Source organism: Centroberyx affinis, unplaced genomic scaffold, assembly GCF_046629955.1.
Source record: "Centroberyx affinis isolate AG114_WGS23_722 - 3 ecotype Tasmania unplaced genomic scaffold, CSIRO-AGI_Caff_v1 ptg001471l_1, whole genome shotgun sequence".
Lineage (NCBI taxonomy): Eukaryota > Metazoa > Chordata > Actinopteri > Beryciformes > Berycidae > Centroberyx > Centroberyx affinis.
Genome location: NW_027279940.1, coordinates 42,912 through 114,543, shown reverse-complemented (window position 1 = coordinate 114,543; position 71,632 = coordinate 42,912). Strand labels below are relative to the sequence as shown.

At 44.4% G+C, this 71,632-nt stretch overlaps 2 protein-coding genes across 2 annotated transcripts; one reads left to right on the top strand and one right to left on the bottom strand.

Annotated features, from left to right (window-relative positions):
• Window positions 1-1,573: 1,573 nt before the first annotated feature.
• Window positions 1,574-8,205, bottom strand: rdh8a (retinol dehydrogenase 8a). The gene is made up of 6 exons (XM_071526860.1): window positions 8,029-8,205; window positions 5,290-5,451; window positions 3,976-4,155; window positions 3,205-3,298; window positions 2,913-3,096; window positions 1,574-2,566 (listed from the first exon to the last, which is right to left on the bottom strand). Exons 1-6 carry the CDS (start codon window positions 8,132-8,134, stop codon window positions 2,339-2,341), a joined length of 954 nt encoding a protein of 317 aa, XP_071382961.1. The 5' UTR covers window positions 8,135-8,205; the 3' UTR covers window positions 1,574-2,338.
• Window positions 8,206-19,865: 11,660 nt separating this feature from the next.
• col5a3a (collagen, type V, alpha 3a) lies at window positions 19,866-68,504 on the top strand. Its single transcript, XM_071526857.1, has 67 exons — window positions 19,866-20,100; window positions 28,629-28,796; window positions 29,216-29,429; window positions 29,992-30,154; window positions 35,371-35,493; window positions 37,213-37,617; window positions 38,305-38,487; window positions 38,754-38,875; window positions 39,010-39,058; window positions 39,164-39,205; window positions 39,687-39,749; window positions 41,339-41,413; window positions 41,668-41,751; window positions 41,932-41,988; window positions 42,335-42,388; window positions 42,575-42,628; window positions 42,775-42,837; window positions 43,539-43,592; window positions 43,840-43,893; window positions 44,523-44,567; window positions 45,945-45,998; window positions 46,205-46,249; window positions 46,515-46,568; window positions 47,035-47,079; window positions 47,472-47,525; window positions 48,206-48,250; window positions 48,696-48,749; window positions 49,373-49,417; window positions 49,636-49,689; window positions 49,814-49,921; window positions 50,947-51,000; window positions 51,343-51,396; window positions 51,537-51,581; window positions 51,792-51,845; window positions 52,221-52,265; window positions 52,457-52,510; window positions 52,632-52,685; window positions 53,036-53,089; window positions 53,240-53,347; window positions 53,733-53,822; window positions 53,995-54,048; window positions 54,242-54,349; window positions 54,683-54,790; window positions 54,921-54,974; window positions 55,196-55,249; window positions 55,369-55,476; window positions 55,611-55,664; window positions 57,358-57,411; window positions 59,033-59,086; window positions 59,175-59,228; window positions 59,333-59,440; window positions 59,565-59,618; window positions 59,736-59,789; window positions 59,987-60,040; window positions 60,163-60,216; window positions 60,334-60,441; window positions 60,674-60,727; window positions 60,901-60,954; window positions 61,058-61,165; window positions 61,273-61,326; window positions 63,830-63,865; window positions 64,325-64,378; window positions 64,486-64,786; window positions 64,986-65,098; window positions 65,235-65,303; window positions 66,202-66,435; window positions 66,674-68,504. The coding sequence occupies exons 1-67, from the start codon at window positions 20,016-20,018 to the stop codon at window positions 66,818-66,820; spliced, it is 5,685 nt and encodes a 1,894-aa protein (XP_071382958.1). The 5' UTR covers window positions 19,866-20,015; the 3' UTR covers window positions 66,821-68,504.
• Window positions 68,505-71,632: the final 3,128 nt, after the last annotated feature.

Here is a 71,632-nt window from a genome sequence, read left to right as displayed (position 1 = left end):
TGCTGTAACTCCTGTGTTCATTCAATTAGTAAACAGGTCTTCCATTCAGGCCCGGGCACCCCATCCCTCATTTTCCCAAATCCGACACACCCCCGCCCCTCACTGCCCCCTCCACCCTCAGCCTTCAGCGTCCCACATCGGGCCCCGGCATCCCCCTAAACATTCAGGACACACAGACTCCTCCCCCAACCCCCTTGGACTGCACCCCGCTCCCCACCCCCCCTCCCCCCAGCGCACACACCCATTTGATTGTGATTGACAGCGTCTTTGTCCCATTGTGCGGAGCTGTCGCCTCTGATGAAGACACATACACAGAGCTGAGGCACTGCGCTCATTGTACATTGCACAGAAACTACAGGTCTGCAACCAGTTGCACTGCACTCTGATGATTAGCCCCACACAGCCAGAGCTTGGTGAGCGTAGCCAGGCTGGGCAGGGCAGGGCAGGGCAGGATGGGACAGGACCAGACAGGGTGTGTGCAGACGGGACAAACCCTGGGCAGGCTATCCAGGCCAGACCTCGGCCCTCTCTCTCTCTGTGGACCAGGGGGTCCCGGCCCGAGGGGCTGAGGGGGACAGCTGGAGAGGGAGGCTCCGGGGTGCGCGATGTGTCTGAGGAGGCCGTCATTAACGGGGCTCACCCCTCCTCAGGGATGGGAACCAGGTCACATTCTCTCACACGGCACAAAGCAGGGTGTGTGTGTGAGAGGGGTGGGGGTCCAAGGGAGGGGGCTGGATGGGGAGCAGGCCATGACCTCTTTATATCCATCAACAGATCACTAACTTGGCCCACAGACACGCACACGCAACACATTCACACACATACACATGCATGCATGCAAACACAAACACGTGAGCATGTGTGTGCGCGCACTTACACACACAAACACACACACACACACACACAAACGCAAACATGCACAAACAAGCACACGCACACATCCACACATACCAATAGGCCTTATCTGTGTGAGTCTGAGGTCCTGACGTTTACATTTCCATAAGACTCAATTTCCAAAAGTCTCTATCTTAACTAAGACACTTTTATCATACAAGCCAGAACACTTCTTATGCGTACTGCTGAGGACTGTCTAGCATTCCAAAATTAGCTTTCAAAGTCATCCATATGAAATTAATGTTGGCTATTGTATTACTACAATAGAATAGACTCGCATTTTTAGATCCTGAAACAAAAAAATCAAAATGAACAGCACAAATGTGAAGCGAAACTCGTAATCTAAAGACTTTAAGACTTCTATTGCGCTCTTCTTTCTCATGTCACAGAGGACAAATTCCTTTACACTTGTAGCTCATGGTCTTCTGGAGTCCACAGGTTGGCTCCGGGGGAAGAAACAGTGAACTACTGCCCCCTTCTGGGGCCCAAGGAGTCTCGCAGACAGACAGAGAAAACCTTGCAGAGATTGTAGCACGCTTGAGCTTGTACTAGTCCAAAAACCTCGCATTTGTTAGTGATCTCTTAATAAAACAATAAATATCTCTCAGATGAAATCAGGATGCTGTTTATTTCTAAATCAAGTTGTTACATTAAAAATGAAACATCTGACCTACCCCTTCACAAATTTTAAAAACCAAACACATTCAGTTTATCAGGATTCAGAAATATGATTCAACAGCAGTTATGACCATGAGAACAACACTAAGTTAAGACAAACATGAAATCAAGGGAACGACACAATAAAGGCAGATATATTCTTTTTGACTCATTTGTCATACATGTTATAATGCCTGTGAGCCTGAGTCTTTAGTTGAATATGAGCTATAGCATTATTATTTCTCTATGATTCTATTCTGTTACTCTTTGTAACTGAGTTTGTTTGTTTTTGTGCTTTGTTGTCTGTCCATGGGACTCATAACCCGTCCTCTGTGTGTACGCTCTCTCTAAAGACAAAGAGACATTTAGCCACTCACAGTATATTTGTTCAGTTCCACCCATATAGGAATGACTGAGGCATGGCCTTCTTTTTAAAATATGTATGTAAAATAAAATAAGGTGTATGTGTTGCATGTATTTTTGTGTGTATGTGTGTTTCTGTGCGTGTGTGTGTATGTGTGTGAGTGTTTGCTTGTGTGTGCATGAGGTCATACCACATGTCTCTGACAAACGTGTGCAATTGTGCGTGTTGTCTGGCAAAGCTTATCATGGTAGTGTCTCTGAACTAAGAGGCCCCTCCTCTCTCCAGGGTTACTGGTTCTAGTCTACCTGGTTAGCCCACAACCCCCGGGACAGAAGTGGGGGTTTGGGGGATCAGCACACAGCCAGGCAGGAGGGGGGAGGGGTGGGGTGTAGGGGGACTGGACCCCCCACCCCCCCCCCGCCTTCAGTTGGGTGAGATGGTGCGTCTGCGCAGGCAGCTGCATGTCAGGCACTTGAGGATGCTCATGGTGATGTGCATGAGCGGGCCGAAATTGAAGAGCAGGTTGTAGAAGGTGTTGACCGACAGGCCGCCCGTCTCGTCTGCGTACTTCAAGGCCACGATGGGTGTGTACAGGCTGTTGGTCAGGTTCCTGAAGCGAGGGCTGCTGGACTCGATCACCTTCTTAGTGCACTGGAGGGACGAGAAGAAAAAGGTTATTAATGTAAGACAGTTTTGATAATGTTGGTTTCGTCACTATGTACACTACCAGTCAAGTTTGAAAACACTGAATGTACTATGTTTTTCATTATCTTAAAGCCATTTTGATCTAAAGGCTTATGTTTAAATGCTTGACATTTGTTTCTTAGACAAACACTTTTTTGGTCACTGCATAATTGCACTGCATTTGTGTTATTTCATAGTTTTGATGTCTTTACTATTAATCTAAAATGTGGAAAATTATCAGACAAAATGTTGATTCATCACTGTGTCCTGAAATGGATATGGTAAAATGTCCGTTGGGATCATGCTCCCTCACCTTGGCTATATCTTCTGGCGTCTGGCCCATGGCTTCAAATATGTCTATGGAGGATGGCAGGTAAACGTCTTTAAAATAACGAATGGTGTCGGCATCTACACCTGGATACTCCATCTTAGCCACATCCTCCATCATCTTTGTCTCAAACTCTGTGTGCACTGGGCCAGGCTCAATCATGGACAACCTGAGGGGAGTGAGATAAGTGGTAAGGCCTGTGAGGGTGACGATTAACTGAAGAAAGAAGTAAAGAAAGATGTGAAGGTAAGAAAATAAAAGAGGAAGGAGAGCATACCGGATATTGAACTTCATCAGTTGCACGGCCATGCTCTCGCAGAATCCTTCCATGGCAAACTTAGAGGCAGTGTAGACATCATTAAACACCACTCCTAAACCAGGAAGAGAAACAGGGAGACAAGGAAAACCTCGCTGCATTATGTTATCAAACGGCAGTCAGCAGCAAACATGGGTCAAATATTATTTACAAACACTTTTTAATGTTTATTTTAGCTGCCTGAATCAGCCCACTAAGGTGTCAGATGGATGGAATTTATCACACAGGACAATACAAGCTCCAGGAAGTATTTGAAAGTTAATTTAGTTTACCTTTCTGTGATTGACAGCTTATCAGATACTCTTTAAATTGTTCCGGTCAACCCCACCCATCTGGTACTTCAAGCAAGTTAAAACAAACACTAAGAATTCTTTGCAACTGCCTGCTACTTGACCCAGGTCAGGTCAGCAGACCTTTACTTGCACAGTATGGCAGAGACTGATACCTCTCTAAATATAGTGATAAAGTGATTTTCAGCTTTGGTCTGTCACATAGTGCTGAAAAAACATTCTGATATGTAATTTAACCAACAACTGCTTGTTAGCATTTTTACCACTCCTGATTTCTGACTTTCACACATCCTAAAATTAACTGCATTGCAGATTATCCTTGGTATCAACAATTACTTTAGCACTCCCTACACACACACACACACACACACATTCACCCACCAGTCCTATTTGTACATTGTGTCACACCAGCACCATTTATTTTATTTAGCCTTTATCTTACCCTGTAGGCCCATGACACTGCTCATGACCACGATGTGTCCTGATCGCCTCTTCTTCATGTCCGGCATCACCTCCTTGATCATGCGAACCACACCGAAGAAGTTGGTCTCGAACACTCTCTTCATCTCCTCTATGCTGATGCTCTCCACTGGTCCAAGCAAGCCCACGCCCGCGTTGTTGACTGACAGGACACACACACAGACAGCGATGCAGCACATTTCCTTATTATTGAATGGTTAAGACTTTGTGGACTGAATTTCCCAAAGCGCGTTCGGCTTTTCTACATGAAAAGACCCACGCTGATAGATTACAGACGGCATTACTCGATGCTGCCACCAGGTGTCAGTGTGTGACTGAGACAGAGAGGTGTGAATTGACTCCAATCCATGGCAAAGGGCTGCTGGGTCTTGAGTAATTAGGTGAAGGGGGATGTAATGTTGGAGTGGGGGTAATGGGGGCGGTGTGGGGGATGGGAAGGGTGAGTGGGGGTGTGGAAGGTATATAAATAGAATCTTTATCCAGATTTAAGGTTTAAACATAAGAGCCTATTCATGTGTTATTAAAGGGGCAATACGTAAAACTTTTACTACCCCATAGTACAAAATGACCATAAAATGGCTTTGATAGGGTTGTTGATCACTACCGATTCCTCAACGATTACTTTACCAAGGTGCTGAGATTTCTGGCTTTCACAACTCACTTTCCGGCCCGTAACTGCCCACTGGGATTACAAGACTCTCCCAGTCTCCTCCAACACCTACTGCCGTTTTCAACCACTAAAATTTCCGGCATCTCAAGACATTTTTGCTACGAAGGCTAAAAAGCCTTGTTCTCAAGCCAAAAAAACAAATGATAAATCAGTATTACTATTACAGTACTTTGCATTGTGATATATGTTTCCTACATTTCTGTTGGATCTCCCCTCTTATTAAATGTGACTTACTGTTTGTTATAGGCCGTTACTCAAGGCGACAGGGGCTGTATCAGAGACGTGTGTAAGAGGAGATAAGCTCTATCAGCATTGATACAGTTCCTTCTGATCACCGATAGAGGTCGATAAATATCATAGATTACTTTACTGCCCCTTTAAGAATAGGTCATATAGCAAAAAACAGAGTCTCTCTTTCCACCCTCTTACCATCACGCACACACACACAGTCCAAACATTTATCACACAAGACACTGGCATGCACACACACACACACACACACACACTGGATAGGTCAAAGAGGCTATCTAGCTCAAGGCTGGGGAAGGGGTCATGGGCAGACGGAGCTGCAAGCTTATAGTTTCAGCTGTGTTGCAGCCCACTCACTCAGGATATCAATGTGGCGGTCCTTAACGTTGTTGATGCACTGCTTGACCGACTCGTCACTGCACACGTCCAGCGGGAGCAGCATCAGGGTCTTCCCGTACGTGTCCCCTGCTGCCTCCACCAGCTTGTCCTTCTTCTTCAGGTCCCGCATGGTGGCGATGACTGGTAGAAACAGAGAGAGGCAAAAAAAAAATACACTGAGTTTCTGACACACATCTGACTTGACATGTATGATGCAGCTGCACTCTTAGCAAAAAAGGGTTCTATACAGTACCAGAAAATGGGTCTTTAGAGTTGTATCATAACAAAATCCTTTGTGGTGCTGTAGAGAACTGTTTAAGAATGCAAGAAACGCTCCAAACCCGCAGTATTCAAAGAACTTTTTAAGAACCACATACTGGGCCCTTTATTTATTTATTTTTATTTTAACACAACAGAGGGTTCTTTCAGTTATTATGGTTATACAGAGAACGACTAAAGAACCGCTGAAGAACCCTCCTTTTTCTGTGTGTAGTTTTGACCCACTGTCTCACTGATGAATGAGGAAAATGTGCAAAAGTCATACTTTCTCTTCCTCTCTCACACACACACAAACAAACACACACACACACACACACACAGGGTATTGACAGAATCAGACTTGCAGGTCAGAGTTCCTGTAAAATTACCATGCCTGTCAGTTTACAGAGCACAGAATTGATTTCCTTTGAACTTTGCACGCTGGGAAACATTAACCTACATACAGTACAGGGATCTATCATCTCCAGCAACAATGGTAATCAGCACGTTGTTGACTTGGCTTTCTGGCTTTCTCCACGTAGGGAGTCCTGCTCACTCTGCTGACTGACGTTATCTAGCAGAGGACAGAGAGTGAGTGCTATTGCACAATGGAAATCAGTGGGTGTAAACAACAACTTAATCACACATTTATAGTCAACACACATTAACAACCTGTTGTCCCTGACAGATGAAGTCAATATCTTATCTGTAAATAGGACACAAAACACAGACACTTAGATGTGAACTTAAACCCCAGTAGAAGTGCGTCAGAAAATCTGTGTTAGAAATAAGCAACATTAAATGAGAGCGAGTGCTGTGCTGTGGGGTGTTTGCATTGCAGTGCGATGTTGCTGTTGTATAGTGATAAAAGGTGAGCCTCTGCTTTGAGAGTGCTGCTGTGAACGTGTCATGCAACTTGTTTGAGCAAGCCGGTGCAGTCGAGTCAAATACGCACTGTGCATTAATGAGGACTTAATGATTAGAGAACTGGGTGTCCGTGAAGCAACAAGGAGATTTACGTATTGGGGGAGAAGTGAACAAGAGGTCCATTGTTCTTCTGGCTCCTGCAGGAATTATTCTTGGGCAGCTTAAACGTTCTTGAATGAACCACACTGCATTGCACACAGGGATTTTTTGGACTTCTCTGAATTTGGTGCATGTTCCTGCTACTAATTATGACTCTCTGCACAATGCAATATTTAATCTCTATTGGATTTCCTAAAGGCCTCTGGAATAGAGCAGATCCTCTACGTTGCTTTGAGTTGGTCTTTCTTGGAAGCAGGTCACAGTTCATTCAGCCAAAATTATTCAACTCAAACCAGTGTTAAGGGAACAGTTAATCGTTTTTGTTTCGCTCATCTATTTCACGGTAATGAATCCCCCCAGACCGCTGTGGCCCCCAAAGAAAGATACAAATTAAACGCAACCCTTGCACAGTGGCTCCCAAAGTGGGGATAGGGGACCACCAGGGGTCCTTGAGAGAGTTCAAGGGGTCCCCAGAAACATGAGGAATAATTAAATTTCACTATTATTTCACTCGCTAGAAATTAGCCTAATAGGAAAATGCATACGATGGCTGGTTTCACTGTCCTCACTTACCTCCTCCTCACCGTTATATCACCTCACTTACAGTGTAGACAATTATGTAATTCTGTACTAAGTCATACCTATCACCAAAATATTCTCAAATGGGGGTCTGTGGGACACCCTCGACGGGGTGGGGTGGGTAGGGGGAGTGAGGCTTGGTCTAATGCGGATCTATTTGGGAGTCCATGACTAAAAGTTTGGGAACCCCAGACCCTAGAGTGACATTAATGACGGCTGGGAAGTTGGGGAGGAGACGTACAAATCCACAATATCAGACTGGGAGACCCTAACTCCGCTGAACACCGATGAAGACTTCAAACAAGGCCCTTGCTTTAGAGTGAACCCTCGCTTGTACAGGTCTCAAACTTTGTCCCCCTTTCAACACTCGCTCCAGTGAGGGAACTATAGGCACATTAGACACGGCACTAAACCGGAGCAGGCGGTCTACAATTCAGGGCGATAAAAGGGGGCTTTGTGCTGGAGAAGTCACTTGAAAGAGAACTGGCAAGCCTCCTTTTATGATCCCGCCTGGCAAGCGGCATCCTTGCAGAGCCCTACCCTGGAAACTGCGCTTTCAGATGATAATAGTTGAACCAAGGGGGAGACTGAATCCCGGTCCTCACAAAAGGATATGGATCCGATATCTCTAGGGCTTGCTATTTCAATGGACGGTAGACTAAAACACATATTTGCGGTGAGGCAGACTTGCGCACCAAACTCCGCAGACTTTGCGCGTAAAGTGAGTTTGGTGCAACAGTGGAGCTTTGCAGAGAAAATCAACAGGGATTAGGTTTTAAAGCGAACCACAGACTAGAATAGGCTTGCTGCTAATAGGTCCGATCAAAGAAACAATGTAAAAGAAAGCGCATTTACCATGGTAACGCTTCTTTTCATCTTTGGCCAGCGTGACGGCGATTCGTAACCCGATGCCGGAGGAGCAGCCGGTGATCAGCACAACTTTCTGCCCGCTGTTCGCCATGATTTGTCCGGGTAGGCGCTGTGTTTTTCAGCGGTCCTCTGCTCCGGATGGTCGCTGCCGAGGGAGCTACCGATCACCGGACTTTAAAAAACTAAAGCGGATCATGCAGCCACAGCAGCCATGTGAGCGTCTAATTCAGTCACATGTCCTATAAAATCAGTAACCGAAAAAAGACGTGGCATCTCGCAAACACCCATTGCCGGCAAGATTTTAAACCTGATAAGTGCCGCCTGCCCTGAAAATTAAGTTAATTCCAGGAAAAAATGTGTGCGTACATGCGTGTGTGCGTGTGCGTGCGCATGTGTGACAGAGAGGGGCAGTGCGTTGTCTGCGAGATGCGCGTGACCCTTACGAAAAATCACTGTAATAGTCATACATTTTTCTACAGGGGCTTTTATCTTTGTTACTCAGTAAGTTTATAGTGACTTTTCGTACTTCATGCTCATCTCATATGGTCTAACTACAAAATCCCTATAATATTCATAGTGGCACCCCTAATATTTATCATAGGATTACTTTAGTTGTGTTTCTTAAAAGGTTCATTTGTAGCCTACGTGTGTTTATGTTCATGGTGGGAAGATGCAGCAGCTAAGTCCCACCTATTCTACAATGTAACTGTAGGTAGAGGCTGATTTTATTTCATTTGTTACCATAGTTTATATAAAGTATAAATTGCATTAAGAGTTACTTTAAATTTCAAATGAGTAATATTTGGGCCATTAACATATGCTCTCAGCCCAAAAATACCAAATTATATTATTATTATTTTTAGTAGTAGTAGTAGTAGTAGTATTATCATCATCATCATCACCATCATCATCATTGTTGTTGTTGTTGTTGCCAGAGATAATAAGTCTGATATATGTGTATTTGGCTGATTCATTTCTAAATTAAAGTCAACCTCAATTTTGGGACCTTAATTATTGCCTAATGCACTGGATTCTACTGCCATCTGGTGGAAGGCCAAAGGTTGCACACTTAGGCTACTACAGTATGAGAGGAACTCATACATATTGGCTAGCACCATATATGGAGCCATTTAAACGCATAGTACCTCATATAAAATAGTTATACATTCAGAACTATTATGACAGTATTATAAGCAATGCTAATTACGCTAACTAAGAACTGAAGACAATGAACTGGGTTTGTGTGTCAGCTCTGTATGGATTTGGTTTAAAGACTTGAACAAGGGAGTGTTGGAAGGCCTCATTTTTGACAGATGTTGTAAGGTGTCAAAGTGCCTCTGATAAGATCTAAAACCAGACTTGTTTCTCTGGCTCTGATGAAAGGCCACGGTGCAAGAGTCACAGCCTGCCATGTTAGGGCCTGTTGGTAAATATGTTGCAATCACATGCAAACTATAGAAGGTATGAGAGACAGCATATAACTATCAGCATATAACAGCATATATCTATCTATCACCCTAATGTTTTTTTCTATACTGATCTTCATAACCTGGAAGCAGTGATGAGTGGATTACTCCAAAAAGAGTGATTAGTGAATGCCTATTGATTGATCTGATTAATCAATGCCTATTGATTAATCAGTTCTAGGGGAACCTGTGGTGAGAGTGTGAAGTTCCTATCATAACAAAGCGTCTACACACACACAGATAGGCACACACACAGACAGACAATCAATGCCTATTGATTAATCAGTTGATTAATCAGTTAATATTTACTGGCATCCAGTTACTTCCAGTTTCATTAACTGGCTTTAAAAGTTTGTGCATTTACATGCCAAAAGTTTATAGTTTAGAAATTGAGTTTGGTAATCTTTAGCTAAACACCAAAATGTGTCTATTATGCTACTTTCCAATAATGTAGTTCTGCTCTTGGGAGAGAAACATTCAACATACCCACAGCACAAACAAAGGAGCTGCACCATTCTCTTATATTTATGGGGATTGTATTTAGTTGTAAGAAATGGCGGAGGAACCAAAACAGGTCAAATGGCTAGTTTTCCCTTGGTGGTTAATCACACCTCCTTAAACTCTCAAAAGGTTTTCAACTGATGAATAATAGGCATTTTTGTGCTGAAAGAAAGGGGTTGGAGAGGGCAGATGAGTTTCAGTAATTTTTATGTTGTGTCACCATGGTACACATGTAAGACATTAGGTCGTAATGGTGTCTGTCTGTCTGTCTGTCTCTCTGTCTGTCTGTCTGTCTCTCTGTCTGTCTCTCTGTCTCTATCTCTATCTCTATCTCTGTGTGTGTAGATGCATTCTTATGATAGGAACTTCATACTCTCACCACAGGTTCCCCCTATAGACTCAATGATCTGAAGATTTTGGAGCTCCTTGCTGCACAAATTTGTATGAGGAAAAACTGATATTTTAAAAACCATTATAACTCCTTAATGTTTTAAGATACAGAGTTCATATTAATACCACCCATATGAAGACAAATATGTTGACACAGAAATATTTGCCAATAAGTGCATTAATTTGCTCAATTAATTACCTCAGTTGCATAACTGGTTAAGTTTTAATATATCATGGCAGGACATTTGGCAGCTCAAGTTCCTCTTTATTTCCCTTTGGAAGAGTTGAGGAGGCTGAGTCAATATTTTGTTATCACATTTTCATTAATTTAACATCAAAATATTCAATCTAATATAATGAGTAGTCTGACATGTAGCTGTAATACCAGTGGAAGTGACTCTAATCCGATTATACAGGTCTGGGTTGTATTCTCTGTCGATTGCGGTTACTTATTTTACCCTCTGCATGTCGGTCACCAGTGTTCTCTGAGACAAAAACAATTCTGCCCTTTATAAAACATACAAAGCTAGTTGTGAACACAGGCGCAAAATGGTGAATACACTGCAAACCCGCTTTAAGCCTCCCCTCCTGGTAAACCCCTTTCCCATGCTGACATGCTAACATAATGTGAGGCACCGAGGTCAGCATGCTGACAAGACTAGATAAGAATAGGTGAAAGGAGAGGACACACACAGACACAGCAGTGGGCACAGAGCGAGAGGACAGACCCGGATCCCCAGGTTCTCCAGCCCGTACGTGTGTCTCTTCTGAGGGTAAACTGAGGTTATTTATGGACAGGCCTCCGCCGCCAAGAGGTGCTTTCTGAAGCGGTTATTCATTTCCGTCATAACTTTGAAAGGAGTGATTCTCCCCAAGGGAAGGCATATTTCAACAATGAGTGGAATCCTGGAATGATCCGCCAAGGGTCAGCCAGTCACCGCCAGGCTGATGGAGTGGACACAAGTTTAGCCTTGCTGTGAAAAATTCTACCACAAGCACGTGATACATGCAAAACATATGGGAGAAACAGAGAATAGGTAGGGGGAAATATATCAGTGTTTCATGGGCTTCTTTTTATCATTGCTTGTGATAAACGATCTATTATGCTGACAACACAGAGCCGACTCTGTCAGCTTAAAAAGAGTTCAGGCTCAATTTCCGCTTGCTGTCTCACAAAGCTGATGTCTGCTTATTTAGAACATCCCTAAGCCATGACCCATTTCTCACACCAGAGAGCATAGGTTTTGCAATGAGATCATGAAAGGATAATTTGCATTGTCAGATTAAATTGAGAGAAAGTGCACTTTAATTTAAATCCAAACTGACAGTGCAAAACATGCGCTGCTGTGACATTTTGGTTTTTTGAATTTACCTTAGGCGTTTGGCTGACGCTCTTATCTAGAGCGACTGACACCGAGTGCAAACGTAGAAGAAACTCCTAGATGAGACAAAAATTACAAACAACCAAAACTACAGAGTGCCTTATAGCAGTGGTTCTCAACGTGGGGTCCGGGGACCACCAGGGGTCCTTGAGGGCATCACAGGGGGTCCCCAGCAAATTGATGAATCTTTAACTTCATTATTTCATTTGCAAGAACAATTATAGAATGTAGGAGACTGACTATTTTGATCATAGTTTCACTGTTATCTCTCTTCCTACAATACAGATAGTCATGGAGTTCTGGACAAAATCATATCTAACGATAAAAATATTCTCAGATTTGGGTCAGAGGGACAAAATTGCATCAAATAGGGGTCCGTGGCCCTAATGTGGACTAAATTAGGGGTCCTTGATATGAAAAAGGTTGAGAACCACTGCCTTATAGTGCTTTAACTCTATTCCGGTGACCGCAGAATGATCTAGTAAGAGAATTTGGGTGTGTATTGTTTTAGTGTGTATTGCTAATACATGTGTTTATTTTTGCATTGTTTATGATGGGTCAGCAGAGCGTCCAGAGCGATGGTCTGGGCAGCTGTTATGGTGCTTCAAGGGGCCGGAGTAAGGGCAGGGGCGTTCCTGGCGTGCCTTCCCCTTGTGCCTCGGGAGAAAGTGGACAGGTGTGTATTGGGATGAGGAGGGGGGGGCGCTGGGCAGCCGATGATGTCTAACAGCCTCCTAGCTATTGCTGTGGAATTTCAAAAGAGTGAAGCACAAAGACACAGAAGGAACGAGACGGAGAAGAGGGGGATGATACAAGCCCGAACACGCTTCTCCAACGCCACGTGTGTTTTTTTTTTTCCTGCTTTTAAAGCCTTGTGCAAATCCTCCTCCCTCTTTCACTTTACACTTTCTCCTCTCCACTTTCTCCACACCTTCCTACCTGGATCGTCTTCCTTGCATCCGTCCGTTCTAGTGCTTCCTCCCCTATAACTTTCAGTTTTTTTTCCTCTGAACTCTCAGCGTACCCCAGCTGTGCCCTGAGCCCCGGTCATACTGTAAGCTCTCTATGAAAGTCGAGGCCATAGAATATGCTGCTCACCAACACACACACACACACACACACACACCCGCACACGCACACACACACACACACACTTCCCCTTTTACAGCCTTGCAGTCAATTTCCTGTGTACTGACTTTAAGGATACATGAGCAGATGCTGGTTGAACCTTCATTGGTATTCCAGCTGACTTTAGAAAACAGTCATTGCCTGTTTTCACTCATACTCATTAAAGATGGAGATTACGATTAGACTGAGATTGTATGAGGCTTATTGAATCATTCTGGCTTATTTACCACAATGAATGAAAGGAATCGGTTTTAATGCATTTTTGCCCCACATTTCTGATTATCTTGAAATACATGAAATTTTATGTATGCTCGTTTATGTTGATTTTAATAATAAATTCTATAATAATATCATATAGCACTGAATGTGTCGGATTTACTATCCCATGTGTTGGCCCTCCTTCTAGTGCTGTCTCCATGCAGTAGCATTGGACGGGGCACAGGCTCCGGCCAGTGCTGCTGGAGGGACGAAGGGCTCTGGCTGTGTGAAAGACTGGAATGTTTGCTGCAAGTCAGGAGTGGCGCTTTCTGCTCTTTTGTGTGCAGTCTGCTGAGGAGGTGTGGAATGCAAACTTCATGAGAATAGAAGTGGAGAAAGAAAAGACGGGAAAGAGTGGCTGGGGTGGGGTGCGGTGGGGTGCAGAGGGGTGTAGGGGGTGGGGGGGGGGGACTTAAAAACAGAGAGAGAGCGAGAGAGAGAGAGAGAGAGAGAGGATCCAAAGAATGAGAAAGGAGAGAGCTGGGAAAGAGAGTTATGAGGGTTCAGAGGCAGAGATAGAGAGAGAGAGTGAGAAAGAGAGAGCGAGAGAGAGAGAGAGAGAGAGTGTGTGTTAATTGAGAGAAAGTGCTCTGAAGCCCAGTGGCCGGCGAGCTGCCGCCAAGTGAAACGAGCTGAAACTGTTATAGAGCTGCTGCTAACAGACCACACAGATGCTCCACAGAGAGAGCTTTGAGAGGCAAAAATGACGCACTGAACATCGTAATGTGGCATTGATGAACACCAGTGAATTAAATGCTTTGAAACCATCCATAGTGCTGCTCTCTAGTTACAGTTTATGATGCACATTATCAGACATGGCACTAGTCTTTTGAAAGGCCTCACCCTTAGGGCAATTTTGATGTCGAGTTCCAAGCTGTGAACTGTGGATTGGAGCCCAAAAACTTTCAATTTTCGAGGGGATACTTCAACCATGAATGATTTGGTTCAATTCTTGACATTTTAAGTAAGCAATACATTTCTTCATGGGAACAAGACCGAAACAGAAAGAACATTACTGCTTCTTGTTAGACATATAGCTCATTTGAAGGATTTCAGATAGGGCAGTGAAAATGATGTAACAGCACAGTGCCAGCTAAATTTGATCTCAGGCAAACAAAGTACACAGATGGTTTCCCAGGGGGGGCTTGTCCACTCTGCCACTGTGGCACCTCGTTGTGGAACCTCTTCTGCTCAAATCATTTCCTTATTCCTCTCTGAAGTCGGCCACTTAAAGAATAAAACTCCCATTATCATTTGAATAAAACTATCCTGATTCAGTTTTAAAAAATCAGAGTTTGATTTTCTGGAGAACTAGAACCAAAAACCACACATGTTCAGAGTTTCAGAAAAGTAGAATGCTGTTTTGAATCAGATTTGGCGTCAGCAGCCTTGTGTTTGGGTTTACCTTAAGTCCCCCTGCAAATACCAGTTCTCAGCTTAATTGTGCTGCTGCTTTGAGATCAAAACACAATCATGGTGTTTTAAACTGTACTCTAACGGTAAAGAGGAGGGTACAGAGCAGGATAAAGTCTGAGTGTGGTTGTGGGGTGAGTTTATTTAGTTTATTTGTTTGTGCAGCTCATTTAACAGACATGGTCCTTAGATGTTAATTAGCTTAGTCTCCCCTCTTCTCTAATTATTATAATTATCACCAGACTGGCAGTTCCCCTTACTGGCCCAGCGTAGAAGGGAAATTTTCCACCCACCTTGGTCACACCCCCAGTTTGGCAATTGAATTGCTGCAGGGTTTAGCAGCTGAGAGTGTGGAGTAATATGTCTGATAACACAGGTCTTCATCCAATCCCTGCGCAGCTTTCCTCCTGACCTTTCTCTTTTACAACCAGGCTGAACACACACACACACACACACACACACACACTCATACACAGTGATACATGGGAAGGGATGGGATTCATTTTCTGAGATGTTGGTTAATTGATGATTAATTTCTTGTTACATGCTGCTTTGGCAATATTGTTTGTTGTTAAACGGTCATGCCAATAAAGCACACTGAATTGAATTAAAGAGGGGGGGGGAGAGGGAGATAGAGAGAGGGGGAGAGAGAGAGAGTTCATGGTGGTGAAAGTAAGCGTGAGAGAGATAGAATTAAAAAGACGATTAAAAGCATGTGTGTTTGTGTGTGTGTGTGTCTGAGAGAGAGAGAGAGAGAGATATCGAAAGACAGAGAGAGAGAGATATCGAAAGACAGAGAGAGAGAGAGATCGAAAGACAGAGAGAGAGAGATAGATCGAAAGACAGAGAGAGAGAGAGAGAGAGAGAGAGAAATTGAAAGCCAGAGAGAGAGAGAGAGAGTGAGGTAATGATGAAATACCAAGCTGCTGCTCATGTGCTCATTTTGCCCCCTGGTTCTTCAGGTAAACCCAGAATACCTCTGAGGGGATGGATTTGTGTGGAAGGTGTGGTGGGGAGACAGATCTTATGTAAAACAGATATATGGAGCCAATATCGTCAGCAGGCAGTGGGTGGCACAAACATGTTTCTTGGTGTGTGTGTGTGTGTGTGTGTGTGTGTGTGTGTGAGGGAGGTCATTTAGAGGTTTTACCAACCTCTGACAGATTAACCTACATTTTCCCCCCACAAGCAAAAGAATGCATTTGCTCAAAGCCTCTATTATTTTTTTCCCCTTTATAGTTATACCCTTGATCAGTTATGGATGGCAGACTTTTAACTGTTTTTTTGTTTTTTTTTGTCTTGGAGTCATTGACAACACCCACATTTACACCGCATTTTTTTTTCCTTCACCACCAGAATTCAGACCACATAGATTTTCTACCATATGCCATCTATTGCAGCCAGATGTTGGCTGTTTGCAAAAATTTGGGTGGAGAAAAAAAAACAAAAAACTGTAGTTCTCATCTTCATTCATAATCCACTTTACATGGTAATATGATGTGGTAATGCATCAACCAATATGTTCCACCACACAAACAATGACTTAAGATACACAGTCACAGTCACAGTAATCTTTACCATACCATACACAACCCATGCTATATCTCACTATTGTGACAGCAGATAATAACAAAGTGATATACAACCAAATTACATCATGCCTATTAAGGAAGCCCCTAGGAAGCAGTGATGTAAGATGTCAGGTGATTTGTAAGATGGTTATCTCCCGATGGTTATATGGAAAGAAAAAAAACAAAGCTTTGAAAGTATTTTCCCTTTAAACATACATAAATCAATTTTTGGCAAGCTCGAAGAGTCAGTTGCCTCTTCCTCCTGAAACTTCAGATGCATATTTTCCCTGACAGCCGGCCTGTTGTCCTGTTCTGGCATGTTCTTCCAACCCAGGGAGCAGACCGGAGGCAGACTCGATTTAAAGCCCATCTTAGGGTCTCTAATCCTCAACGCTCTCCAGCTCCTCTTGAGGATTAATATGACAGATAAGGTTTCACTATATCACACAGGGCCAACAATAAAGTGATGACAGATTACACCTCCACACCTTCCACCCTCTCAATGATTAAACGATAACAAATCTCCCTCATCACTTACTTGCACACAGTCACCCGCGAAGGGAGAGAGAGGGAGAGCGAGAGATGATCTATCCACTCCTACTTTGTAACACTATATCAGTGTGTCTGGGAGAAACTTCAAAAATATGATTTGTGTCAGTCTGCGAAAGAGAGAGAAAGCAGGGAATGGAAAAAAGAGGGAGGCAAGAGAGTGAGAAATAGGGAGAAAATAGAGAAAACCAGAGAGAGAGAGAGAGAGAGAGAGAGAGAGAGAGAGAGATTGAAAGAGAGAAAGACTCCCCAGCATTACACATCCTTGTGTTTGTTTCCTTCAGCAAAGTCTGGGAGAGATTCATCCATTGCCAACTTTCATCTGTGATTTTTTTTTTCTCTTCTGCCCGCTAATCCAGAAATACATATCAAAACACAGATGAAATATAATGTAGTATCTTGGTGTTCCACATGCTTTGTAAATGTTACCAGTGTGTACAGAAGAAAGACGCTCTGTCAGTTTCTGGTAATTTATTATCGGGGATGATGAGACCGCCACATAAAACATGAACTATCTGGCTTCGCTCTCCATGCCGAGCACTTTTTTAGCAGCGTTTATGCGTTCACTTCAACGTGAAAATGAAATTCTATTTATCTTATATTAATCATTATCGGCCTGCGTTATGAACCCCTCTTGGTTAATTAAAGTTGACAAACCACTGGCATGAGACAAATGGAGCGACTTTGCTTTTAATTGGAATTTTCCTGCGCGTCATGGTCCCTTTGCGGGTAATAATGTAAATGTATGTGCTCGTGTCTCAGGCTTGATCAATGCCTGTATGGCGCCAGTCATGTGTGAAGCCCAAGTCTGGATGTAGTTAACGTCAAGGTTTAACTCTTGATAGAGAGCCAGAACACGCAACATTAAAACTGTGAGACGACTGCAGCTTTTTTTTTTTGTTTGTTTGTGTTTTGAAGATGAATGAAATCCTTACTGTGCACAGGTCCAGTGGTTGGATGTAGGTACATAGCACATGCTCTAGAAGTATTTCTCACCCAGAGCTCAGACTACCCACTGGACTCTTAGTAACTATCTGCTAAAAGCTGCTAGGAATGTGGCCCTGACTCAGTGTGGCTAAGCCAGTACTGAGAAGTGAGAGGGTGGGAGGTCAGGGGGGTCCCTTGTTTACCTAGGGGATCAACCTTAATCTGTCCAGTTATCTGGGTGTTTCTGCAGAACTGCTTTCTATCTCTCACTCCCACGGCTTTCTCTGTCCCATCTTATCGCTCTCCTTCATGTGCTCCCATAGTTTACAGTTGTTGAGGTTAGTGAAATGCAGCCCATTTATCCTCTCTTAGGCCTAGAGGATGCCCTAAATCAGGATATTAACTTTCTCCAGTGTCGCTGAATAAAAGCATATCTGATGGTTCCCCATGAAGCAACACAACATGTTGTGATGGGTTCACAGCATAATTTTCTCTGGGGCAAGGATGTTGATTTTCAATCATTTCTGGTTCAGTATTGGGTTCTGGCGAGAGATGATGGAGGAGCAGAATCAGGGGATAAAGGAGAGATTGTGATTTTTGGAGGGCCGTGTTTCTCCCTCTCTCTGTGGTTTGAAAGCACTCTTGTTTCTCGAGAAATAGAGTTTGGCTCATTCTGTCCAAATGTACGCTGGGATTTCAACTCCCCCTGGCCTCTTTACAAAGGCCTGTCATGGCCTGGACTCTATTAATGTTATCTTTGTTAATTTTCCAATTAGACAAGGTATTCACAAGCCTCATCTCAGAGCATGTCTCAACTGAATCCCACAGTCATCCTGGAATTGATTTCTGGGTTTCTGGCATGACTGTTGCATTTTTTTCAACCTATATGATCTACAGTATATAGGCCTAGGTTTAGGGAGAGATGGCGTGACAGAGGTCCTGCACAGTATTAGCAGGTAGGTGAATTTTCACAACCTAATTATTTCTGTTTATTTCTGTCAGCAGTGTGTCCCTCTTAAAGCTGAAATCAAACCTATGCCCCTCATATTGTCTCCTAACAGGGTCTCCGTCGTTTGCCTATGTGAATACAAAGCATACATCAGTATCCCTGCGAAAACATGTTCCTTACGAAATGGAGAAACTTTATGTGGAATATATCTTCTCAATATTTTTCCAAAGGTAGATAGGTATAAAATGGATGTTTCTCTGTTTTGTGGGAAATTAAATCTTCTTAAGCCTGGTGGATTTAGTCTAGCTGACCATTAGAGGGCTTCAAGGTGGGATGACCACTCCAATTAAACCCCATTTATGGTTCTGTGTGATGATAAATCTTCTGGTTTTAAACAGTGGTTGTGGAGAGTTAGGCAGATGGGCCTGGCCCTGAACCAACTCAAGCTGATCAGTCCTGAATTGTCAGCAGTCATTGACCTCTGACCTGGGGTTACTCATCCCCCGGCCTCAGAGGGGTCAAGCTGCTGCCTGAACAAGTGTTGGAGAAATGCTGCTGCACTGCTGGGCTGAGATCACACTGATGGTGGAGATAACCTGCCCTGGTCTACAGTCCACCAGGGACATTACTCCTTGAACTGGCCAGGGGTGCTGTAATGATAGGGTGCATTTATCGCTGTGAAGTTCAAAGCTTGGATACATCCTCCAGCGGCAAATAACTTGGCCAAAACTCTGATCTTCACTGTCAAGTGAAAGTTATGAGGTGATGTGTGGGAAAAATACTAAGCGACTTAAATACTGAGATATGTGTAATTTTGCATCAGCTGCATCATCAGCCTCACATCATCATAATCATCATCATGTTCATTGTCATCGTCCTAATCACCAAATCACATATGCCTTGCTCAAACTTTCCACCATCCTTTATATCCTGTTCTTGTTTCCAATTCTTATATCTCTTGTTGTTGGATCGTTTTATTCAGTAGCCTGCATAGCCTAGTTCTGCAACACAAATTAGAAAACTGACAGGTTACCAGGTAAACGTGTGGTGCTCCACATACTTGAGTGGGTAATAACCACCGCTAAGATGTGAGACCTAACAAATTATCACGAGTAATAAACGTGATTTATGTTGGAGTCTTCTGGAGGCGCACCACTCATCCATGCGTCCCAGGACACCGTCCTGTGGGAGGGAGGAGAAGAGGAGGAGGAGGAGAACAGAGGGAGGGAGGGATGGTGAGAGGGAGAAATTGAATGAGAGGGACAGAGCGAAGCTGAGAGGAGCCTCCACAAAAAAACTTCTCCAACAATCAAGCAAGTGGAACTACAGACCGGTTTCTCTCCTTTTCTGCCCGCATGGCTGCTTAGCTCCTGAAAACTTAACTGTTGCAGTATAAAGTTCTGGTGGCGGAGGCAGAGGGGGGTCTCCGCTTGCAAAGATGGACCATTTAATAAGGACCAGGGCGCGCAGGAGAATACCGCTATTTCTTATTATCCTACTACACGCAACGACGACACGAGCTGGTAAAGTATCTGGCTGAACACCTGCTGAGAAATAATAAAGTTTTCCATAGGCTATGGACGCGGGAATGTATATGTAAAATGCTGATAAAAGTCCCGTACTGCACTTTGTAAATTATGCACTTTCCCCCCTTATCCCAGTTTCCATGGATTTTGCAGACAGCTCCATTCATCACTTGGCCCCCAGCAAACACGAAGCTATTAGCGCGAAAACATATTTTCTAGTTTCTCTCTTTGGGGCTTTAATTCGGGTCCTGTTGTTTACGGGTGGTAGCCTATCTCTGCTTTGGATCTGTGTGAATATTTGGTGATGCTGCTGGTTTGTACTTGCCCTACAGAGTCGCTTCAGGCCGGGATTAAAACCGTCAGCAGGCTCAAATGACGTTTGGACTCATTTAAAATACCGAAAGCCGCTGAAGTTGTCGGAACGTCTCAGAACTGAGCAAATGATTCTTAATGTAGGCTATAATTTGTATAAGCACACAGATTAATTATGCGCGTGATTGCGCATGGAGCGCATTTTGATTGCTTCCGCTTCTCCAGCTTCACTTTGCATATCAATTCATATTTTCAGCGTTTGAATTATAATGTCCCACTCTGTCCTTCCTGCGTCAGGTGTGCTATAAGACTTGCACAGGCCTCATGAGGTGTATGATGTCATGTTTGAGTTTGCTTGTGACCGCTGGCGGTTTACTGTGAAAAGGTTTAACGTTGGCTTGAGAAAGAGGTGAATGGCTGAACACTGACCGGACTGAGTAGATTAAAATTCCTGTCATGGATCTGTTTAATGTGCCCACTGCTCACACAGGCCTTAAGAGAAGGCGCTTAGCACTAACACTCTTACTGCCTTAGTTATGATTATTCTGGCACACACATTTGTACATATTTTATTCCAGGCTACTACAGAAGTATCTCAGGTCATATTTTAGGCAGTTGTTAGTGAGCCAACAATATTATGTCTTGTGCTCACTTTAAGTCTATAGGAGTGGACATTAGTGACACATTTCCTCAATTATCCACCTGCAGGACAAGGACCTGGCCTCTGTCAAACAGCTGTGGCTGTCTGTCACAGTGTCCTGGTGTGTGGGTTGCCACATTTGCTGCACTTTGGCTTGTTCAGCAAGTGCTGTAGCCATTTTCAGACTCCCCAATTCCCAAGATAGCCATTAACAACTATGTGCACACATATGTATCATTTGGCCCAGTGCTATCTGCCACCCACACTGGACCTGTGTATTTAAGACCTGAGATCAGAGTGATAGGCCTGTATGCCCTGTGGCTTTATCCTGAGTGTCTGCAACCCGCAGCAGACTATTTCCTTGCAGGTGCTGCAGTTTAGAGACTGCCTGGTAGAGGGACATGCCTCAACAGCAGGAGTTAACCCTCTGGTCACCACAAGTGCTTAAAGATGTCTCATTTTCACCTGTGACTTTCCAGATGCACCTCTTTACGGCTGGCAGGATTATTTGGTGGAATTCACTGGCTGAAATAAAGTAATGGCAGACGGAAGTAAGCTGGTACTGACTAAATTACAGACAACTGACACAGCGGCTGCGGGGTCTACTGCTCTCTAATGAAGGCTAGTGAAGTGAGAGACTGAGACGGTCTTAAAGTGGGACATATGGTGGTGCTGATATGGCAGTCCTGGATATGTGTGGTTGTTAGTGTTGCTGATACTGTGTGTGTCTGTGTCTGTGCATGCTGGTGTGCATGTGTGTGTGTGTTACAGTGCAAGAATGTTTTCCCATATGCTTTCTCTGTGTGTTTGGGAGAGATGAGAGAGCACTTTGTAGTCATGTTTGATGACAAGAAGTGAGACATTCTTGCACACGTCCACAGTTTGTGAATCCTCTGTTCCTTTGCCTCGTCACATTTTTTTCAGTTTTCTTTTCCTTGATTTCTTTTTTTCTGTGCCATTCAAAGGCTGGGAAAGGAGAGGGTTTGTTTTTATTTCATATGCCGTATCTCTTCATTTACATCCTCCCCCCTATGCCCCGCCTTGGCCCTGGCTGGTTCTGTGACAGAGGGTAAATCACGCATGCAGCCCCCTCTCTGTGTCCCGTTTGATGAAGCCGCCTTGTCGATCCTGCACCAGACTCCCACTGGAGGACGGCAAGCCTTGTTCCCCTTTGATCCAGCAGCAAATTAGTGGCAAATGTAAACAAATGAAAAAGGCGCCTGAATTTATCAGCAAAGAGAAGAGCAAAAGAGGAAGCTGATGCCTGTTACAGCTCCAGTGTCTGCTGCTGTTATATGAGTTTGTTTCTCTAATGGAATCATTAAGCACCAGAGGTGTCAGAGATGCTGACATGTGTCCCCTAGCTGCTGATGCTGCTTGTGTATCATCTGGCTGCTTCCCAGCCTTTGTAGAGGCAAACTTGTTGGGATTTCCCCCAGCGTCTAAATGATGCTTAAACACCTTGTGGTGCCGGTCTCCCATCTATAGGGTGCAACAAACATCTGGCCTCCAGAAACCCAGCAACCCCCTTCCCCTCAGGCTTCTAGGGCTCTGTGTTTCTGAACTCTGGATGCTTCAAGCAGCTTTCTGTGGGACTAGGTGGAGACGTTTCCTGTAGAATAGTAATGAGCAGCCATCACAGGAGCTGACCTCTTTGCGGTGTCCCCTTACCGACCATGTCATTGGCCCCTTTATCCCAGGTTATGAGCCACAGAAAAGCTTTATCATAGTCGTACATCACATGCACAGACCTCTTTAGAAGTCACAGTAGCTAGCTTCCTTACCAAAGGCTTCTGTAAACTGTTGAAAACACTATATTAGCCTCAGTGACATTGGTGACCTTGCTCCTTTTTCAACTTCTCTGAACCGCCCAGTGTCCTTTAGCACAGCCACCAGGTTGTTGACATTTAGAAGCCAATGGTCTTGGTTTCAAAGCTACATATAGGCCCACAGCTTGTTGGGAACTGCTTTAAAGTTTCCTTCAAAAACATGAAGGAGCAGAACCTCTAAAAGAGCGTGTGTGTATGTGTGTGTAGCATAGAGTGTTATGCTTTGATTCTGGCGGCTCTGGTGTTGCGCACCACAATAGCTGCCTCAGTGTTATGATGTCTGACAGAGTGAGTGATGGCTTGGGGTTGACCTGAAAAGTTGTATGTGCTCGGTCATGTGTGTGCATGCACATTTGTATGTAGCTACTCCTTTGTGCCTGAGGTGGGTTTGCATGTGTTCATGAGAAATTCGTGTGTGTATATTTGTGTATGTGCGGTGTGTGTTTTAGTATTTCTATCCTTATGAGGATATTTCATAAGGATAAAAATATGAGAGGATAAAAGGAGGCTAGAGGATAAAAGGAAATCCTCCATAGTGAAGAGTTGATCCTCATTTCATTAAGGGGCTAGTTTAGTGTTAGGAAATAAATAGGGAATAAATGTAGTCTATGAAGGTCCTCATAAGTATACTAATACAAGCGTGCATGTGTGTGTGTGTGTGTGCATGTGTGCATGTGTGTGTGTGTGTGTGTAGCGCCTGGACAGAGAGAGGCCTTGAGGGGCAGGTGTTTTCTCTGTGGGCCAAGCAGCTTTTGGCCCATCAGCCCGTCATGCTGTGAGCAAACACGAGCAGAACAAACTGTGGAGATTGAAGAATGTGGCACTGATGTGAATTGGAGAGAAATGTCTCACCAGATTTCTGCAGACAAGATTCAACTTCAATCCCCAAAACACAACTCACAATGACCATAAGCCTTAGCAACAGGACTTAGCCACTGACCCATATTCGGCACTCTCAACACGCTAATCACAGTTGCAAGTCCATGAGTTGTGATGTGGTGGGGTGTGTTGTAAGGCCAGCTGAGACATACCAAGTGCATGCATGTGTACAACAGAGGAGGCATTTGGCTTGACGTGACAAAACGACCCGAATTCACCCTTGTCTGTACCCCGCTGATCTTGACAGTGTGGATCTGCCAGTGGATTCCCAGCGGTCTCCCCACACAACCGCTGGTTTGACTGGCTTCCAAACTCTCAGAGATAACTGAAAGCAGACCCAGCCCCAAAGCCCAATCAACGTGATAAATATCAGTGCCTCCCAGTTTGCATTCTTCCAGAGCAACAAACTCTTCCGTTCCCATGTTAACCTTACCCGGCTTTGCGGTAGACATATCTGATACACTCTCCGCCCTATTTTCTTAACCTCTGTTTACAAGTAAGAGAGTGGAGTGTTTGACAAACTGCTGACAGACAGAAAGAATACAGTGATGCAGGAGGAAAAGTAGACAAGGGCAGAGGTGGAAAGTGCTGTTTTTTTTGTTCCGAGCATGTTATTATCAAGCTATGTACTGTATATGTGTGTGGGTTGCTTGGTCATAATAGTGTGTCTGTGGGTCTGTGTGTATAGTCAGAGTTTCCGTCTTGTTCGGTTATTCATGAAGTTGTGTTTTCAGTGTGTGTGCAGGTGTGAGGGAGTCGGCATACATATGAGTGTTTATGTGTGTGTATCACTGCTACTCGCCTCATTGCCTTTCCTGTCCACACACAGCGCTGACCCAGACAAAGGGTCACACCCATGGCTAATTAGATTAAGGCTATTCTTTGTGGAGCCTTGATCGTGTCTGGCTTTATTCAGCCACTTCCACTGAATCTGTCATCAACTTCTCATTATTAATCAGTCCTCTCCTTTTCTGCTTATCCTCTGCTCATCATAAGTGAAAACGTATATTTATGAAATGTCTTCTCACCAGTAGTTTTAATGGGCAGTGGCATTTCAGAAAACATTAAAGTGTGTGAAGCATGTGAAGGATTAGATACTGTCTATATGTGTCTGCCTGATGTACACATGGCCAGCATGTGCTGATATATTATCATCTTATGTATTATAAGATGCAGATATGCATATCTCCAAACAGTAGGTTCAAATGTCAATCTTTTCTCTCCACTCATCTCAGGGTGTGGTCTCAAATACGATGGGAACTTCTCTTTGCCCAGATTCATTTTGGCCTCATTGCTTGTTAAAAATTCCCCAGTTCCCAGGCCCAATCGTTTTTGACAGTGTAGTATTGTGTGTGTGTGTGTGTGAGTGGTATTTTCAGGCTGGAATGGGAGTGTAGGTGGTGTGAGTCATAGAGAATGTCTTAAGACATTTGCTGCAGAAGCACAGAGAACACATTATGTCCATGTATGACTGAAGTGGTGCTGGCTTGTATGACTGCGGGACATGGAGAGACAGTGTCACACAGCCAGAGAGGACACACAGATGTAGACTGTTTGGTGGCATTTCCATTGGACAGAGCGTGTTCTGTGGGGTGGAGTGGGTGCTGTTGAGGCCTTTTCTGTCAGGAAGACTGTGGACAGAACTGCAACTGGGCAGACACGGTTGCCTCACAGGGAAAGTGCTGGAACGAGAAAGAGCAAGCGAGAGAAATGTCATATGTGGAGTGAGTGTGTGTTTGTTTAAGTGGATTATACATGCAACTACTAATGATCTTCCCAGGAACTGCTCCTCCTATTCCAATGAACTCTGGCTTTTCTGTGCAATTGGAAAACACTCATCAGCTGAGCCTTCTGAGTCACACTACTGAATCAGTCTAAAGAGAAGAATCTCAAGATGCTGTTTCAAACATGTTGAGTCATACCATCATCTTCATTGGCTAAGGTCAACTGTAGCATGTATTTTTGCCACTTTAATATCCGATATGCCCTCTGGCAGGGTAGCCTAGTGCTCAGAGAGACCAGAACCAGAAAGTCCCAGGTTTTGTCCATCAATAGCCATGCCGAAGTGTCCTTGAGCAAGTCAAAACTCCTTCCTGCTCACTCATTGTAAGTTGCTCCGGATAACAGTGTCAGCTAAATTCCTTAAAGTGTACATTATGTCGACAGGTGAGGTAAGGTGAAGACATGTACCTTAATGAGATGCAGGTAATGCTTGCTCAGACAGTCAGCGCTGCAGGACAGGTAGAAAAGCTGCAGGAATTGGCAGAGCTCCATGTGACAGAAATGGATCCAAGGCGGTGAATAGATAGCTCTCTTTTATTGATCTCTGCATGGATCCAGACTTCACATGGCATCCTGCCACCTGCCTTCGGCTTGTTTATGACGCTAGAGTCGGGGGTGGTGGTGCTGGGGTGATGAAATAGAGGACATTCCCCAGGACTGCATAATGACCCCGTCGACCTGCCTGGCTGGCTGGTATGCTGAGTGGGAAGGGACTGTGGCACCAGAGGGTAGAAGACGGAGAAAAGCTCCTGCCATCATACCTCATCAGGGTCATTGCTGTATCCCACTAGCCTCCGATGTTGTCGCATCAACTATCAGCGTTGCAGTCATTTAGCCCATCGTGGATTTTTCCCTCTTCCTCTGTGTCAGCTTGTAAACCCTTATCCCTCAACAGTTTGTATCCAGAGTTGGTTTTGTGCATGTGGGCGTGGGATGTCTATTATTCCCCAGCACTTCTGCGCTTTTTAACTGACAGTTCATTGTGAAAGCAGTTTCTCTTTCTGGAGGAATTTCTGCCGCTCCTCTCAGTTTTCTCCCTGTGGCATTGTTGCACATTTCGACTGCTCTCTGTTGTCTTGAGAGGGTCGGAGGTCAACAGTCTTCTGTCAGCCCATAGCTTCAACATGTTGAGAATTGGGTAACAGTTTTTTGTTTCTTTTTTTTTTTAAGTCATGCTGTGGTGGGTGGAAATCTAGCATTTTACAACACCATACCATTACAACAAGACAATTAGCTAATCAAATGGCCCTGCTGTTTCTGTGGTCCATGAGGTGCAGTGATATGTCTTCTCTTTGGACTGCTTGGAATAAAACAATTCCAAGTTCCAACTTTGTGCTGAAAAGTTAATTGAGTTAGTTTGTTTTGAGGCCATTTTGTCAGGTGCCCTTCCTGATGGGCTGACAGAAATCCAAGGATCCCAAATAATTAGACCCATGCTGCTTCAAATTAGAACATTATTCAGGCTGTTCCAAACATCAGCGCCTTATGACCTCTCTTCCTCCCTGTGTGTGCGTATGCATGAGAGCATGAGAAACAGAGAGAGCGACAGCCTGTGTGTGTGTGTGTGTGTGTGTGTGTGTGTGTGTGTGTGTGAGAGAGAGAGAGAGAGAGAGAGAGAGAGAGAGAGAGAGAGAGAGAGACTGAGGATGGACTTAGATGGACGCTAATCTCTGAAAAGATAAATTATTCATTGACATGTAGTTCTTGGTTCGTTTTCATGACAGGTAATTAGAGTAGATTTGAAAAGCGCCATAAATGACTGTGTGTGGGTGAATGTTTATTGGTGCCACTTGTACATATATCAGCCTGAGGTTTCTGTTTGTTAGGAGCCAGTAAGTCCTGTAATTATTTAATTTACACGGCTTGTTTATGACTGTATCAAATTCTAAAATTAAGCCCTGCGGTCTTAAATACCTTTAGATCTGTACCTAATGTTTTCCATTGTTGGAACCTGGCTGTAATTCACAGCTTAACCTATTTACAGGCCCGTTGCCATGCTAGGGGACCCAGTGGGTGAGCTCAAAGCTGCTTGGAATAAACGGCCTCTGCTATGCAAATAAATAATGCCATAAAATGTAACATGGTGTTTTTCTGCAAGCAAGGTCTGGGCAACGGTAAACTCTCTCCACATGTTTAATTAACGAGGAGAATAAAAGGTGAGCCTTGGTACGAGTGGGTAAAGCTACAGGAGGCAATTTGAATTTAGGATCCTCATTTCAGATGCCTGGAATGCTAAGTGCTGAGTTGCCCTGAACAGGCTCCCTTTGGCAGCTGGTGGGAGACTGGCTTCACACAAAGCTCTGATCCTGGCTAATGCTCACGGCAGCACTTTATCAACAGAACATCTAATAACATGACTAGCCGACTACAAATAAAGCAAAGGCTCATTGTAATGAGATGTAGACCTACCACCGGGAGAATCCTTATATCTTCAGAGGCAACGGTTGTTGTGCTCATGACTAATAAGAATGGTTTGCTGTGTGAATATATGAATCACTGATGTGCTTTATTCATGCCAGCAAAGTGTTCAGAATGAGATAATGTGAAGCGGACGTTGTTGCTCGCTGGTGCAGGGGCGAGCTGTGTGCAGGTGTCAGCTGTCAGGTGTGCCGCAGTAGGATTATGGGCTAGGCTGTGTAGCACCTCTATCCTATAATAACAGCCACAGAAGGCTGGCCACCTGCAGCCACTTCTCAGAGGAGCTGTCTCCTCTGACTCCTCGAAACAGGAAGCTTCCACGCTTTAACAGCAGTTTCCAGCCCCACTAAACCCCGCTCTTCAGCTCAGTAACAACTAGCACTTAACTGAGTCAGACAACAAAGTACTGTCACACCGCCAGAATTGAACTGTTAAGACTGACATGGCTAAAAAGCATGCTGCTACCATCTGCCACAAGATCCACCCTATCATAGTATGGTTCTTCACACAAAGTTCGAAACTGGGACATCTTGCTTATTAATGAAATTATATATCTTATTTAAAGATACAGCATTGGCTACAGTGTATAAGCATGACTGTATCTGTTCTATCTGTTCTATAACTGTGTGCGGACTGTTCATTTTTCTCTTTCTTTCTGCTCCCAGCTGATGCCCTTGATGTGCTGCGGGTGCTGGAGCTGTCGGAGGACATGGAGGGGGTGGCCATGGAGGCTGGCCTCTGTACCAGCAGGAAAGGCATGGAGGAGACAGACCTGGCCTACAGGATAGACAAAAAGATCCAGCTCAGTGCACCCACCAAACAGCTCTTCCCTGGTACTGGCCATAGCCTCCACTCTTATGCAGCAGTGAAATATTTGATTTGATTTCTAAAATGTCAAAACGTACTCCAATATGGCATTTTTGTGAGGGATTCTTCACTCACTGGGACTTTATGAGATCTGACTTTGAACTCCCTTTATGCCTCCTCAGCAGTGCTTACTGCTTTCATGGACAATATTTCTCATCATTATTATCTTTATTCAAGTCTGGGATTGTCAGCAGGTGGTGCCTGCATGTTATAAGAAAAAGTCTGCTACCTGCTGTGCTCCCTCTAGTGTGACTAAAACATATCTCCTCTCCTCTCTTTTCCTCTCCTCTCCTCTCCTCTCCTCTCCTCTCCTCTCCTCTCCTCTCCTCTCCTTTCCTCTCCTCTCCTCTCCTCCCCTCTCCTCTCCTCTCCTCTCCTCTTCCAGATTCCCCATTCCCTGAGGATTTCTCCCTGATGGCCACAGTGCGAGCTAAGAAGGGCACCCAGTTCTTTTTGCTTTCAGTGTATGATGAGCAGGGGGTGCAGCAGCTGGGGCTGGAGGTTGGCCGCTCGCCTGTCTTCCTGTACGAGGACCACCAGGGGCAGCCCACTCCACAACTGTACCCCATCTTCAAGAAGATCAACCTGGCTGACGGAAAGTGGGTAGCCCCCTCTCCATTTGACCTGCTATTACTAACATAGCTGCCCTTTTAAGCCCCTCTGTCAATTTTACTGTTTCTACAGCAGATCTAATGTGCATGTCAAATGGATGAGATTCACCAGCACTGTGTAATATATATCAATTGTGCACATATGACTTTCCTTAACGCTGAAATCAGAGGCGGGCCTCACATAGCCACACTTGAGTCTGACTCATACCGCTCACTCCCTGTGCTTGACCTTGAGTGAACCCGAAGGGAATAAGATTCTTGCAGAGCCTCTGATGCAACGAGGGTTCAACGACTTGACTCGATCAAAGGACTGAAGGAAATCCATCCTTCACAGTCTGGTGCTCAAAAGCGCTGCTTGTTTGCTTTGCTCACAAGAATCATGCATTATCTATGAATCATCTCCTTGCATTGCTGATTTTGTTGGGCACAGTTTTATCTTCAGACACAAAACATACTTCTTACTGCTGCCTTTTCACAATACATCCCTGCAGTGTTGAACCGTCTGTTCACTCTCAGCTGACCGCCTCTCCCTCTCTCTTTGTTCTTTCAGATGGCACAGGATAGCCTACAGTGTGCAGGGCAAGACTGTGACCCTCTACTTGGACTGTCAGAAGGTAGAGACGCTGGATCTGCTGCGAGGGGACAACGCTGTAGTCAGCACAGAGGGCGTCACTGTGTTTGGGACGCGGCTGCTGGACGAAGAAGTATTTGAGGTAGGACAACTCCCAAGTGGGGGCATCTTTGGAAATGGATGATCTGTTTTTGTTGGGTTTTACACACTTGGATGTTCCTTGTATTGGATGTTCCAAATTGGCCAATCAGAACATGGTCAGGTTGTTACGTAGAAGGCTGACTTTGCTGGAGTTGACTAACTTACTTTTCAGGCAGGGGTAGGGGGCGGACCCTATTTTACCGCCAGCCAATCAGAGCAGTGTCTCTTTCTAGCTGTTTGAAAACATCCTGGAGCTCTTTTGGTGGAGGAATCCCCCATCAACACCAGGGATAAAAGATGCTGATGTTGTTGAAGCTTGTTACATTTAAACTAATTTGGGATATCTAAATGTTTTACCAAAGCAATGAGTATTTTATTTAACTTTACACACAGGAGTACTAGTAGTGGAATAGTTCACTGACAGAAAGTGAGTGCTTTTTGTGGATGTCTCTTATGAAAAAGGCACAAGAGATGATTATGAGAGTCAGTACTATGATGTGAACTTTGTGTTATTAAGTATGTATGTGAAACCAGAGCAGAATTATTCACTAGAGTAATCTATAATGCATATTAGCTGAATCTTCTGACAGGACGCCATAGGGGGAGGTCCTGATAACCTTGTTTTTTAAATTTGGATGACTTTCTGTCTTTATAACTTTATTCCACAGCCCAACAAATTAGAATATCTCACATATCTCCACATTCAGCCTAATTCAGTATGCTTTATCAGTGTACTGAATGCTGTTACAGATCACTGTGCTGTTGATTTGAACATTTTCAGGCTTAGGAACAGTGTGTAGATCAGAGGAGATAAGCGGTGGCAGGGGTCTGCTGTCAATCCCAATGCTGCTGAAGGACTAACAAAGCAGTATGGGGGAAAGGAGATTGGGGGGGTGGGGTTGTTCAGACATGCCCCAGCCTCATCATTTCCATTGCAATACCTAGAAATGACACGCTCTCTTTGCTGTTTGGATTTGTCAGTATAGATCTGTTGGCTCTAGATGTGTTGACATATGTTTGAATGGACATTTGTGTGTTTGGACGTTATTGTGTGCTTGAGTGTGAATTAGCGTCAGTGAAAGTGTGCAGTTTGGTCATGTCTGGTGATGGTCAGGACTCAACATCTCGAAGGAAGAATTCCTGCTGCTGCTTTTCCTAGTGTTGTTCCCCGCGGCGGCACACGATAGAGCTTTCATCCTTATTACCCCTGAGTGGGGCAGGACAGGCGTCACAGAGACAATTACTCCTTAAGTCATTCCAGCTTCATCTAATTGTGTGTTTACCCGAAAGCGGTCATTTTGAACCTTTGAAGTTGAAGTGGATTTCCACAGTTTAGAGCATTTGAATAGGTGTTTGCATGTGTGAATGTATCTGTATGCAGGGAAAGAAAGCGCAAGACGACTGAAACTAAACTCCGGGAGAGGTTCCAATTCCTCTGTTTTCAGTTCACTGACCTTTATTGTCATAAGTCATTCTCTGTGCTTCCCATGACAATATGCAACCCCTGCTCCATTGTCATTCCCAATGAGCCTCCACTCTAAATCACTCGCCCACAGCATGAAATAGAGATCAGCTTAAGCCCTTTCTCCTGCCATATCCTCAGGCGCTGTGTCTGCTCAGCACTGGAGCAAGAGAGAAAAGGAAGGAGAGACAGAGGTAGAGGCGAGTTCAGAGAGTAAACCACCTTCCCTTCTCTCAGCCCCTCAGGGTCCCAAATGTGCCTTGCATGCCTTGCCCCCCAAAATGAACATAGAAAGTACTTTGAAAAAAGTACAGAGGGAGTGTTATTATCGGTCCATTTTGGCTTAATGGAGGCACACCCCTGCCTGCTTTCACCAGGAGAAAACCAGATGTCCTTTCTGCTGACAGGTGGACACCCACTGCCTTTGGGTTTGCTTACATAGTCAATAACTGCCTCCTTAACTACGTCCACACAATAACCTCCCCTCCCTAAATTCCGCCCATGTCCTAACTTTACCTCAGTTGCCCCTCCCATGCCATAAATCAGTCTCCATTTCCCCTCCCACTCATCCCTCTCAGATTATGACAGGCAATGCAGTATTTATGTATCTCACTCCAATTAAGCAAATGTGTCTCCTTATGGTCCCTATAAATTTCCCTCTTTAGTAGCAGGGAAGACCATTCCTCACCACATTCACTCTTTGCCCTTCCACCAAAAAAAAACATCACTCCCATCCAGTATTTATCATCCTATGAGTAAAGTGATGATGATATTTGTGGTGATGACTAATACGTTTCAGACTGTCTCTGTTGATTAGATCCATCCTTCTGTCCCATGCATTTTTTGTGGTGAATGAGTGCGTGTGTGTTTGTATGTGCATGCACGTATGTGTGCATACTGAAAAAAAAAGTAAATCTTAGCAAGTCATTTGATCTAGTATAGAGTATTGAAATTTCCTTGGGTTTTCCTTGGGACAAGTGAAAAAAAATCTGCCAATAGGGAGAGAAGGTTTCACTTGTTTCGAAAGCTGGTTCACCTGCTTTGAGAATTTTTCTTGATACATGTAACAATATCTTGAAACAAGGTGGATCATACTGGTATCAATATATTGTTAATTGATTTAAGAAAATTATTGAAACACATTGATTTGCATCAGAAATAAATGAAATGATCTCATCCCGTTAGCAGATTTTTTTCCCTGTTTGAAGAAAAATGAGATTTTAAGACTCAACACTAGATTTAATGACTTGTTAAAATAGCCGTTTTTGTATGTATGTATGTATGTGGTGTATCACTCGGGTGAGGCTGGTACCAGGGGAAGAGAGGTCAAGCAGTGGAGCGGCCCATTCTCAAGCCGGGCCTCTGGGCCTCTGTTCCCAGGCCCTGGTTCTGGGGGAGGAGGCCAGTGTTCCGGTCCAGTTCTCCCAGCGTGGGAGCTCAGCGTGGGAGCCTGGGGACTGTGGTCAGCCCCTAATGTCTCTATTGCTTCCAGATTGCCTACAAATGACTACAGAACATGAGTGTTCAAACCCAACGCTGCGCTTGCATTTGCACTAAAGCAAACATGAAACTGTCCACAGTCTGGTTGTGCTCCTTCTTGGCCGCTGTGTGCCCTGTTTATGTGCCTCCAACACGCTGACTGCCTAGATATGATCCAGCCCAGTGTTTATTTGTTAGGAAATTCAGCCCCCTTCCTGTCTGGATTAGAACTGGGGAAACAGAAAGGTTGTTGGCAAACTGACATAGTCATGTTGAAACCTTGACTTGTCAAGCATGTCATTAAAGGGCGGCTTTATTTCAATCCTCAGATTCAAATCTAATCAAGAAACCCCACACAGATTGGAGAGGCACATTATGTTGGTCAAGGTCTGTTGTAGACATATTTTACCTCTGAAATGACTTGCGTCTGATTGTGGTCAGATGTTTTTGGTTAGTCATGAGCATCTGTTGCACTTTAGGCAAGTTAGGAGCAACAAAGTGCTGTTTCATTGCAGCGAGCAGTCTTCATTGTTTGTTACAAATCTTTGGTCTCTCCTTCACCCACAGGGACACAAGACATGTGGTGATTCACTCTAGAGCCAGTTGTTTTTTATAGGGTGAGATCTCATTAAGAGAGGGGAAATGAGTGGACAGTGCCTCAGATAAGGTCTAGGTAGTTGGGTAATTACGATGTGACTGGGTGGAGCAGTAAGGCTGTTGGCTAGCTGGCACCATACCTTCCTGCGGGTGGCATTAGACAGCAGGGCAAAGAAAAGAGGTCACTCTCTGAGAAACTATGTGCTTTTCATGGCTTTGAGTCAAACTTCGCCACCAGAGCCATGTGTGACCTAATGCGGTTCATCAGCTGAGATTACTTCCTTCCCAGCACCACAGCTATGTTCTCTTCTGATGTCCGTAACCATCCTAAATGGAGAAGGATGGGGCACACAAGACTCCATGTGTTGGGCACCACTTTATTTGCTGTGTGTGTAGAAATCGGCACTGCTAGGAGAGAAAAACAAGAGAAATTCTCATACAAGTGTTGCCTTTGATCTCAAACTGAGATTGGATTGGATTAGCTCTCTGTGCCCTTTCTCTCTCTCTCTCAATCTCTCTCTTTCTCTCCCTCTCTCTCTCACTCTCTCTCTCCCTAGAGTGCAATGTTTTCATTTGTTGGATACACTGGATATTGGCCAAAACATGAAGAACCAAGGAGGGTCAAAGTCAGATGGATAGATGTGTTCCAGCACACATGATTGTCAGTCATGCCTGGGTTTGCCTTCTTTTGTGTACATTAATCAAGACTCAGGGTTTGTGTTTGCACGTGCATTGCTGATAAGGCATGATTTGAGCTGTATTAGCAGATGTATGACCTGGTGGCGGGCGGTGGAGAAGAGACATGTGTTGATTTATTTCACCTCTGGCCGTTCAGCTTAATTAAAGAAATTACAATGGGACTATAATTACTACAACATCAAGCAGCTAATCTGACTTAATTTATCACAATGGCTGCCCAGCTGTCCCTGGATAGCATTTTACCCTGCAATCTGTTTGCAGTGGCCTGTCAGTTTCATAGATTCTTATCGCTGATTTAATCTAAATCTAGTCAAACACTGCACCATGGGGCTGTGTGCATTTTGTTTATATTGTATTACAAGTGAAATTCATGGCCCGTGTCTCAGAAGGGCCCAGACAAAGAATAAAGTAATAACATGAGGGTTATGTAGACAAAAGACGAGAGTGATGTTGAGTGTGAGGCCACCAAAGCCAACAGAGGCTTTGGGCTCAGTCCTGCAGGGACCAGGAGTGCTGTCTCCGTGTGTGTTTATGTGTACACACTGGCTACGCCTCTGGGGCAGGATGGGAAGTGAAAGGTCCTGACAGAGGGGTGAGAGGGAGCTATTTGACTGTTTCGTGTACACAGCCAGGCCCCTGCTGGAGCCATGGGAACACAGAGGGGACAGCAGAAGTGACGAGCAGAAGCAATAGCAGCAGTAGAAGCAGCTTCATAATGTTTTTTTTTTGCGATTTCACTTTGCTTTACATCTAGGTATGCAGACAATTGTATTTGTTTTTCACCAATGTTTGTGATGCTGTATCGTTCTGGGAATGTTTTTTTTCTTTTTTCTGGTCCTCGCTTAATCTCCTCAGTGTGGAGGAGCAGCTGTTGTATGATTCTGTCAGTGTTATAATGAGATGATTCTGCTGCTCCTGTATGTGTGGCTGTGTAATATGACACTTGTTTGCCTGTCTCTCTGCCTGACGGTTTATTCCAGGGAGATATTCAGCAACTACTGATAGCGGAGGACCCCCAGGCTGCTGCCGACTACTGTGTCAACTACATACCAGACTGTGACTCTCCTCTGCCCTACAACAGCCAGGCCCTGGACACTCAGGAGGTCAGTACTGCCACCAGCAGGGGGTGTCATCTACTGGCATACAAACACACACACACACGCACACACACACACACACACACACACACACACAGACAGACAGACAGACAGACACACACACACACACACGCACACACACACACACAGACAGACAGACAGACAGACACACACACACATCTTAATACTTACAAGATAGTTGGTCAGTAAACCACCGTGAAATGCAGAGACATGGCCGTTATTCACAGTTTTGTATTAAACCCAGATGCTCTGGCATAGTGATTTATTGTGGAAAGCAGAGGCCTGATTTTTCTTGCTCAATGCCTGGAACGCTTTGGAGCTGAGCTTTACAGGGACATGATTGTGAGATCTCATTAGATAAGCTCTGTGCTTCAAATCAAGCCTAAGTAACATCAAGAGCTCAACGCTCCAGTATTCATGTTAAGACACAGTCAGGTCCTTTCCGCTGTGTCTGCTAAACTGGGCTTGCAGAAGCCTTTGTTTCACAGCCAACCAATGAAAGATAGTACAAGCATGCATATCAATAGACCTGTGTGTCCCAGAGACATAACCAAACCCTTGATCACATGATTTACAAGCAACCAATCCTCTCAGCCAAGAAGGGGTCTGAGCACAGTGCTAATGCATCGAGTGTTGGGGAAAGGAGACTTGAGAGGTAGAGACCGAATAAGCCATCATTCAAAGTAGAAGTGTCTCCTTTGAAATGCTGCCAGCAGTGGAGCATCCTTAGGTCAGGTGTTCCTTTGGCAAGGGATACGCAGACACAGACACAGACACACACACACACACACACACACACAGCCAGGGGCCTATAAATCAAACAGGATATCATAGCTCTTCCTCTCCTCAGGCTTGCATAGGCAATGGAATCAATCATGGATATGAATTACTGTATATTTCTTTGTGTGTGACAGAAAGAGAGAGAGAGAGAGAGAGAGAAAGAGAAAGAGAGAGAGGAAAAGACAGTGAAATTGAAGCAGAGACGTGTGTGTGTGTGTGTGTGTGTGTGTGTGTGTGTGTGTCTGCGTATGGGTGCGCCATGCACATGCATGCAGTGTGCATGTCCAGTCCCCGATGAAGAGATGGTCCGTTAGCGGTTATGTGAGGCCATTCAGATACTCAGCCAGTTGGCCTTTATAGCACTACAGCTGAGCAGTGAGCTCCATATCCAGACCTTGTCAACATCTGTCACCCCACTGGCCTACTTCCCATCATTCTCTCCCACACACTGACCTTGTTTACAAATGGATCTAAATCACGTCATTGATGTCTTTCACAGACTGGGCCTTCAGCAACGTTCTCAGGCTGAGGCCATTCATATCACTGACAACCAGTGGACATCACTATGAGGGTTGACATGGCACATATTTGCTCACTTGACTGAGTACACTAAGAATTAGCACCTCTGTAGGATCATAGACACAGTGACCCCTGACCTCACAAGCAAATATGTCCTCTCCTTTGACTAAGAGGAATCAACAGTGACTATTCTGCAACTGTGTGTCCCTCCTCATTTCATGTTTGCTCTAGGTTTTTACCAGCTCAGTGGGAATCACAGTAGGTGACCGACCCTATCAGGGTGTTGCAGTGTTCTCCTTTCCTGTTCCTGGCTATTTCCTATACTGTATTTTTTATTCACATTTTGTTTTTCTTTTCCATCCTCCATCTCTACCCTCACCTATGCATTCCCCATTTTCACAAAAGAATTCCCAACTTCGGTCTGATCCCTTGATGCAAAGTGACCAGCCAGATGAACCAAAGCGCTCCAAAAAAGACAGGAAAGGCAAAAAGAACAAAAAGAAGAGGGACAGGGGCTCCAAAGGCAAAGGAAAAGGCAAGGGCAAGAAGGGGTCGAGGAAAAAGAAACACGAGGAGGAGGGTCTTGAGGATGGCTTCCTCAGCGTGTCCACCACACTGCCTGAGTATCTGTCCCAAGAGCCCTTCCAGCCCACAGAGTTTCCCGAAATCAAGAACACCCCAGAAGTTGTCGCTGCTACCGAAGCCTTCGACAAGACCTTCATGGAGATGCCCACACATGAACCTGACTCCACAACTGAGGCCCCCACTGTGGTGCCCAGTGCGCTGCCTGAATCCGAGGTTACTGAGGAGGTAGACCAGTTCCCCTCTAGATGTCCCGCCCCCCCCCCCCCCACCCCACCCTCAGCTCCACTCCTAACCGAACACTCCCCTACTACCTCCTAACCATAGAGAGCACCTCTTCCCTCTCCAGCTGCTTGCTAATCATCACCTCCACCAAACCCCTTCCGGAAAATACGGAGAATGCATCCTAACCGAGATGATCTCAAATATGACTTATTGCCGTCTTTTGCAGAACATGCAGTAGTACATGCATCCCACACATCTGAAAGTGTGGCATGTATGGTATCTCTCTAAACGTTTTCCAGTGTGCGGAAATGCTGCAACTGATTCAAGGTGGATATCACGCTTGGATATCCTCTTGATGTTCTGAGACTCTGACATTTAAATAATCAATTTCACTATCCAACAGCAACAAACACGGGTTGTTTCCATATTTCCCCTCGAGCTTATCATTTTCTAATTTGCAAAGTCAACTCATTTTTCGCGCTGTAGCTGTCGCAGTCGCTGCCACGCTGCCATATGGCTTTGATGTATTCCATCAGCTAATTACACTCCGGCATTATGATTAACTGCACACCTGACAACCTGTATCATGTATAACCAACGCATTCCCATAACATCCACCTGTTTTGCTAACATTCATATCATGCAGTACGATGTGAGCCTTGACCTGGAAGCGCTGTGCGCTGATGGGAGGCGCTCAGTGTCTCCTGGTTGAGTTTTGACGTGACTGACGTGAGCCTGTGTGTTGGCGTGCAGGAGGACAAACCAGTCAAGAATCCAGTGGTGGAGGAGTATGGCGATGACTTCTTCAGTGACCTCTATGACGATCTCTCAGTTTCCACAGTAACAGCGGGCCCCAATGTTACTGAATATGAGGTAGGTTAAATGCAGGTAGATGTCTTCACCTCAGCAGCTTTGAGTTTATTTTTTCCTCATTCGGCACAGCTGTTGCTGATGTAGCTTTACATTCATCAACAGATTCTTTGGAAATTATGTTTATTGATTTTTGTTATTTGACAAGGCAATAAACAACATAAGAACACACAACAATCACCAAAGCAAAGAAATACACAACACCATTCGGATTGTTTACAAACCCAAAATATATATATAAAATAATACAAAATAAAACTCATCAACAGATTCTTGAATACGAGGACTACAAGAATGAGACAGAGTCGGAGTACGAAGAGTATGAGGTATACGAGGACGGCTACGGCTTTGCAGAGCGGGAGGGAGCAGAGACATGGATGGGAGGTAAACCGCTCGGCCCTCTGATCTCAAAGTGAACCCAACCCAACCCAAGTGAACTCACACATCAAGCGAGCTGTGTCTTCAACTGCCTATGTGATTACTTATAATCCAAATCATCTCATCTGTCTTTCCTCCTCAGGCGAGCCTCAGAGCAGAGAAAGGCCAGAAGGGAGAGCCGGCTATTATTGAACCGGTGAGCTCTTAGTGACATGTAATGAATACAACCTTTAGTTCTTAACGTGGGAATGAGTTGATGCTCTGCTAGTGTGCATCTCATTGTATCTGTGCTTATCCCCAGGGTACATTAGTGGAAGGACCCCCAGGCCTGCCAGGACCACAGGTAAGCCTAATGATCTCTGCCTCATGAAAAGCACAAGGAAATGGCATTTTGATGGGGTGTATTACTTCTGTAATTTGACATATTTCTGGCTGAAGCAGGATGTTGAGGCAGGACATAACATGGGGAGGGACTGTTCACAAGGGTTCAAAGGTTCAAAAATGCTTTGCACGTGATCCAGATTCCAGATTCCCAGAAATACACCACTGTACCATGTTGCAGGTCTTATATGATGGGAGGAGCAGATTGTTGCAATTTTTATGTACACCTTCTGGTACACCAAGTAGCCACTAACGATACACTGTTTTCCAGGAAGTAAAAGAAATGGGATTTTGATATAAAAAAACATAGAGAAAATAAAAATATAGTAAATAAATGTTTTGACATTTATTGTTAAACAGGTTTCATTGTGACTTTAAGCTACAATGCAGCGGTGTTCATTAACACTTTATCTGAGTGCTGACTGAGTGTGTTTCCTCCACAGGGCCTCTCTGGCCCACCTGGACCAACGGGCCCTCCTGGACCCAGGGGAGACCCCGGTGAATTGGTGAGTGTCCTCCCCTGTGGCTTAGCAACTGGACTTATTGGCCGTGACCTCAGATTGAAATGGGTCCATGGAAACACAATGACCTGGCTCACTGAACTGAACTCTCTGGGCTTCAGGGACAGAGGATGACTCACACGTGTTTGACCTAATTCTATTATTTTCCGTGTGTGAGGGTGTGCATGTGAGTGTGTTTGTGCTGTTGTTTGCATTTGTCGCTTCACTGCGGTGGAGTAACTCACTCCCACACATACACTCACACTCTGACAGATGCTCAGTCATTTTCCATGTTGTAGATGTTTTTTATGATGTTGCTCCGCAAAGATGTTGATGGCAGTTTATTACCTTGTAGTGCTCCACTGCTTTGAAACACATCAAATTCAATCACTGTACAAGCTTTCCAGCAATTCAATAGCCATTAACAGCTGAGGTTCAGCCCACACAAATAAAAAACAGTACAGTACAGTACAGTACAGTACAGTACAGTGCAGTTCAGTTCAGTTCAGTACGGAACGTGCAGACCAATGGAAGAGTTTTGGATCTGATACTGATATCAGCAACTGAGGAGGAAAATGAACAAATGGAATATATCTACCAATAAAGATTTTCTTTAGTGATTGCATAAAAAATTGTTGTCTTCAGAAAAAGTAATTGAGACAAAGGATTACACTGTAATTTATTTGAATACTAAAATGATTTGTGTCTTCTATCACCCCAGTTGCATACATTGTTGTGTAAGATATATATATATTTTAACAATCTAGTGTTCATATAAAGTTTAATTGCAAGTTATGATCTGTCTGTCTGTGAATTACTGTTTTAATATATGCTAATACCTCTACACAGTATCACTGAAAGGCACCAGTATCTATCAGGTCCTGTGACTGGTATTGTCAGATTTATGTGCGGTAGATTCAGAAATAGGCTTTCTGCTGACAGGGAGTTTTGCCTTTGTTCTTGCTGCAGCACAGACTAATGTTTGTTTTACCAGTGACTGACATGTTGGAATTAGCTCATGTCTTTAATGCTTTATGTAATGCTTATGGGGACATTACTGTAGGCATATAATGGATATAGGCATGCTGCGTGCACTGCAAAAAATGTCCATCTTAACAATTCATTTAGTCTTGTGTTCAGTCTTATAACAATTACTTTTTTGTAAAACAGATGAACATTTCTACCAACGGGGTGAGATAATTCCACTTGTTTCCAGAGCACCTTCAGTTCTAGAAACAAGTGTCAAATGCTTGATACAAGGCAGAAAAAGGCAGATCACTCCACTAGTAACAAGAAAATTACACTTCAACTTCAATCAAAAGTTGATTTGTATTGGGAAGAAGAGAAATTGAGAGAAATCTGACTTTATGACTCAATGCTGCCTTTAAATGACTTGTTAAGATGGATATTTTTTGCAGTGCGTAACCAGAAGACAAGGTAGAGTGGGAGTGACATGCCCTGTGGAAACAGAGCAAAGGTTGTTTTTACAGTGATTGGATTGCAGGGATGTTTTTCTCTCTGTTTAGACTCAAGCACGCACACACACACAATATGTAGCTTATGCTTACCCCCCTCCCCTCTTCTTTTTTTCTCAGGGTCCCCAAGGACGTCCTGGTCTAGCTGGGGCTGATGGGATTCCAGGTCCTCCAGGCACCATGTTGATGTTACCAGTAAGAATTTAAAACACACACACACGCACACGCATGCACACACACGCACACGCACACAAACACACACACACACACACACACACGCACAGTATAATCTTCCCCTATCATCTTGTGCTGTTTTGCGTTCTGTCCCAGTGTGGTGCAGTAGCAGCTCCACAAGGGGGAGCTGTGTGATTGAACTTCATTTAAATTTGCTGAGCCATGGGGAATCCTGCTGTGTGAACTGATCTCCTTTTTATTTTCACTGCTTCCAGTTCCAGTATGGGGGTGATGCCCAGAAGGGGCCTGTGGTGTCTGCCCAGGAGGCCCAAGCACAAGCTATCCTGCAACAGACTAAGGTACAGTTCACACAAACTACACTCATACTATGGCATTGTCCCACCGTTGTGTAGGAACATGTGTGATCAGAGGATGTGGCTAGCTACTGGTATCATCTTCTGTAATGAACAATTCATTGCATATAGTCAAAGGATACCTTCTGCAGTATACACTCACCATCCAGTATTTTTTTCTTCCAGCTGTCATTGAAGGGACCTCCAGGTCCGTTGGGTCTGACAGGGCGACCAGGCCCACTGGTAAGATGCTTCTCTGACCTTAGCCAATTTTGGATCACACCTCAAGGGTTCCTGTAACCTTTAACCTTCCCTTCACACTCTATCTGAGCAAGCACAAGCTCTGCCTTCTCCTGCTCCCCACGACCTGATCAGTATGCATGCTCACTACAGTATATTCAAATCTCCACTGTTAAATCTGCTCTCAGCATTTATGTAAGAAATGAGTTGCAAAGATGAACAGATATTTAACATGATTTGCTCTTAAGTCATTTTTAACTTGTTTGTTTGGTGTTGAATTTGAGTGAAGGGTTGAGTTGCTCCTGTAAACCGTGTCATGCTTGGTTTACCTCTTGTCTTTGCATTGCAGGGTCTCACTGGCCCCACTGGGCTCAAAGGAGACAGCGGAGAGAGCGGTCCTTCTGTAAGACCAGACATTATTTTCACCTCACTACTGTTATCAGCTTCCATCATACCACTCTTTGTCTTTGTCACTCTATTGATTTTCTTTTGTCCCCTTGGCTTTCTTTTTGCACCCCCCCCCTCGCTCTCTCTCTCTCACTCGCTCTCTCTCTCTCTCGCTCTCTCTCTCTCTCTCTTCCTCTAACAGGGGCCACGTGGATTACCAGGCCCTGCAGGACACAATGGAAGGGCAGGAAAGAGGGTGAGACATCTTGAGGATTGTGGTTGGACATATTATATATCTAGCATTCCACTGGTTTCTACATTGGCAGTGTGTGTATCTTCTTTTAAGAGCATAGAGTGTGTGTGATGCACTGTAAAGCAGAGTCAGTGTTTTGACTTGATGAGTGTGTCCCAGGGCGGGCAGGAGCAGATGGAGGTCGCGGAGCTCCAGGTGAAACCGGCTCCAAGGTAAGCTCCCTGAGATCTCAACGCACTGCATTGCAGTAGTGATAATCTCATTTAATTGAGCTGCACCAAAAAGCCTTCCAATGAGTTTGTGTGCCAGCTAAATATTCACTGCCTCACTGCATATTTGGATATTAGTCGGTGCTCATATTTGTGTTAAGGCTACATTCAAGTTATTTGGCCGCATTACTGATGTTTGTTGAGATTCCTTGAATTCAGCTTCCTGTCTCCTTCACCACAACAATATCACACAGAAAGTTGTACGATGGCAAACAATCTTCACTTGCAAGTGTAAGCCTTTAGGTATCTAGCAGCCCTCAGCTTATTACATGTATTGACAACGAGGCAACTCAATACCTAACAGCTGCAGGAAGAGCTTAGTAAATAAATCAGCCTCCCCTGATACTGGGTCTGACAGAACAGCAGAGTCTTTATCAGTCCAAGCAGTGTTTTAGCAGACCTACAGCTAATCTGAGAACTCCCTCTCCCTGACAGCAGATGGGAGGCTCCGCCAGGAGATACTCACAATTCTGCTAATGTTTACACATTACCGTGTGTGTGTGTGTGTGTGTGTGTGTGTGTGTGTGTGTGTGTGTGTGTGTGATTGTGTGCATGTATTATATGCGTAGGTGAGTGTTAGCGCCTGTGTGTGTTTGTGTGTGCATTTCAGTGCCTAATGCACTTGCTTCTCTATCTCTTCTCAGGGTGACAGGGGCTTTGACGGCCTGCCAGGTCTCCCGGGAAACAAGGGACACAGAGTGAGTTCGATTTGGTAACGTGACATTGAGAATATGTGTTTATTTACCTCTTTAGACAATAACATGGCATGCGTGAATGCCTTTACAGATCACATGGCAGATGTGAATTTGCATATTATGATAATGATGATTGTTATGATTTATATGATGACGGTGTGCGCTGAAAGGCATCTGCTATAAGCTCATCTGCTGTAAACAGGACAGCCTTTACTATCTGTAGGCTTATGTCTCATGCTTTTTCTCCTAGGGGGAAAGAGGAAAGCCTGGTCCTCACGGGCCTGTTGGAGAGCCAGGAGAAAAGGTGAGTGCATAACGCCTTCCAAAATTAACCTGTAATATGGGCTACTATGTACTGTACAACCCAGCTGAATAACCATAGCCACCTCACAAATGCCAGAAAACGCAGATCTTCTGCAGCCGTGCTTCATTTTTCCATGATTTTTCCATGAGGAAAGGTTAAAAGAGAAATCCTATCCATATCAATGGATCTATTCTACAACCATTTAGATGGTAAAGTGCCACAGATCAAAGCATGCTATATTGAATGCAGTCGTAAACGCCTTCATTTTTAATCCTGCTCTCTATGCTGGCCTCATTTCATTCACCATCAAGCTATGCAAAGGCTCTGAAAGCTATGCAATACATCAGTGACATAGACTTGGAAATATGAAAGATATTTGATAGATGCTCCCTCAAGATGGTATCAATCCATATAGGCAGGCGGGTGAAGTTTGAAAGAGCAGACTGTGAGTCTTTGCTTGAAGATAATTGAGCCATATCTGTCAAGCAGTTTATTTCTTTAATGAGCTATTTTCATAGATTACATCTGTGGAGATAAAAATGTATCCATGCCTGAGGTTGACTTGGAGAGGTGCAGGAGATTGTGTGCTGTTAGTGTGTTGAATCTGTTGCCTTCTGTTTTTATTTCAGGGTTCTGATGGACCAGTGGGGCCAAGAGGGCAGTCGGGTGAACCTGTGAGTAACCACATCTCCCTCTCTCTCTCTCTCTCTCTCTCTCTCTCACTCTCTCTCTCTCTCTCTCTCTCTCTCTCACACACACACACACACACACACACACACTCTCTCTCTCTCTCCGCTTACACACACACACGCACACACACACACACCACAGTACAGTTCTACATATTGTGTTCTCAGGAAAGCATCGATGGCGAAGCCTCTTGGTGGAAACTTCTCTGTGGTGTTCTGGAGGAAACTTTGCTTTGTGCAGCTTCACAGAAACAAGAGATTTCCCTGACAAACCCTTGGGGATTCTTAAATCACTGGATTTTTGCTCCAACAAATTTTTTTTGCTCTCTTTTGGAGCCAAAAACTTGTAGAAATATTTACAGAAGTGCTAAATTCTAGTGCACTTACACACACTTAACACATGCATATTTTACACAAGTACAGTACAAAAAAACAGGAATTCTCTGAGGTAAAAGGGCGATCAGATCTAATCAGTGCAATATCGCCACAATGTTCACTGAATATATAAATAGAGAAAGCGTTGCTGGGAAAAAAAATGTGTGTAGCTAAAATATAAAGATATGCACTTGCAAAGCATGTTAGCACATATCCAAATTCTATCTTGCAGATTGTTACTGGAGCTTGCCTCTGGATCTTTGAGAGACCACATGGGTCTGAAAAGCACCTTTGAAGAATCTCTCATTTTTACACTGTTTGTCTGTGGTGAGCACTGGCTGATTGGCTATGACTCACATTCTATCTTTCTCCCAGCAGGTGAGGATGAGACTCAGTGGGGTTCTGTCCCTCTAAATGGATCACCCAGTGCAGGGAGAAATAGAGTGCTATATAAGACACATTAGGAGGGCTGTGTTAAACTACAAAGACACAGGCAAGGAGAGGAGTTGGCTGTTTTGATGAGAGAGAGAGAGAGGGAGCGACGGAAAAGGCGAGACAGAGAGGGAGAAAGACAAACGTGAGATAGAAATTTGGTCGGTGGTGAAAGAGATAAGAGAGATGGAGAGAGCGAAGAGAGAGACGGCGAGGGTTGAGATAAAATCCTGGCCTGAATGATTATATTTCCATATCAATCACTTCCCAGGAGATCACAGATGTGGCTTTGGAACAGGTGGCTTGGCCAGCCTACAAAGAGGGAGGCTGACAAAAACAGAACACACAAACACACTCTCACAAGCACAGGCTAGCACAGTCTCCCTGGCTATCACACACAAACACACACCAAAATTCTCTCTCGCTCTCTCTCTATCTATCTCTCTCTCTCTCTCTCTCTCTCTAGTTCTGATTTGTTTTTTAGTATTCCACACTCGCTCCTCCTCATCATGAATGCAGGTTAGCTGTTGACTGTTTGCTGTGTTTTGTCTCCAGGGTGCGCGGGGTCTTGTTGGGCCGAGGGGGCCACCTGGCCCACCTGGCCAAGCGGTAAGTCAACATCGTCCCGATTAAAGGATGAGTGCCATTCAGTCTATTCAGCTCTATAAAAGGCTCTCTAGTCTATGGGATGATTAACATGCCCGCGATGATAAACATGGCCCCCAGTTTCTCTGTTTTTAGTCAAATTTTGACATTTCATCAGATTTCTGCATTGAATTGATGTTTTCTTGTGTGTGTGTGTGCCTTCCTCGCAGGGTATTCGTGGAATTGATGGAGCTCAAGGGTCAAAGGGCAACCTGGTCAGTCCTGTTACCTTCATTATCCCATTATCTCATTAACATGACTACCATTACATAACACTGATAACTACAATGTGTGGGTAACATATGTTAAAAGGAATACGGACATGTGAAATTAGAATGGATTGTAATTGCTTAAAAATGAACCCAGCTGTCTCACGAAGCTGTTCACCAGTCATGGGATGAGGCGTGTATGACCAGGGTCATGTGACATGGCATGCGACATGAGGCAGAGTGTGTGACAATTGATGTTTCTTTTTCCCAGGGTCCACCTGGAGAGATCGGGCCCCCGGGTCAACAAGGAAATCCAGGAGTACAGGTACACTACTGACACAACATATACTGTCCATATGAGACTTAATGCATAGGGTACACATTCTGTACACACACACACACACACACACACACACACACACACACACACTATGTCTTTCTCTCTCTCTCTCTCTCTCTCTTTCTCTCCCTCTCTCTCTCTCTCTCTCTCTCTCACAATCATTTAAATCAGAGTGAAGTCAAGTCAAGTTTATTTATACAGCCCTTTATCACAAGCATGTCTCAAAGGGCTTGACATACCATATCATATACACGCCATCTATCATACTACAGTTAATCATATTTCCAGTATGTCAGCATTTCCTCTAAGCCCCAAAGCCACACAAACACATCCGTACACACATCGATTCTTACATACATACCTACTGTACGTACACATACACACAGGCTCCGGTAAGCCTGTTCTCCAGCTCTGTGATACTTAACCTGATTGATGTTTTGTTCTGGTCCAGGGCTTGTCTGGTCCTCAGGGTCCCATCGGATTACCAGGAGAGAAGGTAGGTAGCGCGTCTCTCACTTAATTTCAGAATTAAAGCTGCGACCTTGTGACCCCTGTCATCACATCCCCGGGGGAGGCCGGCTGAGCAGAACAGTGTGACCCAGCCACTTCTGGCTCCCGTTCAGACGAGACGGGGCTAGACAGGAAATCAATACCCAAGAAACACACACTGGAACATAGCAGGCACTAGGGAACGGACTGGGCCGGTCCGCGTCGTGAGGCTAGACTGATAAAGGAAATAAAAACTGAACACGGTCATGAATATGTTCAGTGTAGGCACAGCAAAGTAGGAAATGCGGTCTCTTAGGGATGAGATGAGGCGTTATTCTGGATCTGAAGCTCGGTCCTCCGTGAGGTTCCACTATTGATGCCTCTGTCTGTCCAACGCAGGGTCCCCAGGGGAAAACTGGCATGCAGGGACTACCTGGCATTGACGGCCCTCCTGTAAGTACACACACACACACACACACACACACATACTGTATGCATACACATACGTGAGCACACACACACACGCACATATACATATCCGTACACATAGTCATACACATAGATAGAGACATTCACATACACTTACACTGATACATACACATATCTGTATGTATACTGTACACATATACACACACACACACATACTCACACATACTGTACACATGCACATACTGTATACACACACACACACACATATACTGTATATATGCAAGAAACCAAGTAGTTAGTTAATCAATAGTAATAGTCAAGAGGATTATCGTTGCCAGCCTGCACCTCCTCTTGTCGACCAGTAGGGGGAAACACGAGGCATTTCTGGAAGTGATTCAATGCAGTATGTCATTTAGAGAAGAATGAGAAATCTTCTTACAATGAGTCTCCTCTGATCCCCAAGGCTTAATCTTAGATTGCAGTCAGACACGTTTGAATGACTTCTACTTTATGCTGCTGGTATTGTCCTGCAAGGCTTTGTGATACACAATAATGTTTTCATGCTGCTTTATTCTCAATGCCGCTGGGTTTCCCCCTGTTTTCATTGTTTGACTGCATTTAGATATTTCCCTCTAGGAGTCATGTGATAATGATGTATGTATAGCGGTGCTAAGTCAGTCTAATGCCTCTTTTTTCTGCACCAGGGTCACCCAGGAAGAGAGGGCCCCGCAGGAGAGAAAGGCCTCCAAGTGAGTAACTGTACTTAGGCATCTTAGGCTTTTGTATCGCAGTGTACATGATGTGTCACATCACTCCCCTTTTTGTCATATTCAATTATTAAAAGTGTAATATCATCCTGTTTCTAGTCATCTCCATCCTAAGATACCATTCATGCAGACTATTGTCATTGTGCACTCACTCACATTAAGCAGCAATTATGCTCACTCACATCATTATCATCATCATTGTGTTCCTACGATGTCATCATCCTCATTGTACAAGAGCATTAGCCCATTAGAGTCAGAGGCATGCGCTCATCAGCATCATCCGCTTTGAGAACGCTTACCCACAATAAAGGACAGGACACATTAAATAAACACAATGCTCATATCTGCTCGGAGCAATGCGTTTTCTCAGGCTGCTGCTTATTCAGACTGAGGAATACTGTCGTTCTGTCTTTTTTTCCCCACGCAGGGTCAAGCTGGCGCCCAGGGGCCTATTGGGTACCCAGGAACCCGCGGAGTCAAGGTGAGACATAAACACTGTTGTGATCACGGGTCTAAAGTCCACTCAGATCCTTATTCCCTGGGACGTTTCGGTCTCTGTGTCTGTCTACCTGTGATGGACAAGCTGTTTGAGTCTATGACTGACAGGTGACAGGTGGAGGGAAAACACCTTGGTTCTCAAGGGGACCGCTAACAGCAGAGTGAGGAACATTTGACGGACAGGGGAAATGTCGGTGTCAGATGAGAGCAGAGCTGTGTGTGTGTGTGTGTGTGTGTGTGTGGTGAATTCCATTTTGGCTGAATTCATTTTTGACATTGGGGAATATTTTGTGGGTTTCGTCACGTTCACAAGGCTGGTCCTCTGCCTGGCAGTCTGGCTCAACGGCTTCGAGGGAAAGCCTGATTTTGTTGGCAATCATTAGTATGAAATGCGTGTAAGGTCAATAACTGCTCAATAGCAGAGCAATGTCAGGTCAAGAGTAAATCAATACACACTTATAAATCATTCTCAGTGTTCAGGAATTTCTTGAAATAGAGACAAGCAGTGATTTTTTTATGTGATATCCAGGGACTTGGTTTTCCTGAGAGGAGGCCTGTCAGTGCTGTTGGATTCTCGCTAAACGAACTGTTTTCTCCTCTTCGCAGGGAGCAGATGGAGTTAGAGGCCTAAAGGGGAGCAAAGGAGAGAAGGTGAGTAAAATAGATTTTGTATAATGCTTGAAGAATAGCATCAATTTATTCTATTGCTTGTTGTCACATTGCTGATAATGTATTTTAGATTATTTGCATAGTAATGGCATAGTCGGATAGACAGATAGGACACTTGGCAGATGGTAATATAATGATGGAATGAATCGGAGAAGAGCTGCCATTAGACATCTCATCACCCGCTCCTCTCTGCATCACAGGGTGAAGATGGCTTCCCCGGGTTCAAAGGTGACATGGGCCTCAAGGGAGACAGGGTGAGAGTTCATTCAGATCACAACAATGGCCTCCTAACCATTTTCTCTCACTCAATCTCTATAAGAAATATGTTGACCAGGGGTAATATTGTGATTTCCCTTCCGCTCTCGCTCCTGTCTGTAGGGTGACAACGGAGCTACAGGTTCCCGTGGAGAGGATGGACCGGAGGGGCCGAAGGGCCAGGCAGGACCCCTGGGAGATCCTGGAGCTCTTGGCACAGCTGGCGAGAAGGTACAGTACACTAATACTAGACGACATTACAAGACTGGGTTGGGACACAAAGGTGGAGGAGCCAGGAGGATCAAAATAAGCCTCCAAATTATGAGAAAATTGGTATCTAAAGCTACTACAATATGTTGCTAAAGCCTTGCCAAGTCCCCGCAATGTGAGGTAGGCTACAAAATGGGCTCATTTTGTCAGATTAGTTTTGGGTTGCAGGAAAATTGCTTTCTTCTAAACTTTGGGTCCCCAGAAATAAAGTTTGAAAACCACTGCAATACTGAGCGTATTGCAATTTGAGGCTCTTACAGTTTCATCTAAGCATTTAGCTGATGCTCTTATTCACACTGCAAAAAAATCTCCATCTTAACAAGTCATTTATTCTATTATTGAGTCCTAAAATTGTGAAAAGAAGTGAAAAAATCTGCCAACGGGGTTTGATCATTTCACTTGTTTCCAATGCAAATCAACTGGCTTCAAGAATTTTGTAGAATCAAGTTTCATTTTCTTGACAGTAGCGCAGAGATCTTCCTTATTCTGACTTTCAAGATATTGACACTCATTTCTAGAAAATTCCTGAAACAAGTGAAAGTGCATTGGAAAGTTAGTGGAGTTACAGTATCTCACCTCATTGATAGAATTTTTCTCTTGATTTAAGAAAAATAAGATTTGAAGCCTGAATATGAGAATAAATGACGTGTTAAGATGGATGTGTTTTGCAGTGCAGATGACTTACAACGAGTGAGCAGATAGGGGTTCAGTGTCTTGCTCAAGGACACTTCAGCAGGAGGCACACCTGGCTGTTGCAAGGATTGAACCTGCAACATTCTAGTTACGGCCCACTCTTAACACATAGGACACACTGCCACCCAACCAGCGGTTATGTTTATGCATTTACTCTCTGTTGTCTCTGTATGCATTTGTTTTAGAGATCTCCTGCTGCTGATACATGATGAAAATCTTACATGCACTTCATGCTCATTCTTCATTCTTCTTTAGTTCATTTCTTCTCCTTCTCTTCACCTGTCTCTCTGTAGGGTAAACTTGGTGTACCAGGGTTGCCAGGATACCCAGGAAGACAAGGGCCTAAGGTGATTAACATTGATGAGCAATTACGATCTGCTAATGTGTCCTCTGGTTCCTTTATCAGAGCTTTAAACAGAAAGATGTGTGTCTTTGGCTGGGCTGTTTCCTGTCTGATTAAAAATAAAGGATGATAAATGTCTGATTAAAAAAAGGCTATTTTATTAATAGTTCATTAGTGACATCAATTCATTAAGTGTTGATGAATGGTGTATTTAAGGCTGTGTTGGGCTCGTGGATTAGATTTGCTTTAATTCGATACAGTGGTTAATTATACGTTAATGAGACATTGGGGTTGATGTGTGATGAATGGAAGGCTGTGGCTGATTAACCTCTGCGTCCGTCTCCAGGGATCACTTGGCTTCCCTGGTGCGGCCGGGGTCTCAGGAGAGAAAGGACGAAGGGTGAGGACCAATTTGACATTTCCATCCACATTATATTGCGACTACTTCAGAATGTGGAAACTGTGCTGTACAATATGAACTATTGTACAACGCATACGTGATAACTTAACGATAAATAACTGTGAACCTTTATATTGCAGGGCCCAGCTGGTCAGTCGGGGCCTGGGGGCCAGAGAGGTCCTAATGTGAGTATAGACACCATGTTTGTGCTTACTGTATAAAACTCTACTGTCTCTCAGCTTTTGCTTAATTAGACACCATCAGTTTCCCACAAGTTGTGGGAGTGTGGCACGGTGTTACATCATTTGCAGCGTTCTCTCATCACCTGTCATCTATCTTCCACCGCCAGATGAGTTATGTATGTGCTAATCAGCCTGTTGTTTGTTTTCCAATAGGGAGCCAGAGGGGGGAGAGGGGCGAGGGGGCCCACCGGAAAGCCCGGAGACAAGGTGAGCTTAGGCTAGTGCACACACACACACAGACAGACACAGACACAGACACAGGTACACACACGTATACAGACGCACATAAACTCACACATACACCTACACACCTGGCTGTCTCATAAAGTATGGATGAACGCACCGACCGAGTTGGAACTGGTTTCCGCTCACTTCTAGATGACAGGCCATCTGGTGCAGTGAGAGGCTTCTGTCTGGCAGGGGATGCTACAGTTTACACTCTCTACTTCAAAGACCATCTTGGGAAAGCTAAAGATTTGTTGGCGAGGAGAAAACTAAAAATGGATGAGTGGCCTAGGTTCTGATACAGTAACTCTGTGTTTTTATTCCTCAATTTTCTCTGCTGCCTGGTCCACCTGTCAGGGCTCTGCTGGACATGACGGCCCTTCAGGACCCCCCGGAGAACAGGTAAACGTCTGTTTGATGTCCAGCACAGCACAGTGTCTAAACAGGAGCATAACTCTAAAAACTGATGCTTAGACAAAAAATATATATATATATTGCCATCTCAGATACAATCTCTTAAGATAGTATTGGACAAGAACTGGAAAATACGATTTCGGGTTTCAGTTCTGACAATCTGTGTTATTACTTTCCAGGGCCCCCAAGGGCCACAGGGAAGGAATGGCGAAACAGGACCTAAAGGGCCTAATGTAAGTGGGTTAAAATGTGTGGTGTCCACTCTATAATTTAACCATACTCATTTCTACTACATTTTATGCTCACCTTTGGTCTTTGTTACATTGATGTGACAAAATGCAAATCCATTTTCAGGGCCCCGCAGGAAAAGACGGATTACCAGGTCATCCAGGCCAGAGAGGGGAACCAGTGAGTCACATTTAAACTCAATAGAGCCATATAAAAGAGTATATAACATTTTTTCTTTCTTTCTCTTCATCGTCCAAATGTAAGGTGCGACACACACCACAGCACTTCACACCAAGGCAAAAGTCAACATGGCCTGTATATATCACCAAAGCAAACCAGTCAGGCACTGTGGCTTCAGTGTTGAATTATTGAAGTACCAGGCAGAGTGCAAGCTGAGAGGCCAATACCAAATTCAATAAAAAAAGAAACTTGCCTGCAGTACACAGATAACAGCTTCTGTGTTTCTTACTGGCTCCGACTCAACTCTTAGCTGCGGGTCACAAACTCACTTGTCTTGTTTTGTTCCTCAGGGCTTCCAAGGCAAGACCGGCCCCCCCGGACCCACGGGTGTTGTTGGACCACAGGTTAGAGCATCAGACAATAATATAGTGATTAGTTGATTCATTCAACACACAATTATGGTTATTTCAGGCAGCATGTATTTCACATTATTGTTATTTAATGTAGGGAGTAATTGATGTTCTGTCCGTGCTGTGTTCTTTGGTGGGTGTTAGGGTAAATCTGGTGAGACGGGGCCAACCGGAGATAGAGGCCATCCAGGGTCACCAGGACCACCTGGGGAGCAGGGTTTACCTGGAGCTGCTGGAAAGGAGGGAACCAAGGTGCGCGGTTTTCATCAGAGTGTCAGAATCATAATCACTTATCAGCATCGCCTTATTATTGTTGTATTAGATAAGACCCAAGGACTCTCTCAGCAGTGCCTGAATATCTTATCTTATCTCCTGGGTCTCATCCTCTCCCCTAATTTGCTAATAAATAACAGAGGAAACCTCGCGGTGCTGAGTGTATTATGGCTCATAAAAGATGAATGTTCCCTCTTGGTGTGACTTGCTGGTCGGTGTGATTTATGACTGCATAAGGGCCTGCTGTCTGCTGGCTACCTGCCTCATATCTAATCGTATGCATGTGTGTCTGTGTCTGTGTGTGTGTGTGTGTGTGTGTGTGTGTGTGTGTGTGTGTGTGTGTGTATGTATATGTGACTTCTAGGGAGACCCAGGTCCGTCGGGAGTCCCAGGGAAGAGTGGCCCCGCTGGGCTCCGAGGCTTCAGAGGGAGCAGAGGCACCCCTGGGGCCACGGTAACACAAAGCTCCATACCTCCCACCTCCTCGCCTTCACCCTCTGTCCACTTCAAATCCACCTGAAATGTGTAGCCTCCATTAGTATAGTATTGAGACTGGAAAGCAGTAAGAGTCGCTGTGCTAATGAATCCATGTATGATGAATGTATGTTGTTCCTGTGTCTCTCCAGGGTCCTGCAGGTCTGAAGGGAGGTGAGGGCCCAACCGGTGTTGCAGGAGCACTTGTAAGTCTAATTTTGTCGAATTGCATTATTTATTTATTTTCCAGCCTTCCTTCTGCCTCTATGTCATATAAGATACTAGGACATATAGAGTGGGGAGGCTGTTTCCATGGTGATCATCGTGACCACTGCACTAAATCAAAGAGTGAATCATGTGACGCGCTCACCTCTTTACTCTGTCTCCTCTTGTTTCCAGGGAGCCACTGGAGAGCGGGGCCCTGCTGGGCCAGCTGGCGCTATCGGCCAGCCTGGACGGCCCGGTGGCGTGGGTCCTGCTGGGCCGATGGGAGAGAAAGGCGAGCCAGTAAGATTTGGAACATTGCTAATTTTGTTTCTTAGGCAACACTGTCCACTTATAGACACATGCTGTACCATCACCTCCCATCACTTGGTAATAAACAGCATGTGCTCTCGCTTCGGTATGCATCATTATGAGACAGAGAGTAGGAGAGAGAGAGAGAGAGAGAGAGAGAGAGAGAGAGAGAGAGAGAGAATGAGAATGTGATCAAGCTTGCTCTCTTGGGTGTTAGTTTCCTTCCTGGTATTATACATTAATCAATGTGTCATGTTGCTATATGAGGATAATAAGTATTGTGGCAGTTGCTAGATGTGTGCTGTTTTCCCATCTGTCCCCCAGGGAGAGAAAGGCCCCGTTGGGCCTGCTGGACATGACGGGGAACAGGGACCTGTGGGGCTGCCAGGGGCCGCGGGACCTCCAGGGCCTCCAGGAGAGGACGGAGACAAGGTAGTTACACTGGAGAGCTAGCATGGACTGCACACACAGCTGTAAAGTGCTAGGTATTTGGACTCACTTATCTATCTGTGGTTTCATGATGTCTGTGTGTGTGTGTGTGTGTGTGTGTGTGTGTCCATAGGGAGAAACAGGAGGACCAGGCCAGAAGGGCAGCAAGGGAGACAAAGGAGAAGCTGTGAGTTTCAATTTTATGTGATTAATCCTAACATCACATCATTACCTTGCATCACCAGGAGGTAGAGGACAAATTGGCTTATAATTGGTTCAGGATAATTCAGAGTAATAACTGTTTGTGTGCACAGTACGCCTGCTGGTGTAATGAGCTCATGGCACAAGGCAAGTTGTTTCTCCGGTGAATGAGTTAACGTGTATTGAACTGTTCCTCTGCTCCTGCAGGGCCCCCCAGGATCCCACGGAAGTCAAGGACCTGTGGGCCAGCCAGGACCAACAGTAGGTTAACTCAGAGTGTATCACCTGCAAATGGTGACAAGTCAGTTTGGTTTGAGCATATTGCAGTGTGTATCATGCTGACCTGTCTGTGTGTGTGTGTGTGTGTGTGTGTGTTTCAGGGTGTAGATGGAGAGTCTGGACCTCGCGGGCAGCAGGGCATGTACGGGGCCAAAGGAGATGAAGGAGCCAGGGGCTTCAAGGGGGGCACCGGGCCTGCTGGACTACAGGTAAGAATTCCCCTTGCCTCCCCAAGACTGAGTGTATTTCCACGGCCCATCTCTAATCTTACATACACATATATAATTTAGTGTATATCTCTCCTCCTGTCTATGCCTGAACCTAACCATATCTGGATTTGCAGGGAATGCCAGGCCCCCCGGGGGAGAAGGGAGAGAGTGGACATGTTGGTCTGATGGTGAGTACTGGCCAGCATTCTCAGTACATTCAGCACTCATCTTGAGTCCAGCGTCGGTCTCAAGTCCGCTCTCGAGACCAATTTTCTGACATCTTGGACTTGACTCGGACTTGTCTTGGTCTCCACTACTATTGGATATTGACATGACTTTTTCCTACTTATCTAAAAATGTTTACATTTTTCTCCACCTGGTCCACCTTTGTTATTTTCCCCCCAGCACTACAAAAAATGGGGGATTATACCTCTGCATCGCATGTAACGATCCTCAAACATCTATGCATTGATTAGTCAAAATCCTATGCGTTATTTAGTTGGATGTTGAGGGTTACAGTACAGAGTTCCTGCAGATAGATCTACATCTCTGTTCATCCTTAGGAAACTCCTTAACGACCCGCTTTGGACCTGGTCCTAATTGACTCGACTAAGGTGATCTTGACTGCAGTCCTGCACTTGCTATCAATCTGCTCGCTGTACGTTAAGGTCTGCCTATTGGAGTGTTTTCGACCCGAGTACCTTGGTGCATCTATTCATTGCGTGACGGACGGACCCAAGTATTTCTCCAAGGCTGAGCGGCGATCACTTTACAAAATAGACCATGACTTGATGAGCAAGAGAGGCGAGGCCGGAGTATGAAGAGGTCCTGCACGAGAAAAAAAAGGAAGAAAAAGAGAATAAGAGGGAGAGTGACAGAAAGGAGGCAGCGGAGCGATGGAGTGCAAGGAAGAGGCGGGGCGCTGATTGTGAGCAGGACGATGGTGTGACAGCTGCTAATCAGATTAGCCCCAGCCTTGGCTGTCTAATGAGCATCCTCCTTTGTGACAGTCATCTCACAACGCTGTCAACCATGAACACACGCTCAACAAGATTCTCTGTAGCCCCTCTTCTCCACAGCCAGATTAGGGAGGGAACGCATCAAAACGGAACCAAAACAAGAGAGAGAGCGAGCGGGAGAGAGAGAGAAAGAAAGAGAGAGAGAGCGAGAGATGCTGAGAACTCTGTGGGGAAGCTTCATTCATGTGCGAGTGTGTGAGTGTTGCGGATCACAGAATTCTCTCCTCTAATACGCGAGTATCTCTCCGCCAGAAGGATATGTGTTTCCTCTAGTTCCTCGCTGTCTCTCTCTCTCTCTCTCTCTGGGCAGATTGTCTGTCTTTCTGTCTTGGTGTCTTTACAACACAAGGCTCTCTCCGAGACTTCAGAGCGTTTCCGAGCTCAACATCTGCTCGGCTCAGACTGGAATCGAGCACAGTTAGGATTAATTGCTCGGCGTTCTCTCGAGGTGCACAGAAGAGTCAAATCACGCTTCAGTGTTCTCATTTTCACTGTGAGAGAATATGGTCTCACAACTCACAGGCTAGAGGTTCCTTATTGAGACTAGAGAGAGAATAAGTGAGAGAGAGAGAGAGCGAGAGAGAGAGAGAGAGTGAGAGAGAGGGGAGGAGGGGAGCGACAGGAAATCAGAGGCTGTGTCATATTGAGGGTAATGACCTGTCTGGACATCTTCATCATCTCACTATGATAATGATACTGGGGCCATTGCATGAGCTATCCACCATGGACTGCTTTATAACTCACATTTAATTTACGAGGCACCAGCCAACCTTTAGCTCACATTGTGTGTGTGTGTGTGTGTGTGTGTGTGTGTGCGTGCTTATGAGGTCCTAATGAAAACATTTCATTTCTCTCTCCACAGGGTCCTCCAGGGCAGCACGGCCCACGAGGCCCGCAGGGGCCCATCGGTGGAGAGGTAGAGTGCAGCATGGCTCCATGGCTTATTTTACTATTTCTTTATCATGCATTTGGAATGAGAGATGGGCATCCTTATAGTAATAACATACCGACACACTGGGCAGCAGGGGGGTGTGGTGAGGAGGGAGACCAGCCTTCAGTCAGAGTGCTCAGGTTCAATCCCTGTGTTCACCTGTTTTCACCTCTCTGATTACACATCTACTCTAATTTCCTCACATTACAAACTATAGGCTACAATGATTGTAGTAACATTCACCTATGGAAAAAGAGAAAACAATAACACAAAAAATGGCAGCTATGGTTGTAATGTGCAAAGTTTATTGGTACTCTAGTATTGCGGTAATGCAGATTATTTTTCATATTTTTCTTTATAGTTTTGCTTTTAGAAAAAAGTGCCATGGAGGCTGAACTAATTTTCCATATCACTTCAGTCAGAAGAAAACCTTGTACAGTATCTCCAAAAAAATTTCAGGAATTAAGAAAGATAACCCTATGATTTACACCCATGGAATTTTTAAATTGGGATGGGGAAGATGATGTAAATGGTCAATTAGAATAGACCTACACTCCCCCAAAAGCACCAATAATGGAGTTACAATGTTTTCACATGACAGCAGCAGCATGCCTTTTCATATCAATGTTATAATGAAAATATTATAGTGTGTCAGCATCATGGCAGTTGCATGCTATGCCTGCCTCATTTTGGACTGAAGAACACTGCCACGCAATACACAATATTGTGTAAAACTGAACCACAGCTCGTCTTTACACACCGCTGATGCATCGTATTTTCCAGCCCCTCTTCGCTACACGCACAGTCTCTTGGTTTGAAACCAAACCAACTTCCTGCTTCAGACCCTCTGCTGCTTTTGAAACTTGAATTATTAAATAGTATTAGGATATAATCCCAGGGAGAGAGTTATATTTACAGCTCTATGAATCATTAAGGAGTATTAGACTATCATCCCGCAGAGGCGGTTATATTTACCTCTAGTAATGGCCGTCTCTCCGCAGCCTCTCACACCGGTCAATTATTCAGCAGTGAGACACACCGGTGCTCCGCCAGAGGAAGCGTGGAGACACAGGGGTGCAGAGATGGTGGGATCCATAAATGGATTGATACAGGAATAGTGAGAGAGAGAGAAGTGTGGTGGGATGGCATGAGAGGAGAGCAGCTGACAACAGGGAGTTCAGTAGTAGTGCTTCGCTGTACTCGGCTCTCATATTTGTGCACTCGACCGAAGATATGCTTTTACTGGGTTTGTCTCAAGATGTGTGGCACAATATACTGACATGCACACACACACACACACACACACACACACACACGCACAAACAAACGAACAAACAAACAGTGAAAGAGAGGCGAAATAGCATACACCCCCACTGTGCGACTCAGATACTATCCACGTAGCAAACCTGACACTCAATATTTTCTCCTTGTGTTGTGATAATTCTGTTCCAGTTTCAGCTCTCTGTGAGCAGAACTGCTGACAAACAAAAAAAAAAAAAAAATACTGCACCGAGAACTGGATTTTCAAAAAATCAAATGAATATTTCAAGCCTGCCCCTGTTTTATGATGTTCAAGCTGTTCTCTCTCTCTCTCCTCGTGCCACAGGGCCCACCTGGAATGACTGGCGGAGTCGGTCAGCCTGGACTTGTCGGAGAGAAGGTCAGCATTTGCCATTAGACATAGTATGCTGGTGTGTGTCGGGAGTGTGTGTGTTTTGCCGTCTTACCCGGTGTGTCTTCTCTCGTAGGGTGAGGACGGAGAAGCTGGAGACCCGGGGCAAGTCGGAGAAACCGGCGCCGCTGTGAGTCACATTTCCTCCCTCTCTCCTTCCTGCCTCGATCAACTTCTCCCTTTCCCAGTTTTCTCTCTTCCCCCTTCCAACCGTGGTCTTGTCTTTTGCCCCAGGGTGGTAAAGGCGAGGTGGGGGAGAAGGGCGACTCCGGCCCTCCGGGTGCGGCTGGGCCTCCAGGAGCCAGAGGAACACCAGGGGAGGATGGACCCAAAGGCAACCCTGTGAGTCTCCCTCTATCTGGGCCACTTCCAGGTCCAGGTCCTTGGCCTGGTTGTCAGGTCGGTCGGTGTGTTAATGTGATGCTGCACATGAACCTGATCTCTAACTAGCTCCTGTTACCTATAGGGCCCCATTGGATTCCCTGGAGATTCAGGACCCACTGGGGAAGCTGGCATCAACGTGAGTTGTGTTTTCTAGTAACTGATATATGATTTTATTTATAATCATTCATGTACAATTTTGATAATCCTGTTATCCTCCTGTTAATCATTTTTCCACATGCCATGTTTTGTCCAGGGAGTGGATGGTGGACCGGGGGGTAAAGGAGACAACGGAGAAACTGGCAAAGCTGTAAGCAGTAATTTTTTACATCGGCTCATATGTAAAAACAGCAGTATCTCTTGTATGCTTAGCTGAAGTCTTTGTTCTCTGTCACATAGTGAGAGCTTTTACTTATTCATCATCATGGCTAGGCTTTCTGCTCAGCATCTCACTGACTGGGAATGTGTTTCTCTTTCAACTTTAACCCTTTGTTCGGTTCCCTGCAGGGACCCCCAGGAGCTTCTGGAGAGCCAGGCCCGTCAGGACCCCCAGGGCGGAGGGTGAGTATGCTTATCTATGTGTGTTTGCATACGTGTGCGTGCGTGTGCATGCATATGCAGATTAATAAGGCTCATTTTAAAGCATCTTATCCATGAGCTCTAAACCTCTCTCCTACACCCAGGGTCACATAGGAGCCGCAGGAAAAGAAGGGAAGCAAGGGATGAAGGGAGCCAAGGTAAAGATGAGGAACCGCACTGAGCTTACAAGTGTCTGTGGAGCCTCTCAACCAAACCTAGCTGTACTATTTGGTTCCTAACGCCTTGCTGTCTGTCTCACTCCCTCTGTTCTGCAGGGGACGACAGGCACAGAAGGTCTGGTGGGGAAGACGGGCCCAGTGGGACCCCAAGGACACCCAGGGAACCCTGGTCCAGAAGGGCTCAGAGGCATTCCAGGTCCAGCGGTCAGTACACACTCCAACACTCTCTCTCACCATGGATCTGTGCATAGTCTGAAGCTGGGTATGAGTCTAGAGCTGAACCTAGAACCTAGTCTAGAACCTGTGTTAAAGGAACCCCAGACAATGTTCAACATTTTGGCAATATTAGGTTTTGTTTGTGGCTCTGCACCTTTCACTCAGTCTAACATACTGTGAGCAGATCTCAGATTCATTCTAATCTGTGTTTATTCTCCAGGGTGAGCAAGGGTTAAATGGGCCACCAGGACAGACCGGACCCCCAGGACCAATAGTAAGACCCTTATGTTTGATTGACAATGAAGCCTAACACATGAGAGGAAGCGTGTTTTATCTCTGATGTTATAATTCAGGACCCAAACCCAACCCAATGAAACCATATTTTTCATACAGCATCTGCCTCATTGATGTGACCCACTAATGCACTTACTGTAACACTGTTGACAGGGACCATCAGGACTCCCAGGATTGAAAGGAGACCATGGAAATAAGGGAGAAAAAGTGAGTGTCACACTGGTTCAGCCCTTGACGGATACTGAGAGAACCAACTGTAATAGTCCACAGCGTGGGAAACGATGGTGATGAATCATGTTTCTCTCCGCAGGGTCATGGTGGGTTGATCGGCCTGATCGGCCCCCCAGGAGAACATGGAGAGAAGGGAGACAGAGGCCTACCAGGGAACCAAGGCAGACAAGGAGCTAAAGGAGATGGGGTACATGTGACTGCATCATTATAATGCATCTGATATACAGTTATGCACATCAGACAGAGAGTGGTTAGTTTGTATAATAACAAGGCGTGCTTGTCCTCATTCTGTAGGGTGTGGTTGGCTCTCCTGGTCCCACTGGCCCACCGGGACCACCTGGACTGTCCGTAAGTGACTCCCATGCTTTTCTGTTTACATATACATATAGCACTACTACTTTTCTGTGATCGATTGTCAGTGAATTATCTTTGGTTACCACATTACGTTCGGGTCCTTCCATATCTCCGACTGAGAAAGGTGTTTTCGTAGACCAACCTACCGTTTGCCTCATCTAAATACGCTGATACAGAAAAGCAAGACCTTCTTTTAAATTCAGGAAACAAATGCTGAAACGAATGCTAATATCACGCTCATGAATGGCACTAAGTGACGCTGCAGCTTTCATAACTGATGCTTTTATTTTTATTATCCCGTTTACTTTAGCTAGTTCATTTCATGATTGCAAAGAAATTAATTGGCCTACCATAAGTGGCTAGGCTGCTTATACAGATCACATAAGAGGCAAATTGAAGCCAAGTTTCATTTGAATCTGAAAACATAGCTTAATAGGTAGGTTATGATAAAGCTTTTAAGCTGAATGGCCCCAGCATTGAGCGATGCTCAAATGAATAAGAAATGGATGAATAGACTATTTCGTGCAGCTTGGATGAAAAAACACAACTCAACTGACGTCTCCATACACTTTGAGAGTTAACTGTTTAATTGCCTTTTTGGTGATCTAGGTCTGGAATCCACGTCATCTAGGACCTGTATATCAAACTTCCTAATAATCTAAACCAGATAACAGTTTTATTCTGCAACCAATTTTTTTAGTGTGGTGCAAATGATAGATCTAAACATTCTTTACAGGGCCTGAACGTATGAAGCTTATATACAGGACCTGATGTTGGACCTTAATCCTTAAAGATAGATGTTACTTACTGCAGTACAAGTAAATCTTTTCAATTAACTACACTATATTCATTCCTGAAGGACAAGGATCCTGTAGGTATACAACAGACTGCAGCAAAACACATATTAAGTGCATCTTGGCAAGAGATAGAGGCAAGAAAGGAAAGAAGGCTTTTTGGGACTTGCTGTGACTTTATTTTTTTTATGTGGCAAATGTTTGAACAAATTAACCTTCAAACGTGTCAATCAAAGTTTGACAACAATCAGAAGGCAAAATGTGTAATTCTGGAGGGATCAAAGGTACTTTTGAACTACCAAACGCATATGGTAGCCAAACATAAAATCTGCTCGCTCTCATAGCCATGTGAAGTCTCACACAGCACAGTCTTTGTTCTGTAACTTTGATGCACATTGATTGGTTGATTGATTGATTGATTACATTTGATGAAATCTTAAAAGAATAGAAGGATTTAGATCTTAGGGTTACTAGTCATTGCTACCCACTACTGAAAGTGATAATATTGACCATAACCTGTCCTGTACCGAAATGGAAGCATGGTTTTACAATGATTAACTAATTATCCTTTTGCAATATTTACTGTAGTAAACACACAGTAATGTCAACTCTATGCTGTAAAATTTGACCATTTATAAGGGGTTCAAGTCCGTAGGGCTGAAACCCTATTGTTTTTGTGCCGGTTTATTATTATTAATGTTCATCTGCGTTCGTGCAAATTGCCGTGAGTTGGTATATCACAGAGACATCAAATTGGCCCAATGACAGATACTATGACCCATTACTAGCTCACCAAACATTTCCCCAATCGGCCTGCAGGGCTGTATAATTACAGATTTTACTTTAAAGGCCATAACTTCCACACCGTTTGTTCGATTTTCACGAAACTTGGTACACATGTCCAGCTGACCATTTGGACCTTCAAGGTCCACCTGGAAAGTTTTTGAGATATTTTAAAAGTTTTGAAAAACACATTTTTAACATCTGCTCCTACACCGTTTGACCGATCACCACCAAAGTCGGTCAGTAGCATCTATGGACCAAGCTCTATAAGTTGTCTTCTTGGATTTTTTATATCTACTTTAGTTTTGAAATTATTAATTTTTAAATTTGTGAGAGGGCGTGGCCTGTCAGCTAAATTGTTATAACTTCATGACTGATTGTCCAATCATCACAAAACTTTGTGGACATGTTCAGATATCATCAATGACCATGTGTGCAAAGCTGTTTTAAGATTGAACAGTAGGGGGCGCCACAAATGCCAAAAAACTGTATCGCCTAATCCAGATGCCGAAATTGCGTGAAATTTGGTACACATGTTCAGGGAGGCTGTACTAGTCAAAATCTAGTCAAAAAGTTTTGTCATCATTGTGAAAGTGGGCGGGGCCTATGGTTAACAACCATGTAATAGCCGATAAACCAAAGTCCATTAGGGGGCGCCACAAACACCAAAAATGGGCATGGTTTAACACAAAAAATGGCCATAACTCCACACCCGTTTGTTCAATGATCGCAAAACTTGGCAGATATATCAAGGGATATATTTGGACCATGTCCTCAGAACCACTGACACTTTTTTTTGCAAGGTCAGTACCATTCAGAAAGGGTTGAACCCCTTTCATGGCCACTTGCAACTATATTCTAGATTTGTTTTTATAGCTTTTATGCTTTTTATCGCTCACTCTCCTCCTTTCTTCTCTCAGGGTGCAGTCGGTGAGAAAGGATCGAAGGGAGACGAGGTGAGTCCAGTTATCTTTCTTATTTCTACATTGCCATTCCTGTACACACACTCCAGCCTCGCTAGCAGCTGTGAGGAACATATGCTGGCGAAAAGAGAGAGAGTGTGTGTGTGTTGTCTTAAATGTACCATGCTTCATAATCATAATGCTCTACTGTGTTTACCGCATGTCTTTGGGAGTAAAAGCTTGCTGTACAGCCATGCTTGCCTTGTGTGTGATTTTTCCAGTGGGCCCATTTAATAGGATTTGGTTCTGGTGTGTGTGATGTTATAAAAACCACTATAGTGTGTCTTGAGAGCCAGGGCTTTGACCACAGAGTGCTGATGCACATAGCTGGATAATCCTATAAAGCAGCAACCATATCTGCCTGGATAAAGCAGGGATTTAGCCAACTGGTGTGAGAGAGGCTCCAGGTGAGAGGATGATTGACACAGAGTTTTGTCCTCTCCTATTCTCCAGGGTGCCACTGGTCTCCAAGGAGATACAGGCCCTGCTGGCCCCCCTGGATCCCCGGTAAGTACCTCCCGATTATCCATGTTGTGGTCTTCTCTGTGCCAGTTTCATCCTCTTCCTTCCCATCTCACATCCTGCTCACCTGTCCCTACCACCTCCACCTCAAGGGCCCCCCTGCAACAATGGTCCAGCCGCTGCCCATCCGGGAGGGCAGGAGGAAGAGGAGAAGGCACTCGGATCGGGCGGGAGGATTGGCCCCACCCAGAGAGGAGGACATGGAGCTGGAGATGGAGGAGTTCCTCCAGGGAGACCAACCTCTGGAGGACGCCGAGGGCATGGAGGAGGTCTTTGCCTCCCTTACTTCCATGAAAACCGAGGTGGAGCTGATGAGGAGGCCCCTGGGTACCTTTGAGAGCCCCGCCCGCACCTGCAAGGAGCTCATGATGGTCCAGCCTGACTACAAAGACGGTCAGCAAAGAGATTGCTTCATGATAGATCTGTATTACTCCCTTTTTAGTCAGATCTTATCCAAGAAATAATTTTCCAATGTACAAACTCATTAAGTCAAAATACAGTTTATCATTTCACCCATGTTGTCATCATGTTATCCTAGATGTGTCCGTCATGCTTTCCTCTTTCGCTTGATTGATGTGTTCTCTCTTGGTAGGCGACTACTGGATAGATCCTAACCAAGGCTGTAACCGTGACTCCATCAAGGTCTACTGTAACTTCACAGCCGACGGAGAGACCTGTCTCTACCCTGACAAGAGGATTGAGATGGTAAGTCTCCAATCTCCCGCTGTCAGCCCTTACAAAGCTGACCTTGTCATATTACAGCAGAGCCCAAATCACAGGCTATATCCCTTGAGCCTAAAATTCTACTTAACATCATCCCTCTCTCCTTCTGTGTGTCTAGGTGAAATTAGCAGCATGGAACAAAGAGAAGCCAGGAAGCTGGTACAGCCAATACAGGAAAGGCAAGCAGGTAGAAAAAAAATCAACCCTTACCTCCTACCATTAATCTCAGCAGCATCCAAATGTCAGGCAGTCTTTTTCAGCTAAATTACTCATCCTAATTGAGAGCATTTGAATGATATTCATGCATATGATTGAGCTGAGAGCGTGCACGGGAGCGTGCTCATGTGAGTGTGCTTGTCAGCGTGTGAGCATGCATGTGTGTATGTCCATCCATGTGCACATGAGTGCATGTGAATGTTTGTATGTATTTTAAATTCTGCTCACTGTATAATTAAGCATTAACCTATGAGACCATGTGCAATGAGAGAGTGCTGGCTTGATATTGCCAGCAGTTGCTTTCAGCAGTCAGGATGACTCACACAAAGCCATTGGCAGCTGTGTCTCACTGACTAGCATTCAGAGCAGCAGGCTCAGAGCACTGGCCTTTCATGTGTACCTGATCAGAGGTCTCATAACCCACTCAGATAATCACAGAGCTGCCAGCACAATTGCAATTCACTGACTCTCTCACAACGAGTTCTTGAGTTTGCTTGGACATTTTTTCTTTCCTTCTTATTCTCTCTCGCTTTACTTTCCCTGTGAACTGCTTTTCCAAATCTGCAGGAAACTTGTCTTAACCTTTTCAACCCTCGCTTACCTAAATTCATTCGTGAACATGAGCTGGGAGATTTGCAATTGAGAGACAAGGTAGACGGAAATAGAATTGGAACTCTTATTTATCTGATGCAGGCTCAGACCTGTTTTTCTGCCACTGTGTAGCTTTTTCTCTTCAACAAAGATTGTGTCTAGGGGTCATGATGTTTGGCATTATCTTTGTTCTGGTGTGATGTGACACGTGACTGCAGAATTAATAATGACTCTCTGCCCATGTTGTACCCTGATGCCCATATGTCTGTGTCATCCAGTTCACCTATAGTGACAGGGATGGGAACCTGGTACATGTGGTCCAGCTGACCTTCCTGAAACTACTGAGTGCCACGGCCAAGCAGAGCTTCACCTACACCTGCCAGAACTCCGCAGGCTGGTTTGACAGTGCCTCCCGCTCCTACCAGCATGCCCTGCGCTTCCGGGGCAGCAATGATGAGGAGCTGACCCAAGCCAAGAGCCCCTTCATCCACCCCCTGCATGATGGATGCCAGGTCAGTGCTAGGACGTGCCAGAGAGAGGGACTAGCTGGCCAAATAGGAATTAGTCTAAATGAAGCTAATGTGTTTATCAATTGTGTTGCTGCTGTCAGCTGGTGCTTGATTCAATAAGGTTTTGCAGATGGTAGCCATCAGATCATTGGCTCATGTGCACACAGGGATTTAGGCCAGAGCTAGTTATCTAGATTAGTAAGAGCAGATTCTAACAATGGTTTTAATTTTTCTCTTGCAGTTCCGGAAAGGTCAGGAAAGGACTGTTCTAGAGATTGACTCCCCCTCAGCAGAGCTGCTCCCTCTCATAGATGTGGCTCCTGCAGACTTTGGCAACAGCAACCAAAAGTTTGGCTTCCAAGTTGGACCAGTATGCTTCAACGGTTAACATCTTACCGACCACACACAAAATGACCTTCACAGCAAGTTTTCAATGAAAGAAACTGGACTTTACCGCTACCCAAAGCAATATTTATTATATATGTTCATATATGTGGTGGGTTTGTGGTATATTTTTTAAGACTCTTCAACAGCCAGTGCCAACGCTAGATTCCCTGGCTCTACAACGATAAGAAGAATGGCAAGTAGAGGATGAACAACAGCAGGAACAAAGCACATTTACCAAAGGGAAATGTTTCAGTTAGATATATTTAATTTTAAGTGTTTTTGTTTTCTTTTTTTCTCTCACTGTTTGAGTGTGCTGTAATTGGACCCTCTAGAGTTACGAGGACTGCACCACTTGACAATGACCACTTTAAAACGACAGATGGATCCCTCCGATTGAGGAAAGGAATAGTCTGTCATTCTGTGGTACGGGTCAGTTGAGTGGGACTTTAAAGACCTTGGATGCAAATTAGTTGCTACCTAACGGATTACCATGACTGGGACAGAATAAGCCGGAGACACTGTCATAATCATTTGCATGCTCCGATTTCACAATAATGACAGTTGCTTAGCTGTTGTGAACTAGTCTAGCATATTAATTCAACACAGGCACCATAATTAATTTCCCTGTGTGCAGGAATGATAAATTGTCCTTTTTACCCTTCAACTGCAGTTTGCTCAGTGAATGACCTTGATTAGTATTCAATAGGCGTCGCTAGTTATTGAACCCGACACTTACTTGAACGGATAAGGTTGTTTCCTTTATTGAGCTGCTTCCCTCCATCGGCTTGATAATAAGCATTTTGAGCCCTCCATGTTTCCACAGACTGCAGTACTGTATGTGTCAGCCTTACACCCCTTCTACTGTGGTATATACTTGCTATGACAGACCTCAATGGCTAGGTTGGGGATATTTCAGGGCAAGAATGAGATTAAGAACATGCTGATTTAGCACAGCACTCTCTAGTCTTCACTGTATTCCTTTGTATCAAGAGACATTTCATGCATCTCTTGAAAGCATTTTGTACCCTAGTCCGCCCCTGTCGAAGCAATGTTTTTTGTTTTTTATTTTGTTCATATGATGAAATCTGGACAGTATATTTTGCTGTTCGTTTTGACATGTTATGCTCTTCAGTGGTGCTAAAGATGACTCCGTTATTTTGGTGTTACTGTGTTTGTGTGTCTCTGTGGGCAGGATCACAGGACTGGGGGGGGGGGGGTTATTGGTCCTTCAACAGCAGTACTTGCCGGGTAAGAAACGCCCTAATAGACGAGGGAGTTAGTCTACTGTGTTTTTTGCACATCTTCTCTGGCTGATTGTGCCAATGTCACATGGCCAGTGAAAGGAGGCTTAGGGACAGTTCATTTTTAGAGCAATGCGGTTGATCGTAGCTTTAACAAATGGAATGCCTTAACGCTCTGCCTACCTTCTCCAACCCAAACAGTAGACTATATATCCAGAGTGTGTAATTTAGCAATTCACTCCTGCTGCTTCTTAGTATTTAAACATTCCAGTAATTAACTCCTCTCCTCCAGCCCCATCCTGCCCGGCCCCTCCTGTGTATAGTGTTTGTTGTACTAATTTTATATACTGTACAGTTATTCTAAGGACTTGAGTATGAGTAATAACCTGTTGCCTGAATGAAAAACAAATGTACTTGTGGAAAATTGAGATGTGAGAATAAAACAAAGAAGAAAGCAAGCTGTTTTTTCTCCCCAGAGTCTACCGGTGGGGTAGAGTAAAGTCTATGAGCATGTGGCTCGTCTGCAGTGTCCACTCAGAGTGTAATAGACAAACAAGGCTCTTCATTACCGACCAGTTTTGCAACATTCACTCAACAAGCCTACAATCAACATCCCCACACAGCAGATGTAATCAACTCTGATTCGCTCCCCAGTTCATTTATTTCAATTAGCTTGTGTTTCATTCCTCAAGAGGGAAGTAGAGAGGAGACAGAGGCAAAGGGAAGGATGGAGGGATGGATGGAGAGAGCGAGAGAGGCGGGCGCTAATGAAATGGCTGAGGATAACACAGCCGTGGAGATTTGGTCTGTTCACTGGAGATAGCAAGAGCTGTGTGGGTGTGTGTATTTGTCTGTATCTGTGTGTGTGTGTGTGTGTGTGTGTGTGTGTGTGTGTGTGTGTGAGAGAGAGAGAGAGAGAGAGAGAGAGAGATGGAAAGACAGAGTAAATCAGAGATAGAAAGAGAGAGACAGAGAGAAATGGTAGGTATACACACCCTCCATTGCAATGTCTTATGACTATCTTGTTCTCAGCCAATCTGGCTTTGTGTCTAAAACAAGCAATTCTATCTGTCCCCTTCACATAAGCCTCTCTCTTTCTCTCTCTCTCTCTCTCTCTCTCTCTCTCTCTCTCCCTACCTATCTCTCTATCTCTTTTGCTAACACAAACACACACACAATAATTGCTTTTTGTCCTATTCAATGCACACGCGTGTGCGCACACACTCACACATGCACGCACAAAGGCCTATTCTCTCTCACACATCAAAGTACAAGGCGCTCATCCCCTTTGGGGCCTATTGTTCAAGGTTAGCGTCAATGGCAGAATAAAGGTTACCGTGTATTTTTTTCTCCTTTCTGCTCTCTTCCACTCAATTGAATTTTAACCACAGTAAGCTCTTGACCAGGAAAGGTCATCCGTTGCCACTGCCTCAGAATAATGATCAAGCAAAAGAGCATCATGACCGTCAATAGAGTATTCCCACAGTAGTGTGCCCTTTTCTCTTCCTCACATTCTGCCCTCTAGTACCCACTGCTACTAGTGACTTTGCATCTCCAAGGTCCTGAATTCTGTATTTTCTCTGCTTAGATCTGAATCTATACAACATAGCATCACTGTAGTACTATGTACAATTAGTCTCTCTGTTAAGAGCTGAATATCTTTATGATAGAATTAGACCAATATCCAAGAATAAACACTCATGAATGAATCATCAAACATGGAAATCATTTGAAAACCATCAATGCACAGAGTTCTCACTGCACAGAAATAAAACGCCTTGAGTTGAGCAATGAGAAGAGTTAGCCAACTGATCCTAGGGATCAACTCAGCAAAGCCCACAAAGCCTCAGGACAGCCACCAGTTAAGCTGGCCAAACCAAATTATAACCAAACAACAAGAAAAATATTAATCACTTTGAAGACGAGTAACAAATCCCCAGAGTCTAAGAATCTTTTGGACCCTAAACAGACAGCAAACAATGCCAGATTATCTGAAAAACAAGAAAAAAAGAGAAAATCGATGCCAAAATACAGTCTGCTCCCTTGGAATTGCACTTGAGAAAATTTGTATTTCATGTTCACAAATACAAACATAAATATTCAACAATACTGAAAAATGGAAACACATAATCAATAAAAAAACAAAATCCTAAAAATTATTTAATAAATTGTTTTATTGATTGTTTAATTCAGGGGTTCCTTAACTCTATCTCAATCTCTCACTCTCTAGTGAGATATGATACCCTTATATTATATTATTATGATGATATTATAAAAAAAAAATATTTTGCCTCTTTGGGCACCCATAAACCCAAACCATGTGAGTTGCTCTGAATGTTTTATCAAGGTCCCAGACAATCTGAGGTCAGAGCAACAATTTCAGCCTAAAAAAATGGCTGAGATCTAATTAGACTTAGTCTCATATAACCTGTAATCTGTATATCTGCTGACTATATGGCAAACAATCAGATTTTTCAGTGTGTTTTCTGCATTTGCAGGTTTGACCCCCACTTCTTCCCCTTATTATTTCATGCTTTTTTGGTAATGTCCTTGTCATATATGTGAATGTTGAGAATACATGAATGATAAGAAATGACGATTGTTATAAGACATGTTTCACTATAAAGCATTATCTCCACCATTCTATTTTTGCAATAGAAATTAGGCTGATACAATGAGTGAATGATTGCTTAGTTACACTTACTTACTGATAGATATGACTACTTTATTATTTGAACTTTTGCTATACCATTATTTGGAATTGTTTGTGTGTATTGTTGTAACTTTTGCATTTTATAGCAAAGCCTGTTTGAATTTAGAATTTTTCAACTCAACTCAAAACATTGCTGCGCTCTGTATTATCTTCATTGCGAGTAAGTTCTATGCAAGACACCGTTGCTGTAATACTCTGTATTGTCTTTAAGGCGCGCTGGGATAGGATTGTTGTACTATCTTTGTCGTATCTGCTGTATCTCCCTTGCTGTATCTATAGGGTGACACATACTGTATCTGACCCACTCTGATCTGCGAAAGTTATCTGTACCTTCTGATGTAGAATATCTGTGCCCACCTCTACCGTACAGATCTACAGATCTCTGTTGCTGTGATCTTTGGGTTTACTGTTGGGCTGATGCTGTGTTCTGTGCTGCGCTGCTGCACAGTGCTGTGGCATCAGAGATGTGAGCAGAGTTGTGGGTCTGCCTTGATGAGCGAGTTTCTCCTCTCTTAGGCCCAGGAGTACATTAGTGTGCACCATAGGCAGTGAGATCCTTAGTCGCTGCATAGTAGTAACGAGATCGTCTCTCTCATTCCCTCGCTCTCTCTCTGTTCTCTCTTATCTCTCTCTCTCTTGCTCCCTCTCTGTCTCTTCTCACATCTCTGTCTCATTACTCTGGAGCTGAAAATGTTAGAGATGTTCCTCTCTCGTTTGTCGGACTGTCTGTCTCTCTCCCTCTGCTCTCTCTCTCTCTCTCTTTCTAGTTTTCCCTGCCCCCAGCTTTCCCCTCTACGAGGTGACATTGATTCTAACTAAGCTGAACGTGTCACCAAGTCACAGTGAGAAATGAACAAAT

What these genes read in the sequence shown, in the direction of transcription:
- rdh8a (XM_071526860.1), bottom strand. Translation starts at nt 8,134, where the DNA reads ATGGCGAACAGCGGGCAGAAAGTTGTGCTGATCACCGGCTGCTCCTCC. An exon ending in CAGTGTCATGGGCCTACAGG is followed by an intron (nt 3,299 to 3,975) that starts GTAAGATAAAGG and finishes TTCCTGGTTTAG; the next exon opens with GAGTGGTGTTTAATGATGTC. An exon ending in CGCCAGAAGATATAGCCAAG is followed by an intron (nt 2,567 to 2,912) that starts GTGAGGGAGCAT and finishes TCGTCCCTCCAG; the next exon opens with TGCACTAAGAAGGTGATCGA.
- col5a3a (XM_071526857.1), top strand. Translation starts at nt 20,016, where the DNA reads ATGGACCATTTAATAAGGACCAGGGCGCGCAGGAGAATACCGCTATTT. An exon ending in CAGGGCGACCAGGCCCACTG is followed by an intron (nt 41,989 to 42,334) that starts GTAAGATGCTTC and finishes TTTGCATTGCAG; the next exon opens with GGTCTCACTGGCCCCACTGG. An exon ending in CAGGCCAGAGAGGGGAACCA is followed by an intron (nt 52,686 to 53,035) that starts GTGAGTCACATT and finishes TTTGTTCCTCAG; the next exon opens with GGCTTCCAAGGCAAGACCGG.